At 41.1% G+C, this 62378-nt stretch overlaps 3 protein-coding genes and 1 long non-coding RNA gene across 8 annotated transcripts; 2 read left to right on the top strand and 2 right to left on the bottom strand.

Annotated features, from left to right (window-relative positions):
• Positions 1 to 4413: 4413 nt before the first annotated feature.
• Positions 4414 to 10376, bottom strand: NDUFAF7 (NADH:ubiquinone oxidoreductase complex assembly factor 7). Of its 2 annotated transcripts, none has more exons than XM_051613847.1 (10): positions 10273 to 10376; positions 10035 to 10198; positions 9854 to 9934; positions 9106 to 9216; positions 7883 to 8093; positions 7345 to 7403; positions 6538 to 6651; positions 5580 to 5723; positions 5069 to 5242; positions 4414 to 4699 (listed from the first exon to the last, which is right to left on the bottom strand). In XM_051613847.1, exons 1-10 carry the CDS (start codon positions 10355 to 10357, stop codon positions 4487 to 4489), a joined length of 1356 nt encoding a protein of 451 aa, XP_051469807.1. In that variant the 5' UTR covers positions 10358 to 10376; the 3' UTR covers positions 4414 to 4486. The 2 variants fall into 2 exon arrangements, with proteins under 2 accessions (XP_051469807.1, XP_051469808.1); XM_051613848.1 differs by having other exon boundaries at positions 9866 to 9934.
• A 48-nt stretch (positions 10377 to 10424) lies between these two features.
• On the top strand, positions 10425 to 25753 carry CEBPZ (CCAAT enhancer binding protein zeta). The gene is made up of 15 exons (XM_051613845.1): positions 10425 to 10791; positions 10912 to 12428; positions 13269 to 13500; positions 14074 to 14248; positions 14889 to 14977; positions 15491 to 15544; positions 16137 to 16239; positions 17328 to 17396; positions 19272 to 19338; positions 20627 to 20727; positions 22186 to 22249; positions 23357 to 23562; positions 24561 to 24622; positions 24709 to 24790; positions 25533 to 25753. Exons 1-15 carry the CDS (start codon positions 10648 to 10650, stop codon positions 25670 to 25672), a joined length of 3105 nt encoding a protein of 1034 aa, XP_051469805.1. The 5' UTR covers positions 10425 to 10647; the 3' UTR covers positions 25673 to 25753.
• LOC127382359 (uncharacterized) lies at positions 25398 to 27851 on the bottom strand. The gene is made up of 4 exons (XR_007888935.1): positions 27732 to 27851; positions 26099 to 26143; positions 25741 to 25833; positions 25398 to 25633 (listed from the first exon to the last, which is right to left on the bottom strand). It is a non-coding gene; the product is annotated as an uncharacterized LOC127382359 (long non-coding RNA).
• Positions 27852 to 28054: 203 nt separating this feature from the next.
• On the top strand, positions 28055 to 38617 carry SULT6B1 (sulfotransferase family 6B member 1). Of its 4 annotated transcripts, none has more exons than XM_051615627.1 (8): positions 28055 to 28340; positions 30769 to 30892; positions 34311 to 34423; positions 34668 to 34757; positions 35734 to 35860; positions 36521 to 36615; positions 36905 to 37061; positions 37950 to 38617. In XM_051615627.1, the coding sequence occupies exons 1-8, from the start codon at positions 28266 to 28268 to the stop codon at positions 38078 to 38080; spliced, it is 912 nt and encodes a 303-aa protein (XP_051471587.1). In that variant the 5' UTR covers positions 28055 to 28265; the 3' UTR covers positions 38081 to 38617. The 4 variants fall into 4 exon arrangements, with proteins under 4 accessions (XP_051471587.1, XP_051471585.1, XP_051471588.1 ...); XM_051615625.1 differs by having other exon boundaries at positions 30769 to 30895; XM_051615628.1 differs by lacking the exon at positions 34668 to 34757 and having other exon boundaries at positions 30769 to 30895.
• Positions 38618 to 62378: the final 23761 nt, after the last annotated feature.

Genomic DNA, 62378 nt, shown 5'->3' with positions numbered 1-62378 from the left:
GAACTCATGCACCAGGAGACTGTAACTTCTGGAGAGGAACTGAAAACAAGACAATGATAAAGATCCGCTGCTTTTGTGGGCTTTTGAAAAACGATGAAGAACTGAGGAACTGAGAGTTAATGGAAAAACACCAAGAGCTCTTAGGAAGAAATCCATTCACATACTGTATAACAAGAGTATATATAGTAGCATAAAAATGTGAGTCTCTTGCCACTCACTGAGGTGATGGCCCAACTCTGAGTTGTCAATAAAGCAAACGTAGAGTTCCAGGGTAGTTGCAGATAGATTTATACTGGGAAAACTCTTGTGTTTAAACTTGCAAAAAGGTAAGATACAGAGAGATGGGAACAGCACCCAGCGTTGAAAGGGGGACGCCCCTTGCTGAGGTTTTAGAGCTGGAAAAAGATGCCCTTGGCACAGACATTACAAAAGAAAAAGTTGATAATACTGTGTCAAGAGGAATGGCTGTTCCTGACTCAAAGTAGAGGAGGACTGATGGATGAATGGCCTCCTAAGGGAACTTTTAAACCCGCAAGCAGAAACTTTTAGAACAATTGTAGAAGACTTGGGGAGTCAAGGTACTGATTATTGGTATATCTGGTAATCTGGCACAACAGGGGAGGTAGACTGCCTCAACAAAAGTTAGAAGTTTACTTCCCACAGCTCCTGAAGCTGAGGAAACTGAAGTCTTTTCTAAGGGTGTTCACATAGATCCAATGTGCATGGAATACATTCCAAACCCAAAAGCAGGTCCTGGTGCACCTGCTGGAGTGTCTTCAGTAACTGCAGTAGAAAGACATGAACCTTGGAAGAAAGGAGATACAGTAATTTGGCAATCTAAAATGCCTTGGCTACGAGAGGATTCTGAAAAATGTGCACAATTGTTGTTGGGAATTGTCACCGATTATACCCCCAATTGGAATGATACGATAACCCTACTATGAGAACTATTTAATGCAGAAGGAGAGAGAAAAATTTTCAAAGTGATAAGAGAAATTGCTCAGAGAGATTGAAACCCTTAAACCCCTGGCCTGAACAAGAGCCAGAGTGGGATTTAACATCTATGGATGGAACGAGAGCTCACTGGGCCACTATTCAACAATTAACAGAAGCAATCCGGCAAGAGTAACTAATTGGGCAGAAGTTTTAGAATGTAGGCAAAGGCCTGATGAGCATCCGAACAATTACTGGAGTTGACTAAAAGCCACTTTATTAAATAAAGTACAGAGGAATGACCTGTGAAAATTTCCAATTTTCCTTTGGCTATTAGTGTTTTTGTATATCAAGTCTACTCCAGATACAAGTAAATACTTCAAGAAACATGTGCCAGGGTGGCAGGGTGAAGCATTTTGAGTATTGCTGCTTTTGTTTCTGATGGTAGAGATGAAGAAAGACAAAATCAAGAAGAAAGGTTAAAACTTGAGAGAAAGAGTGACAAACAGAAGGAAAGAGACATTGGGTTGTTAGCTGCAGCAATTACTTGAAGTTATAACCCAAGGGGCAGAGGATGGGGACTTCCCAGTGGGAGATTTAGAGGGAGAGGAGTACTAGGCAGAGCCCCTCGAGTTCCTCCCGTCTTGCAATATGCTAATTCTTGAGAGTGTTTTTATTGTGGAAACTTAGGCCACATACAGAGAGACTGTCTGCTGAAACCTGTGGCACCCTCAGGAGGACCCCTGTTAGACTCACAGTGAACTTGGTATCCATCTCTGGGAAATGAAATTGAATCATGGAACTCGTTGGAATCAAGGTAGATGAGTGTGGTAAGATTTCTGCAAAGGTAAATGGTATCACTGTTGTCTTTTTAGTTGATACAATTGTCTTAGGACTTCCACTAACTGTGTACCCCATGAAGTAGAAATTTTGTAAAACAATATGCGGAGAAAGGTCCCCAGAGAGCACATAAATACAAGATAGTATTATTGACTGATAATTCAAAAATGGAAAGGTGTAACAGTTTGAATCCTGCTACCCTAATGCCTCTGCCCTCCGATGGAGAAAAAGATAATCATGATTGTACTCGGCTTCTAACTGAAATCAGTAAGCCATGAGACTATTTGAAAGACGAACCTTTAGAAAACCTTGACTTGAACCTTTTTACAGGTGGCTTATTTCACTATGAGGAAGGTTGAAAGTGTACTGGTTTCATTGTCACCACAGAGAATCTGGTGGTATTAACAGGACCTTTGCCTGTGCCTTTAGATGCTGGAGGAGCAGAAACTGTTGCCCTCACTGAGGCTGCAATAGGAATAAGAGTTAACATTTACACTGATTCCGAGTGCGCTTTTGGTGTGTATTGTGGAATAGGAACCCTATGGAGAGAAAGGTTTCTGACCTCAGCAGGAAAGATCACTGCACATGGAAAACAAATCAAAGAACTTTTAGAATCAATTCTATGACCTTCTGAAATTTCTGTCCTTTATATAAAAGCACACACCCAGAAGCAAGATAGGATTTCAAGAGGCAATGCACTAACCCATCAAGCGGCAAAAGCTGCAGCAGGACCGTTTGTGACTGGTTATGTCTCTTGCACAATATGAAACAGCTTCTGAGCTTCCCGATACAGAAAAGTTGGATGAAGACCTTCCTGAGGAAGAAAAGGAGCAGTGGACTCAACTGGGAGCCCAGAAACGAGGAGGACAGTGGATGCTGAACAACAACCCTCTTCTTCCAAACAGGTATTTAATACTGATTACATTATTGCATGAAAAGACTTATGAGGGGCCAAAAAACCTGGTGATTTGCAGTCAAAGACTTTGGGCTGCCCCAGGAATCTATGCAGCAACAAAAAGAATTTGTGAGAGATGTAAACTTTGTAAGCAGTATGCTTCTGGGTGAATCAAACCTCCAAGTGGAAAAAGACCACCAGCTACCTTTCTTTTTCAAAAACTCCACATTGCCTATGCAGATATGCCAAAAAGTAATGGGTACTCTTACATGTTAGTAATAGTTGATCAACTGTCAGGATGGGTAGAAGCATTTCCAACTAGGAAAAATTACTCTAAAGCAGTAGGGAAAGCTTTATTGAAGGAAATAATTCCAAGATATGGAGTTCCTGAAGTCACTGACTCAGGGGAAGCCATTTTGCAGCTACTATTTTAATTCACCTTTAACATTCGTCAGGAATTTCTGTCAACTACACACCCCACATCATCCCGAGTCCTCAGGGAAGGTAGAACAAATGAACAGAACTTTTAAAGAAAAATAAATGAAAGTTTGTAAACAAACTGGTCTAAAATGGCCTGATGCTTTAAATTTAATTTTGTGGGATATTAGGATACTCCTACACAACCAGTTGGGAGTTTCTCCAGCTGAAATTTTATTTAGAAAAATACTTGCTGTTCCTGGTACATATATACCTGCAAAGACTAATCTTTTGGACAGAGATGAGTAAGTCACACAGTATCTTTTGTATTTGCAAAATTATTTTTTTTCAAATGCGTAATCATGCCTATTAGTATCAAGGAATAAGTCCTGAGATTCATGTTTATGACATTCAGCCAAGAGACAAAGCATGTATCAAGAATCTTAAAAATTAGATTTGAACCCAAAGGGGAAGGACCTTATCTTGTTTTCCTAACATCTTTTTATGCTGTCAAGGTTTCTGGGAAAGAGACGTGGATACATCATTCTCATGTTCACAAAGGATCTGAATAATGAACTGTTGCGGGCTATTACTTCCTTTTGTGTTTTGCTGTTTTATCTGTGAGCGACACCTTGTGGGCCAAGTTTGCATTGCGATACCAAGATGCCCGTACCAATAGAACTGTTACTATATATAGTGCTCGTTCTTGTGACCTTTCGGGCCAAATTACAGGTTTTCAGACAAAGCATAGGCAGGTCGTTTTTTCGTCTAGTTAGCTGAAGGCCAATCCTAGACACCTTGTATATCTGCTTTATGATTCCCTCAAATTCTGTGCAAATGTTAGAATTGATGATCTGGGGGATACTCAGACCAATGGCTATGGCTGGTCTAAATGGTACTGGGGTTATGGCTTTCCAAGAACTTCTCTTTCATATCACATTGAAGTGTATGAGCCAATAGGGAGAATTTGGGGTATGGTGTTATGATCATCAAATGTGGGTAATTTTTAATAGAGGAGATTGGTGTTGTCATAGATTCAATTTATTGAGAAATCATTTTATTTTCAAATTTAGGATTGTGAATGGATTAACTCTGTGTCCTAGCCTGTTAACCTAGAGTTACCCGCTGACAGGTGAAATCCTTTAACAGCTCTCCATACCAAAATATGGCTAGGCCCTAGAGTGTGGATTGGTATGAGAAAATGGCCAGGAGAAGTAATGTGACACTTCATGTGCTTTCAGTTCAAAGATAAAAAAAATATTTAGTACTTACCTTACTGCACATGAAGCTCTAGGCTGATGTGTGTGAAAATAAGCATAGGACTCTGATTTTGATTTATTTTTTTTTAATAAGTTGCTACTGAAAGCTACTACTATCAGACATTTTGCTATGGTATTTGAATTATGCCAGCAAGAGTTCACCAAATCCAGCAACAGGTGGTAAGGAAGACTTCGATTCTGGCTTATGTTTCTTGTCAGGATGTACAAGTCTGTGGTGAGGCAGCAGGGCAAAAAAGTTAAAGCAGTCCCCCATTTTCTTGGGATTCATCAACATGTCATAGCTGTGAAGTAACTGCTCACGAGTTGCTGTGTCACGTGAATTCTGCAAGAGCACCTAAAAAAAATAAAAAAAGCGCAGGTTATAGCCCTTCCTGCACGTTCCCTCATACCTACAATCTCTTGTTATATCCTTTTCACTTACACTAATGTAACAGTGCCAGAGTGTTCAGGAGAACTGATGAAGCTCATACAGTGATGTATGTAGCAAACTTTTGCACTAAATACTCCTTGACATAATGCCGTAAGTTTACTTTGAGGGATCCAGAGTAACTTATGTCTAGCAGAAGCAACTCTTTGATCTCACACCTACATGTCGTTTTGAACAACTTTCTTTCAAAATCAGGTTTTTATAAAAGCTCTCTTGCTTATTAAGAGTATAACTTGTGGATTAGGAGAGTTTATGTACCTGTAAAAACTGTCATACCTGTAATCGGAGGTCAATGCCCATGTTTTTCAAAAACTCCTGCTGTTTTATGGGGCCCAAAGTGGCCGTTCTTCCCTGTGTCATCTTTCGAAGATAGCTGAAATCAACATCTGCTGTCAGGTCTGCTGTGCCTGGATCTTTCAGCACATCATGTAGCTTGTGATTCCGAAAACCCTGGAAAATTAAATTGGAAGACTATACTCAGTTGTACTCCTGACTACCAGAGCTGGGGTTAGCAAAGACTTCAGTTGTGCATGTGAGGGCTGAGAATAGCAAATGATACTTTGAAAATTTGAAATAAATGTAGCAAGGGCTCAGATCATCTGGGCAGAAATTCATATTTTATCATTATCCATAAGAACTCAATAGCAAAAACTGCCATGTCCTGCAATCACAGAACTGAGTAATTATATCCACCCAAGATCTATCTCTTACAAGAACCTTATGATCCAAGTATCAAATAAATGAAAACAAAGTATTCTGGATTATTATTTCAGGGCAAATGGCTCACCCGGAAAGTGTCTGTTTTGGTTCCATCGTGACCATAATCAGCAACCAGTGCAGCCCCACCATCCTTTTCTATACGACAGGCAAGCCTCTGAATGATGACACCAGCCTCAGGACACACTTCAACATGGTCTCTTGTTTCTTCAGGCTAGTACAGAGTTCAAAGGTCAAAACAATCTGCAAACAAGTATTGTGCTAGCAAGCAAGTATAGGGCAAGAGTTCTTCACACCTGATGTCACTTAATTGGACACAGAGGTCTAGGGTTGTATTCTATAGGCTGTCTAGCGCTTGAGCTAGTTTTTGCTGTCAATTTCAATTAGTGTTTTCTGAGTGCTGGATTTCAGTTTTCTATAACCTATAGTCACTGGAAATGAAAATTTTTCTCAAACTTGCATCAGATGAAACCATATTCCTGTGATGCTGAAAGAATGAAAACAGCTTATCAACTGTGTGCGCTCTTCAAAAAGGCCCTCCTGTGTGAAAGTTTGTAGTTGGTTTTAAACTCAACTACTTAATTTGGAACTTTAAGAATCCAGTGAACTTTAGGAAAAGAAAAAACAACTTAAAGACACTTCCCCCTGTCAGTATACCACAGAAGTACCCAGCTGCACGGAGTATGTGCACAGCAGGTTGAGAGCCTGGCTAAGGCAGAGCCCCTGCCATGATGGTGATGTCACCCCTGCCATGCAGAACTCCCTGTTGCCTCAGTTTGCTCTCTGAAGTGTTTTGTCTGTTTAAGCTCTGATTTTGCAAAATTTGAGGTAGATGTGTATACTTGTGCTGTATTTTCAGTGTGCAAAGTTAAGTATGTGAAAATTTTGCAGAATGGAAATGATGAGCAGCATTTACTCATTTTTAGATTGAGAGCCCTCCTCTTGCTGTCAAAGTAACTGAGAAGCAGTGAATGTCCTTGAAAGAGTCAGCAAGACATTAAGCCTAAACTCTGGTGAGGATAACTTACCTGAATAAAATTTTCAGTTGCAGGGGTACTGGATGGTGACAGGACAAACCGCAGCTGGTCAGGAATTTCTGGGTCTATATCAACCAGCACTTCACGCCAGCCTTTCTCTGTTCTCTGTTGAATGAAAGCAGAGTGCTCATTTTGCACTCTAATGGGTACAACACTGTCTTGTTTATTTAACTGAATTAACATGTCAGCATTTTCACAAACATTTTAAGAACATAATACGCTATTCAAAATAATTATTAATTCCTATTTAGTTCCAGTAGCTGCCTTGGAAAAATCTTGTGGTAGAGACTTGCCAGCAAAGTCAACAAATACAGGTTTCATTATACTTAAAAGAAGGATGCTGTGAAGAAAAATGCTACCTCTTCTGTTGACAGTGCAACATTTAACTTCTCAAAATCAACATGTTTTACCACTAATAAAAACTAATTCTCAAATTGAAGTTGAAAGTTTTGTCTGAATCCGAACTAGACTTTATTTTGCTAAGCCCTTCAAGGCATTGTCTTAATAGTGGTACATTAAATAATGTTGAAATAAAAAACTAACAAACATAGCATAAGAAAAACTTGAGACTTATATAAGCCCAAAGAAATCTTTAGCTTCCTAGAAGTTTTTCCATGCAAGAACAATTACAAATTTTACAGTTATCAACTGAATTAAGCCTTATTTGTCCAAGTTCAATTTGAAATATTTTATCACAGACAATACATGTGACTAGTATGGCACCCTAATTCTATTCTTCCTCAAAGAGGAAAGGTGTTTAAGTAGATGCTCACAATTACAATAATCTTCTTGCTATACCTGAAATTTATGTATTGGCAGGGCATCAAAAAATTCATGTGCTAAGTAAAAGCTGTAACCTGCAGGAAAGTAAAAAGAATGCATTAAATTATTAATGCTTCCAAAGCAGCTTCCAGTTGAAAATTAAAATGTTTTTATGAATTTTAATTAATTAAGCTAACTATTGTGGTTATCAAGTAATGATAATTACTTCCAGCTTGGATACATCAAAGACATCATTTCTACAGCTAGCTCTAGCTTCCAGTCCATTAATTTTAGATTGCTATCTCATGAAAGGAGTTTCAGGCAAAGCCAGTAAATGGTTTCCCATGAAAAGAAAAAGCCAGAATATTTGAAATTGGGCAGCTATCCCAAAATGAAGGGTAGTCAGAATAAGGAGCAGCTATGAGAATGAGTCAAGATCCTGCCTCAGACTCATTCAAGAAATAAGAACAGATCTTAACTACTTTTATGAAGGCTAGCAGAGCTGTCCTCTGTTATTAAAAGCTGCAAAGGGAAGAGGGTGCCATCCTTTTAACAAGAGATTCAAGCTCCGTACCTGGAGGGACATCTTGAATGTCTCTGTACCAGAAAATGGGAATTCCAGTCTTGCTAACACCTTTCATGTAAGCAGACTCTTCCTGGGGGTTTGACTGCACCTTCCCTCCTGTCAGCATCAGCGCCTGCATCTTGCTGAGTTTGGGACTCACTTCTACCAGATGAATAGAGACATCACATTTACTAAGTAAAGAGGTAAGCTGCTTGAAGACCTACAAAGGCAGATGAATTCTATTAGGCACAGTCATATGCTGTATGCATTAAAAGTTTTAAGAATTAACCTTTTTTCTCATTATTTATACTTAAAATATTTAGTTGGCTTTCATTTAACAAAATAATCTCAGTGATGGAGACTACTTTTTGCTCCTCCAGAAGGAAATAGGAATTTCTTCATCAATTTTAATAAAAGCTGCTACACTTTTAATAAAGTTGGCAAAATACAACCCATATTACATAGTTGCAAGGACAGCAACATGAAATGCTAATTTAGAACAGTATCACCTGAGAATCAGTAGCTCCTCTAATACCTACAGAGGGTTTAACATTAGGGAAAAAATGGTTCAATTTTCACAGACACCAAAAATGCTCAATATCCTACATTTCACTGTGCTTATTAGGTTTTTTTTACACATTGATATATGTAAATAGAATAAAAGTTCTTCTGGGGTACTAAACCCAATTAGCAATCTGATTCTGAATCAGTAGTATTTCAATGAAGAGACAGCCATGCAAGCATGATTGAACACAAAGGGTTAACAGGGAAGAAATAAGCCCCTAAAATCCCCAAAGGAACTGACAAAACTTCACTCCTGTATTATTGTCCTGCCTAGCTTCCACCTCTTGCTTGCACTGCTGCCTCCTTCCCAGTTACACACAGTAGCACCCTCCTAAATGGATTTCAGTTTGGATAAAGCTTTCCTCTACAGAAATCATTTGCAATGGAGTATTTCTGCCCTCCTATCAAACAGCATTTGAAAGACTATACACGTGTCTGTGCACACACCGGCCTGCGTTCTGCAGTTGAACTCTGACACCTGATCTCTTTGCTGAACAGCAGAAGGTTGCAAGCATTCTAATTAAATTCTAAGCTGCACATCTCCTGACTGAAATTATTTGTTCCCTAGGGAAGATTAAACTCTGATAGCAAAACATCATTCCTTCAGACTTTAGCACAGTCACAGAACAAAGCCAGAAATGGAGGATATTAATATAGTGTTCACCTACCCGTAATATATCATCAGTAAGAGAGCCCCTTCCTGGGCCCAGTTCCACCAGCTGGAATGCCTTAGGTTTGCCCATGGCCATCCATTCACTAATATACCATATTCCTATTAGCTGTCAGGGAGAAACAACACGAAGACGTACAGTCATAACATCAGAACTTGTGGAAAGTGACATCTGCCTTTTGTCTCATAACAACTATGATAGTATTCAATATTCTCTCTCTGTATTTTAAAGTTAAGAAAAAATAATACATAACTTTGCCATCTTCTCTTCAAGTATTAAAATTAGTGACTGATTGCTGCCAGCCCAGCAGAAGCAACTCTCTGCTAGTAAAAGGGTGGGACTCGTGGTTGGTGAACAAACTTCTGCTTAAGGCTCAACTGCAGGACCCTGCCCAACTACCCCTGAACAGCTGTTCTTCAAGACAATGCATTCAACAAAGGGTCACCAGCAACGTTTGGCCAGTCTTCACCACTGCAAATGATACACAATCCAGAGTGAACCAGACCAAGCTCTGCCAATGGTTTTTGAGTAGAGTATTCACACTGGTAAACTACCGTAACTGTTTTATTTGTAAAAAAGTTGTGTATGAAAATAAGTGTTACTAAGCAGAGATGGTGTCTGAGACACTCACACAAGGAGTCCCCAACGTCCAAAAAAACCAAACGCCCCTTCCTCCTCCAAAACCAGCTTAACTATAACTTAACCACCTAAAGGAGCTATTCAGACAGAAGGAGCTGTGCGTTACCTCTCCAAATACCTGACTTATTTCAGGTGAGGTGATGAAATCCCCGCTGTCGCCGATGCCGCCGCGGCGCGTGTAGTAACCCTGCGGGGGAGAGGCCGCCGGGGCGCGGTGAGCAGCGCGGCGGGCCCGCTCCCGGGGGCTCCGGCCCGGCCTCCCCCACCCGCCCCGGCCCCGCTCGCACCTGCCCGGGGTTGGTGAGCGCCTCCCGCATGTACTCGGCCACCGTCACCGGCCCGGTGGCCCGCAGCTTCAGCAGCAGGTGCCGCAGCAAGGCGGGGGGCCCGGCGCGCCCCTCGGCCTCCGCCTCGCCCCCCGCGCCCGAGGAGAGCCGCGCTGCCGCCGGAGCTGTGGGGAGAGGGGACGGGGCTCAGGGGGGACGGGGCTCGGGGGGACGGGGCTCGGGGGGGACGGGAGGTTACCATGGTGACGGGGGAGCCGACGGCGGCCGGCGGGGCCCAGGGCGGCGGCCAGGAGGAGCGCGCGGCGCGCGGGCAGCGCGGCCATGGCGGCGGCGGCCGGATCCGGCGGCGGCGGCGGCGGCTCCGCCTCTTCCGCCCCGCCCCGGCCCCGGTCCTGGCCGCGCGGTGTCCGCGCTGCATCGCGCCGCCTGCGTGAGGACGGGCCGCGGCTGCGGGCGGGAGGTGTCCGAGTTCCGAGCTCTGGCTGCGGCCCAGCCCCGCACCCTCCCCCCCGCACCCTCCCGCCGGGCCCGCGCGCCTCCTCCTCGCGCCCCCTTCCAGGGCCTGCGCCGGGCCGGAAGCGCGCGCCGGGCCCGCGCGCGAGTGCCGGGGGCGATGGCGGCGCTGCGGGAGCTGGGCAGGGGGGGCCCGGCGGAGGAGCGCGGCGAGGGGCAGGACGGCGAAGATGGAGAAGAAGAAGACGACGGCGATGGCGGAGGCTTCACCCTGGACGAGGTGCTGCGCCTGGGCGGCACCAAGGTAAGGGGGCGGCGGCGGGAGCGGGCGGGAGCACGTGGGGCCGGGCCGGGCCAGGCCGGGCCCTGGCGGGGGAGCGGGAGAGCGGGCCCGCCGGTAACGGCGGTTCGGTGGTGTCCGCAGCAAGACTACCTGATGCTGTGCGCCGTGGACGAGACGGAGGAGGTGGTGGACGGCGGCAAGAAGGACGCGATCGACGACCTGAAGGAAGGGGAGCTGGAGGCCTTCGTCCGCTCCCTGGGGCTCGGCAGGTATGCGGAGAGTTGCCTGGTGGTGGACGGCGAGGGGGACGACGGCGGCAGCGAGGAGAAAGAGAAGCCCTCAAAGAAAAAGAAAAGCAAGAGAGAAGCAAGCCCTCCTGTGGTAGAAGGGAAAAAAGAAAAAAAAGCGAAGGAAAAGGCCAGCAGCGTGAAAGGCAGCAAGAAGAAGCAAGCTGACAGTGACCAGGAGCGGCACCTTCCAGCAAAGAAAGATAAGCTGGAGGAAGATTTTGAATTTCATGCTAGGCAGGTGATACTAATCAAGCCAGGGGGCAAATGGTATGATCTGGAATACACCAACGAGTTCTCTGCAGAGCCACAAAATCAGACGCTTCTGTCCAAGTATAAGGACCTGGCCCAAAAGCTGTACCAGCATGAGACAGACCTGTTTAAGAACAAGACAGATTATCAGAAGGGGGCCTCTTCAGCATGGATGAAAACTGTTGTGTCATCGGGTACCTTGGCTGACAGAATGGCAGCGATGACCCTTCTCATTCAGGACAGTGCTGTCCACAGTGTCCACTTTGTTGAGAACTTGGTAAACCTCATCAAGAAAAAGGGCAGCAGGCATCAGAGCCTCATGGCTTTGGATACTTTCAAGGAGCTTCTCATTTCAGATCTCTTGCCAGACAATAGAAAATTATGGTCTTTCTCACAGCGGCCATTTGACAACATAGAGAAGATGTCAAGTGGCAACAGGGATTCGAGAGACAGACGGTTGATCCTGTGGTACTTCGAGCATCAGCTGAAACTGCAGGTGGCAGAGTTTGTGCAAGCCTTAGAAACACTGAGTCATGATCCCCTGACAGCAGCGAAATCCCGAGCTCTGGCAGTTGTCCATGAGCTTCTCTGCAACAAACCTGAGCAGGAGAAAGTTCTGCTTGTTCAGCTGGTAAATAAACTGGGAGACCCTCAGAATAAAATTGCCACCAAAGCCTCCTATCTTTTAGAAACCTTACTACACAAGCATCCGAATATGAAGGGAGTAGTGTGCAGTGAGGTGGAGAGGCTTTTGTACCGGTCAAACATCAATGTGAAAACTCAGTATTATGCTATTTGCTTTCTAAATCAGATCGTCCTCAGTCATGAAGAAAGTGCATTGGCTAGCAAGCTGATAACTTTGTACTTTTGCTTTTTTCGGAACTGCATTAAGAAAAAAGACGTTGAGTCCAAAATGCTCAGTGCTCTTCTTTGCGGGGTGAACAGAGCTTACCCTTATGCCGAGACTGGTGATCAGAAAGTGAAAGAACAGATGGACACGTTGTTTAAAGTTCTGCATCTTGTGAACTTTGGTACCAGTGTCCAGGCCCTCATGTTACTGTTTCAAGTGATGGACTCTCAGCAGACGGTATCAGATAGGTACTACGCAGCTTTATACAAGTAAGTGACAGATTTACATTTTAAAAAACATATTTCACTTCATGAGGTAGTCACCATTAGTTTAAAGTTGTAGAAATGCTTATTTTGCTTTTAAGATCTTGTGAGTTTTGTGTCTCTTTGGCTAGGAGTTTCTAATGTTTTGCATGAGCTAGAAGAACATGCATGTGATTTCTTTGCCTTAACATGGGAATAAAACAAACAGTACTGGTAGGTCCTGAGAGCACAACCTAAGCATTTCATCCTTTGCACTTTCTGGTGGCATGTTTTAATTCCAGATTTTATTTGAAACTAATTGATAACTGCTACTTCTGAAATCACCTTTACATGTATTGTGGCTTAGTCATGTAATAGCCTAAAGTCTTGTTTCCTTTTTTTCATATGAGATGTGGGGAATATTATATTAACAAATTCATTACATAGTTTAATTTTTGTAGTTGGAAAGCCTTGTGATATAAAAGTATTTCTTTTCTTGCCCCACGTGATTGTACAGATTCTCTGTAGGATCCTTACATGTTTCTGTTTAGTTGACCAAAAGGAAGCTGCTGATTTTTTTTTAAAAAGGGAACTCAAGTTCTCCCAGAATGTGCAATATGATTGAGGGCCTTACAGTGCTTTTTTATTTACTTACACTTTTTTTTTTTTAAATCTTCAGGGTCTTGTATCTGTCAAGAAATACTACACAGCTCTTGTTAGTTCAGGATTGACCATAGTGGTTTTGAACAACCTGTCACTGTTTTTTTAGATGGCATTTTGAAAAATATAGATGGCTATTGTTAATAGCAGTTATTCTCCCATGTGTATTATGACAATCAGCAATGTTTTCTCCTATATCTTCTACAGGAAGCTCCTAGATCCTGCTTTAGCAACCTGCTCAAAGCCATCCATGTTTCTTAATCTTGTCTATAAATCTCTGAAGGCAGACATAGTGTTGCGGCGTGTGAAGGCCTTTGTGAAGAGGTTACTTCAAGTCACTTGTGGACAAATGCCACCCTTCATTTGTGGAACCCTGTACCTTCTGTCTGAACTTCTGAAAGTAAAACCAGAGTTGAGGGTCCAGTTACAGGATCATGTGGTATAAGATGGTTTCTTTATCTCACTGTTTGTTCAATAAATGCTGTTTTCACAAACAGCTTTCCTTAATGTGTTCATTAATAACCTGAGAGTTTGGTAATATGTTATGGGAGAAAGCACTTGAGAAGTTGTTGAGCAACTACATGAAAAATCTGCATAGATGAAGGTGTTTTAAGCATTCTAGCAGATCCTATGGATTTAATTCATGGAGAGAGGATTATTTTGATAAATGCTGTGTAGGCAAGCAGATAAACTTTCTTCACTAAAAAGCTTTGTCAAAACATTTGTTTCTTCTATTTGTATTCTCTGAAGTATAGCTCGGAAGGACTGGATTTATTTTGTTTTTTGTTCTTCAGGGGAGAACAATGGGGAGGGACCATTACACCTGTGTAATATAAGCTGTAAAGTTCAGTTTTAAGTCCTGTATCAAGGCCAAAAATCTGTATCGCTTAAACATTGGCCATCATTTGCTTATATTTTTGTAAGTAGCTTCTTTAGAACTATATGTGCACTTTTCTAATGAGTGAGAATAAAACTGGAAAGGAAAAGTTGTTCACTAACACTCTTTGTTTAGGAATCAGATGATGAAGAGTGCTTTAAGGATCAAGAAGAGGCTGAAGAAGATGGGGAAAAATTTGTGGATGCAGACAAAGAAGCAGAAGGTGAAGAGAGGACAGCAATGGAAAATTCTACTAAAACTAGCAGTTCAAATTCAACAGCATCGTGGGTGCATCATCTGAATATGGGAGGTAAACTAGCAAGAAAAGTGTAATTAATGCAACTTCTAACATTTCCTGATAGTGATGTGTTTATCAAGACTTGTTGTAAAATCAAGTACTTAAAACAATATTAGTTTTTCAGATTGAAGTTTGATTCTAAGCAATCGGTCAGAATAATTCTTTTTTATCTGTTGGCTCAATGGCGATGAAGAGACTGTATGAATCTGCTCGTGTATTTCACTGTATGCAGTTTACTGCACTTGCCCCTAAGCAATAAACAGGCTTGGGATTTTTTGCTCCCATGTTCATACACCTTGAGAGCAATGTAGCCAAGGTTAGGATGTGTAACTACTCGTTCACTTGTGAAGCTTGCTAGAACGATTTGTCTAGCTCTGAACCTGCTTCTAGTTTCATGCTTTCCTGAGGACCTTTTAGAACAGAGCAGGGGTTTTCAGGAGCTTAATTGGATGCACATTAGGAACTCACCTGTGCACCTGATCATATGCTGGGGAAGTACAGCTGAATATGACCCTGACTTGCTACTGAATGAACCTGAGGCCTGTCCAGCTAAGAATGATGGGCAGCATTACTGTCATGGCGAAATCAAAATAATACTCTTGTGAAGTTGCCTGAGGAAATTTAGGTTGTTTTTACCTCCTCTGCCCTGCAGGCAGGAAGAGTGGAACTTCCTATGATCCTATGCACAGAAGTCCTTTATACTGTGGTGCAGAAAGTACAAGCCTGTGGGAACTGAAGAAGGTAAGGCCTTCTTATGTTGTTGATGACTGTGTTTCCTAGTGTGGCCCTTGTATTGAGAGAAGAAAATTAACTTGGTTATTCCTAGAGAAGCTACCTTGGTAACATAACAAGAAACGTTAAAGCTGACACATTGCTCAGCTTTAAGCTTGTATAGGTTACATACAATTCTGATATTCCAGAGTAAGGGAATAGGAACTTTTAAGTGGAGATTTGAACAAAAAAACAAAACAAAACAACCTTTGGATCTTGGCTTCATATCACTAAAGCTTTTTAGTGTTGAATTTTGAGAATATATTTAGTTAATGCGAACAAAAAAATAGAATTTTAAGTTCTTCAGTTGCCCAAGGGTAGAGCCCACCAGCCTTACACTACTACATGCATCTGCACATTATTTGTTGAGTTACAGATAGATATGATGACATATTGGTGTTACCAGGAGTCTGGTAGGTCAGTGTCAGTAACAACTGCATTTATTTTAAAAGTAGAAATAAATAAATTATTCATGTTTTTCAGCTTTCTGAACATTTTCATCCATCTGTGGCCCTCTTTGCAAAAACAATTCTAGAAGTAAGTGCTTTTACTAGTCTGTAGCTTTGAAGTTTCTTTATTTGCATTATCTGTCTTTTGCCATTTGAAAAATAAAAACATTGTAAAGCCTCCTTGCACTCTGCAGGTAACTAGCAGCTCTGCATCATCATAACATACACTCTTTTAGTGGGATTAAAGTGTTTAATGTAAAGAAGACTGCTCACAGAAGTAATTAACTCCTGTTGGAACAAATTATTTTTTTAGTACTGTTGTATCATGGCAAAAATACACCCACACAATCATATATGTAAAATACTTATTTTCATTTAAATATGTTGTATCCAAATAGTGCTGAGTATAAACTGCTATTAGCACAGGTTTTTGCAAGCCAGTTAATCACTGAAACAAAGTGAAGAAGGTGTTTTTTAGTTAAGAAAATAATGACATTCCAAAACCAAGCAGCTGTACAGTTCTGTATTAACTTGTCAGGCTTGTGTGATGGAGTATCCCCAAGTCTTTGTCTTTTTAAAGTGTGGTTTAATGTTGTTCTTGGACAGTTTGAGTTCTCTGTGTTTAGTTGCTGCCTTTCAGAAATTAAGATCTTAAATGATTTTTGTCTTTCTTCTTTCAGGGAAATCACATTCAGTACTCTGGTGATCCTTTGCAGGATTTCACATTAATGAGGTTCTTGGATCGCTTTGTGTACAGGAATCCCAAACTCAGTAAAGGCAAAGGTATGAACTTGTCTGCACATAATAGCACACCATCTTGACTACTGACAGTGACCCAAATTTTTCCTCTCAGATTGCCAAGTAACCCTTTATGCCAGTCAAGTGTTTGGAGTGCGTGTGGTGCAAGAGAGGAGCAGCATCGGTCTCCAGGGCTGCAAGGGAGATGTCTGCCACTCGGAACCAGATGGCAGTCACATTCTGCTGCCTCTTACATCAGTAGTGCAGAAATTGCTAACGTAGCAGCAGTAAACAAAGTGGTAGGGGAATGTAAAGACAACAAAATGGTTGAGGCTGGAAGGGGTCCCTGTGGAGGTCATCTGCTCAAGCAAGGCCACCTAAAGCAGGCTATGCAGGCAGCTTTTGACTGTCTCCAAGAGTGGAGACTCCTCTCTGAGCAACCTGTGCTGGCGCACGGTCGCCCTCACAGTCAAAATGTTTTTCCTGATGTTCAGATGGAGCCTTCTGCGTTTCAGTTTATGCCCATCACCTCTTGCCCTGTTGCATGCACCACTGGAAAGTGCCTGGCCCTGTCTTCTTTATACCCTCCCTTCAGGTATTTATATACATAGATGAGATCTCCCTGAGTCTCCTCAAAGCTGAACAATCATAGCTCTCTCAATCTTTTCTCACAGGAGAGGTGCTCCAGTGCCTTCATCATCTTAGTGGCCCTTCACTGGGCTCTCTCCAGTATGCCCATGTCTGCCTTGCACTGGGGAGCCCAGACCTGGACATAGCACTCTAGGTGTGGCTTAGTGCTGGGTAGGGCCACCCCCTTCCACCTGCTGGAAATGCTTCTCTTCAGGCATCCCAGAGATACTGTCAGCCTTTTTTGGCTCTTTTGACTCCAAGGTGTTTTCTGCCAAGCTGCTTTCCAGCTGGGCAGACCCCAGCATATACTGGTGCATGGGGTTGTTCCTCCCCAAGTGCAGCACTTTGCACTTCCCTTTGATGAGCTGCGGGAGGTGCCTATTTCTCCAGCTTCCTGAGGTCGTTATGGACAGCAGCAAAACCATCTGGTGTATCAGCCACTCCTCACAGTTTTGTATCAATAGCAATAAAATAATTTGTTTCTAATTCATGTTTTGCTACAGAAAACACCAGCAGTGTGGTAATGCAGCCTAAGAAGAAGCAATTTATGAAACATATGCAAAATCTTGCAGGTAAGCCAGCCCCTTTTTGTTTAAGATTATGATGGCTAAAAATTTCTTGCCTGGGTGTTCTAGACATGTTATTTCTGTTAGCAATCAAAGAAAGTCCTGTCCATCAGGAGGGCAATGGTGTTGCCTGATGTTCAGGATCAAGTCTAATCTTCTCATAAGGGTGCATGGAATTGCCACAGCTGAAACTTTAAAAGACCCTTTTTCCCTTCTCTGTTTTCCCCCCTAATTGTCAATTACTTTCTGTTGTACTAATTCCTTTTTCTTAGGCAATGCATTATAAAGATCATATCTTCTGTTCAGCCATCCCATTAAGAAGTGTATAACAGCAAAGGACAGAGCTACTGAAAGCTGCATGCGGTGTTTTCTGTGCTATTTTTGCTATGATCTGCATATTGTTCCTATACTTTATGTTGCTTTTTTTAACCTGCATCTACTTAAAAGAAAATACACCTCCTGGTTAAAGACAGGATTTGTAGTCTTCTATAAAAAGTTCAAAATTATGCCACACACTTGTTTGTAGCTGGCAAAGTGACCACTTATGGGGGAAAAAAAGGCTATAAAAAGCCTAGAATTTATTCCAGCTAATGATATTTCCAGTTAGAAGAGCAATTCGTTAGGGCACTAACCTAGAAAGAAGGACTTAAATTCATAAAATACTAAATAAATTTTCTGCTCACAAGCCATTTTTATGTCTGACATCCTAGTTTTATGAATAATGGGTTTTTTTAGATCTTAAAAATATCTAAGATTATATAAAAATCTTTAAAATGTGTAGCAGTAGTTAATATAGTGTTGTGTAGTTAATGTTTTTATTGGTTTCCAAGTTGTATAACCCCTTTTGTTCTGCTTATTGTGATTGAAAAATGACTTAAAATCTCAGAAAATGGATTTATGTAGTTATTTGATCCACAATAAGCTCTTTCATTAAATCGTACAGATTACTCCAAACAATGCCACAGCTGCAGCTATAGTTAGGATTAGTGTAAGGTATCTTTCACCCTTGTATTTTGCTAAGAGTCTTCCTGCCTCCCGAGAGAGGATGCCTTTTGTCTAGTCACGCTCTTTCCAGCGATTAAGGGCAGGATTTGGTGGTAAGAACCACCAGTAAAACACACTGCTTGAGGACAGAGGAGGTACCATCCTCTGTGGTAGAATCTCTGTAACATTCCCAGGGATGTGCTTTCCTCTAACTTTGGGTCTGTTGTGTCTGCACAGGGGTTTTAGTTGCACAGATTAGCTGATCAACCTTTACTGATGCCTGGTTTTATGGCTATTAAAACTTACATTAGGAATTTTTATCTAGAATGCATTTGAAGGTAGTTTGTTTATTGCATTATTTCATTTATTCTGAGCTGAAGGAGCAGACTGAGCATTTAGAACTGAAAGTTAGGAATTCAAGTGTTCTACAAATGAAACATCAAACAACAAATGGTCCCTTCTTCTAGATGTTCAGCTGGTGTATGGTCCTGCTTTGCAGCCGCTGACCAGCATTTCTACTACCTGGAGTACTGGGCAGAAGCAGTTCCAGTGTTTTAGCAAGTTTATCTTATTTCTTACTTCTTTTTTTTCTTCCTTTTTTAAAAATGTGTACCTGTTGTAGGTGACTGCAAAACATCCCTTTCTGATACATAAGTTAGGATTTGGTTAGGGCTGTGCCTCCTGAGTTTTTCCATTGGGGATCTGTTCACATCTAAATGCCAGTGTACACACTGAGAACTGTTAATCTGAAGAGGTTTTGAGATGCTCTCTGCTTTATTTAATGGATGACACTGCGTATCTCTGTACTTCTGTCTATGCATGCTGTTCAGCCTTTTAAAAGAATAACAATCATTTCAACTTAAGGCAAAATAATTTCTTTTTTGTTTGTTTTTGCAGTCAACAGTAAGGAATTCCGTGCCAAAGATGAAAGCAAAATCCCGGTGGATGAAGTGTTTTTTCACAGGTAATGAAATATTTCTGAATATTGATTTTAAGTGTTTTTTAATGCAATGCCATTACATTTCATAAATATTCTCTGGTATTCCAAGTGTTTGTAAAATTTAATTAATTTGAGTGACTTGAGATCATAGTACTTTCATAGTAGGAAAGAATATCACTTGTGAACAAAGGCCATCAGTACAACTAAGTAAGTTGACATTGTAATAAAGAAGTCTTAAACAATGAGTAATGATTAATGTTTTGCGGGTTGTAATTCTTATGCATTAGAATTATATTTTCAAAAACCTTCCTTATTGGCATCAAAGCGTATTGTAATGGAACAACATAAAAAAGTCAGAGGACCTAGTTTTCTGTGTATTTCTTCGTCAAATTATTCATAGTTCTTTCCATTTAGTTGGCTTTCCTTTCAGATTATGATCTAAAAATACAGCTGTAATACTAAAATTGAAGTGATACACAGTTGGCAAAGATTTTTTTTCTTATTAAATCAAAATACTGGTTACCTGTGTGTCTCCTTAGGAAACAAGTGTTTGAATTAAATTATTTTGTTGAATTCACTTTGTTCTGTTTACTGCTTTTTTAATATATTAATTGTTGATGGGGCTTTAACATTTCTTTAAAGTATCAGGTTAATGGAATTTACTAATTTTAATTGATTGATATTACAATATTGAGAAATATAATATTGATTAATAAATAAACTGAGATTATAGAAAAGCCACTTAAAAACAAGCCTCTGTCTGAAAAGTTAACAGTATGGTAACACTAAAGATTACTGAAACTGAAATTATAAATCTATAGTCTTCATGTGTTTGGCAGTTCTTTAATATGAAGTGAAGAAGAGAAAGTGCTTTCAAATGGCTGACAGAAAGTAAAACTAAACACACAAAAGAAGAGCGCTACAGGTGATAATTTAAGATAACTTAATAGGTGAATTTCTCTTAGATATTTTTTTGCCCTATTAGTTGAACTTGATCCTTTCTTATCAGTATAAGGCAGATTCTCACATCTTTCCTATACCCCTTTAAAAAATCACTATGTTCAAAATAATTTCTGGCACCTTTGGCTGTGAAATGTATTTGTTTTAAATCTGGGAGTAGTGGCTTATTCTTTGAAAACCAAAATATTCATCTGTTAGTCTTCAATTTGTGATGTGTTTGAAACTGTTATGTATAATTTTCAATTGGCAACATACAGATGAAACATTCTGCAGGTTGTTTTTTTATAAAAAACCCTTTGCCTTAAAGATCATCACCTGTGATTTGGTGTCTGAGAAAAATGTATAATTTCAGGTTTTATTCAAAGTTCGATAAGAGGAGAGAGAAACAAAAGCGTCAGGATGATGAAGAAAGTGTTGAAGATGTAGATGATGATGAATTTGAAAGAGCATTGGGTAAGATTGTGTTTTTCCTTGTAGGAACTACCCTAGTATTTCCTGCTTTTGCGAATTATTAATTTATCCTTTTTATAGTGTATATATTGTATAAGACAACCAGGTACAGGAATATGGAAGAAAACTGGCTTTCCAATTCCCATGCTATACTCCTACAGCCAGCAGTTCATACTACCCTCCCCTAAGCCACCTGATGGCTGTCTCATAAATGAGGTCCTGCTCCCACTACTGCAGCGTAACATTCAGCTTGTTCCAGGTGTTTGAAGTTGTCTGATTTTGAACATAAATTCAGGAGTGGCGGTTCATGGCTTTTTGTTCTTTTCCTAATGTAGCCTGAGAATTAACTTTTTCTAACAGGGTGTAACACTTCTTTTCTTTCTTTACTGATTGGCCTTTTTCAGTCTTCCTTACAGTTTCTGCCATAATTCCTAACATCTTCCATAAGGTTGTTTGTTCAGTTAGGTCCTTGGCAAACTTCTGCAGTAGTCTTAGCTCTTCCTGCAGCATATACTTTATTTGCTTTGGAACAAATGTATTATTTGTTCCATAATCTAAATTTGTTAGTGGACCATAAACTGTCTGTTATTTTATTATTTCATATTTTACCTGTACAGTAATATATATATATTTAAAAAAAGAATCCCATTAGCTCTCCATAACTGTTTTGTACAGTTTTTTTAGAGATTTCTGAACACCCATAGCAGGATTATTACTGAGTGATATAATTAGTATGGTCTTAGTGATTACAAGTCTTACTACTTGTGTTTGTAATTTTTTTTTTTTTAGTATCTGTAAGAAGTTTATTGTCTCTGAGATTTTGCTGCAAAAATTCAGAACTTAAAATTAAGGAGCCTCTAATCTTAGCATTTACTCTTTGAAACAGAACGGTTATAATTTTTGAGATTTTTTTTTTACCTGCTATTTTATGTAGCAATTTGTTCCTAAGTAAATCGGATGATGGGAGCTTTCATTCTCTAGTCTGCTTGCTTTTCTGTCAAATGATAATAGTGAATACTCCTAATCTGAAAATTAACATATAGATCAGCTGGCAGGACGCTTACTTGGCATATCTTAATTTGAGTCTTTGTGTGAACCAAGTTTTTGCAACTTGTCGTATCCCACCTGCCAACTGAGTCATTGGGCAGTTGTGTATCTGTTTGTGTCTCTCTGCCTCCCACATCATCTAGATCTGTCCAGAAATTACATACTGGGTAAAAGAAAACTAATTATTTTTCAAATAAAAATATTTTTTCAGAAAAGGCCAATTGGCCTTAGGCAACTGTTTTGTGTAGTATTTTTCTATAGGAGCATGCACCCCTTGTTATCAGTGCCCTTTGTTATTGATACAGATCATATAAACTGTTATGGAAAACAGTACCTAAAAATGATACATTTTGCAATGACTTCATATTTCTTCGCTTGACTTTGTTTTCTAACAATAAACATTTTTCCCCTTAGATACATTTGAAGCTGCTGATAATGCTGCTATTGATGTAGGCCAAGATGACCTCGATTTTGCTGGGTAAGACTTTAAATTGATTCTTTCATCTCTTGTAGACTTTTACTCTGCAAAAATGGATAGACTTTTTTTTGAAAAGACAAAGAGTGTCACCTTGCAAATAATAATAAAAAAAGCAATAGCAGTTGAATACTGGGTAATGCTGCTTTTCTGCATGGCCCCTAGCAGAGCATTGTGATCCTGTGGTGCTTACAGCCTGCTGCCTTGATGTGAGCCCTCTAGTATTTTATTTATACGATGCAGTGACCCAGTAAGCAAGGTGAAATCTTACTTGGTTTTCATTGTCTCAGGTTTCTGTTTGTGAGAATTACCAAGTACAAAATGAAGCAGAATGAGGCTAACTTAAAGGAGGCAGAATGGTACTGACACTAAGAACTGGTTGTATCTGGACCTAGCGCACTACATAAGCTTTGCGGAACCGAGAATCACAGAGCTCAGTCATCAGGAAGTCAGCAGTTTCATTAATCATAGAATCATTTAGGTTGGAAAATACCTTTAAGATCATCAAGTCCAACTGTGAATGACTAAGTAGCCTCTTATTTTTTTACTTGAAGTGTGTGCAGTACAGCTTTCAAATAAGCACAGAAACTTTTTTTCTGGTGGTGAAGCTTAAGAAGCTTAAGCTTCTTAGTGACACCAGAACATTTTTGTGATCCAGACTGGTGTGAGTAATAAATAGCAAAGAGACCAAAAACAAGTTACCATCTAGTACATGAAGAACCATGTTTCCTTTCTTAAGGAAAAAAAACAACCAAACTCTTCTTTCTTAGAGTTGCTAGAAATACCATCAGTTTGTTTTAAAAGACTTTCTGAAAAGGAGCAAAGGCATGTAGGAGATGAAATACGGAAGCTGACATTTCTGTTCAATTCAGAAAATGGTTCTCTCTGTAACTTCTTCAGATGGCTGACTTTTATAATACACTTCCATATGCTGATGTTGAAAATGTACCTGAGTGCTTAACACGTTTTTTAGGTCTCAGCCTGCATTTACAGTGTTTTGCAATCATGTTGAACTTTTCTAACACAGATACATGAAACAAGATACATGTTACCTGGATGCAAATAGAGTTTTGCCAGATGAAGTGCTAAATTTGTTATGTATTTTTTTAGTAATATACAAAAGAAAACTACAGGTGGTAAGAAAGGCCAAAGAAGTGAGGAATCCAGTGCCGACTGGGAGGATTCTGATGATGAAGATGAATTCAGCGATCTGGATGATGAGGAAGTCTCCTTAGGAAGTATGGAGGAAGACTTTGGAGAGGATATGGATGAAGAGGGAGGTGTATTCATGGATGTGTCTGATGATAACAACCAAGGTAAAGTAACATTTATTATCAAAAAATGAGAAGAGAAACCTTTAAAAATGTTATCTAATATGTAATTACATAGATAAATTCAGATTTAGTTACTTAGGTGGGAAGTTTGGCTTTTAAGTGAAAAGTCCTTCTCTGGACAGTGAAGTTTTAAGAGAAACATTTTCAGTCTTGTAGGTGAGAGTGGGAATTAGTCATCTCAGTATGAAAACTTGTTTACAAGACATGCTTCCAGCATTCCAAAATCATTGGCAGTAACAAAAGTACCTTTATACACAAATAACTGGCTACAGTAGGCAGAAATATTACAAGTTCTCAGAGAAAAAAAAATAATCTGGTACTTGGTAATTTCTTTAGACCTAGTTAATACTGTTTTGTTTTTTTTTTTAGATGGGTAACTTATATTTAAATTGCTGTCTCATAAGTAAATTTTCTTTTCTAATACACCTGTGCAACCAGGTTTTTATTACTGCTGTAACAGTGCCTGATTTTTTGCACCTGCATGGTTTCATTCCCTTTTCAACTGAAAAGCAGTTTACACAGTATACAGTTTATGTAGCTGGAAAAGCACAGATTAATGGAGTATTTCAACTAATAACTTAAGGTCACAGGAAGATGACTGAGGGTAGAGGAGGTAAACAATTCATACATCAGTTAAAAAATTAATCTTTCATGAGATTATGGTTTTATCAAATTTACCAAGCAGACAGACAAGATTTACTTAACACCTGCTTAACATCTTCATATTTTATGTATTTTAGTATCATGTTTCATTCCTTTTTGGTGCTGTGGACAAAAGAAAAGCATAAAGGATGGCTCTTTGTTGGAAACTTTTTCTGTCCCTTTTTTTTTTAGGGGAGGTGGAGAAAAGATTCCTAACACAGCTATTTTAGATGGTCTCATAAAATTTTAAAAAAATAAATTAGAAATGGTAATACTTTTTTTAGTGTCTTTGTGAATATAAAATTCTGTCTTGTAAGAATAGTATTTTTTGTTTTAAGGACCCAAACAAGGGAAGAAGAGAAAACTCAAAGATGCCAGTATACTGGCATCTGCAGAAGAGGTGAGTTTGATCAGTATTTAGAAAAAAATGATCAAGCATTTTACCTGTTTCTTTGTAATAATATACTAAATTTTCTCTCTTTAAAGTTTGGCTATCTGCTGGATGAAAATGCTGGGTCTAAGTTTGACAATATTGGAATGAATGCCATGGCCAACAGAGACAATGCAAGTAAGTAAATGCTACAGGTAGCAGTGTTGTATTGCTGGTTTGCTTCTTTCTCTTCAGAGTCTGCTCTAATGTCAGTAAGACATGACTTAAGTTTTTTTCAGTTACAAAAGATGCTCAATGCTAAAATTAACTGTGACTGCTAGAGTGAATTAAGGCTTCCGAGAAGAGGAAGAAGGTATCATGTGGCCTGTTCACGCTATAAATAAGGATGGCCAGTATGGCCATCTTTGTCAGGCATTTGTGTGACTTTTGCTCAGATAAAGACTGTCCTGCATTCTTGTGAAAAGAAGGCATAAGGCATGGCTGTCTTTATCTACCTGCCGGAGTATTTCCTTGCAGTACTGGTGAAGCAAAAGTAGCTTCCCAGAAATAGTCCTAATGAATTAAATCCATATATACCAATTAACTAATCGGTCCTTTGCAGAGCTTTTGTAAGTCTTGGTGGTGTCATCTGAAAAATGTGAAAAGCAGCACTCAGACACGGTGTACTCCTAACAGAAGCATGTCTGCTATTAGTAAAATACAAATCAGTGGCATAAGTGGTCTGAAAGGCTGAGATGGTAGGGCATGTTCTGTGAAATGAAAAAAACAAACCTTTCTTCTGGTGTCAAAAAAAAGATTTGCACTTTATTAACATTTATAAATACAGTAGCCAAGTTTTAACTTTTATGTGATTCATTTGTATTTCCATCATGATCAGAGGTATCCATCAGCTCCTCATTTCTCATCTTTCCTCTTACAGATGTCAAACAGATCCAGTGGGAAATAGAGCGTGACAAGTGGCTTCACAACAGGGATGCGAAAAGCATCATTAAAAGGAAGAAACAGTTCAGGCACAGAGGCCTGAAAAACAAGTACAAAGGGAAGAAATCAAAAAGATGAACTGGACATTTTAATGTGGACACTTTTACAATAATTATTCTAAAATAATTTTGTAATAAATCACGTACCTTTCTTACTTCAGTTCTTGCTGCTTAGCCATGTAATTTGGTCATTCTCCCTTATGCCGTGAATTCCAGACCACTCATTGGATTTGTAATACACTGAAAAATAGGAAAGTCCTTGTCAGCTGTAAGTCAAGCCTGTCTGAAGGTGAGCCGCTTTGTGGCTAGTTTTGTTGGATGTGTACTCCTCCAGTTCTGAGGACTTTACCCAACAGTCTGACACTCCAGCCAAACCTTTGCATAACAATAAACACTTCTGCAGTGTCTCCTGGGGTAAGTTTTAAGGAATAATAAAATCAGTTTTATACATAACATGCAACAGAAGCTGCAGCCATCCTTCTGAAGCCAACAGCTACAAACCTACCTTCTAGAATCGACGGAAACCTCTTCTGCATTGTATATCTGAAATCTGGCAAGAAAGAGAAATAAGTTACTATACCCAATGTATTTTAAGATTAATAATTAAATCCACTTTTTAAAAAACTACAGTAGTTTTACTTAAGTTTGTCCGCACTCCTTGGTTACAGCCACCATTAATAATGGGATCTGAATTAACTTTTTTTTTTCTTTTTAAACTGTATCACAGACTGTGTTCAGGTTACTCATACACGCAGCCCTATCAGCAGTTTTTTCTGAGCTTCTGCACAGTTAGGATAACCAAATTCAAGCTATAGATTCCCAGTAAGCTGAACATCTCTCAGAGACTAACATGCAAATGAAAACTGGGAAAACTACTTTGTTTCCTTACACAGCTTTAGGTATTCACTGAATCCTTCTGTGGGCTGCTCCGGCAACCCAGTCAGAAATGAAGCAACGATGCCTTTATGCTGTCTTAATGATTTACAGCAGCTCACAGAATGATCTTATCCATGCTAGTAATCGCAAAGAAAATGGAAAAAGCCTCATTCTGAGCACACTGAGCTGTTAGATGAGGTTACTGCACCTTACAGAACTACAGCTAAAGAAAATGTCCCCCAAAAGGCATATAAGAACTGAAAAACGGGGGAAATGCAAAACCATGAATGCCCAGCACCAAGTTACCAAGATAGGCCAATACATCTATTCTCCACATTTTGTTTATTCATTGTTCATTAAAAATGAGAGATAGCTTAAATGTAACAGCCTGGCAGCACCCGACTCTGGGATAACAAATGCAAACTGATGTACTGGAGGTGAAGTTCAGCTTGAATTCGATGTAAGACCACACCACTACTGAACTGGGGGGGCTCACTGCCTTCCCAGCCACAGCAGCGGCTCGTTTTCCGGCTGGCACTGACCCTGCGGGCAGCAGGACTGCCTGCCCTTTCCTGCAGGGGCGCAGGTCTGTCAAACTAGCTCTGCGGGCTGGTGAGCCCCGAGTGCAAAACAGCAGCTGTGCAGGGCAAATCTTGCAGTAACGAAGCTGCTGTCTGGCTTGCTTTTGTTACCCAGACGCCGAGTCAGAAGACTGAGTGACTTGAGGGACGGAAATGAAACCATCCGGAAGACGATGCTGGCTGCCTCGCGCCAGCTGGGTCTGTTGTCTACCTGGGAAATGAGGCCTCACGGAGCCGGTGAGATCTAGAGGACGCTTCAAGGGCTGAACACCAGATGCCTGAAACAGGCCTGATCGATTCCTGCCTCCTTCGCAAACACCTGCTCTTTGTAAAGCCCCTTTTCGAGCCAATACTGTGACTGCTGAAACGCGAGACTCAGCCCGGTTCCCCGTGGTCACCTGCTGCTGCTCTTCCCAAGCCTCCCCCCGGTTTTGCTCTTAGAAAACTAAAAGAGCGTAACAAGCGAGGCCTGCGGACCTACACTAATACAAGCAACACTACTGACCCCTGACGCCGGTTTTCTTCAACAAACCCCCGCGTACGCGCCGTGGCGATGCCAGGCGCTCCGGACACCGCGGGCGGCCGCGCCTGGAGCAGCTCCCCCGGTCACGGCGGCACCGGGCAGCCCTCCCTCCCTTCCCCTCCCCCGGCGGGGTGTGACCCCCGGCCGTCCCGCCGCACCTTGGCTGCGCTCCATGGCGCGGTAGAGCAGGAGGGCGCCGAGCAGCCCGGCCGCCTCCAGCGCCAGCAGCCCCCTCCAGAGCCGCCGGGCCATGCCCGCCCCGCCAACCGCCGCCCCAACGGCTGCGCAGGCGCCGGGCGCACGCGCCCTCCCCCCTCTCCCGCCCGGCCGGGTCCCTGGCGGCGCCGCCAGCGCTGCGGGGCCCCCGGGCCGGGGAGCGGGCCGGGCCCCGGTTTACGCTGCTGCTGCCGCTGCAACCGGTGGAACAGCACTCCCCTTCTTGGGAGACAGTTTCCCTGCCAGGAGAAAGTGCTAGGTGTGATAAGGCTTGTGGATATTGGGAAAGGGATGCTAGTTCTGTCATGGGCGTGCTGAAACAAGCTTGTGCTGTGCGAGATCTCAGCATTTGTTTGCCTTTTTAACGTGAAAAAAGGCGTTAGTGCAGAGTAGTCCCCACAGAGCTAGGAGGGGTATTTAGAACGTGAAGCATAAACATGGGAACATAAAATGGCAGCAGCCTTTCCCTCTCAGTAATGTTCTTTCTGATTTATAGTTTTGATTTTATATATGGATGCCTGCATGGAGGACCAAGGAGCTTCTGGACACAGGTAAATGTAAAAACCAGGTATACGGAGAGTGGAAGCAGGGCCAGGTATCCTGGGAGGCGTACAGACAAGTTGTCAGAGAAGCAAAGGATCGAGTAAGGAAGGCCAAAGCACAGATAAGAGTTGGACCTGGCTGGGGATGTTAAGAACAACAAGAAAAGTTTCTACAGCTATGTCAATGATAAGAGGAGGATGAGGGAAAATGTGGGCCCACTTCAGAAGGAAACTGGAGACGTAGTCATGCAGGACATAGAGAAGGCTGAGGTGCTTAATGACTACTTTGCTTCAGTCTTCACGGGCAAAGGCTTTGGTCACACTGTCTAAGGTAGAGAAAGCAAAGGCATGGAGTGTGAAAAAGAAGATTTCTCCACTGTAGAAGAAGAGCAGGTTCATGACCATTTGAAGGACCTAAAGGTGCACAAGTCCATAGGACCTGACGGGATTCATCCACAGCTCCTGAAGGAACTGGCCGATGAAGTTGCAGTGCCTCTGTCCATCATATTTGAAAAGTCTTAGCATTCTGGAGAAATTTCCGTTGACTGGAAAAAGGGAAACATAACTCCCATTTTCAAGAAGGGAAAAAAAGGAAGACCCAGGGAACCATAAACCAGTCAGTGTCACCTCTGTGCCCAGCAAGATCATGGAGCAGATCCTCCTGAAGGCTCTGTTAAGGCACGTGGAAAACAAAGGGCCAACACAGCTTCACCAGGAGCAAATCCTGCCTGAATAATTTGGTGGCCTTCTTCAATGGCGTCATGGCATGAGTGGAGAAAGGAAGAGCAAATGACATCATCTACCTGGACCTGTGCAAAGCTTTTGACATTGTCTCACACAACATCCTGGTATCAAAACTGGAACAGTACAGATTCGATGGATGGACCACTCATTGGGTAAGGAACTGAATGGACTGTTGCAGTCAAAGAGTCGTGATCAATGGCTTGATGTCCAGATGGAGTCTTGTGATGAGTGGTGTTCCCCAAGGGTTGGTACTCGGACTGGTGCTGTTTAACATCTTTGTCGGTGACATGGACAGTGGGATTGAGTGCACCCTCAGCAAGTTTGATGATGACACCAAAGTATGTGGTGAGGTCAACACGTTGGAGGGAAGGGAAGCCATCCAGAGGGGTCTTGACAGGCTTGAGAGGTGGGCTCGTGCAAACTGCATGAAGTTTAACAAGGCCAAGTGTAAGGTTCTACATCTGAGTCAGGGCAGTCACAAACGCAAATACAGACTGGGTGGAAAATGGATCAAAAAGAGCCCAGAGGAGGACTTGAGGGTGATGGTGGATGAGAAGCTTAACAGGAGCTTGCAATGTATGCCTGCAGCCCAGAAAGCCAACTGTGGCCTGGGCTGCATCAAAACAAGCATGGCCAGCAGGTCAAGGGAGGTGATTCTCCCCCTTTACTCAGTTCTCATAAGACCCTGCTTGGAGTACTGTGTCCAGTTCTGGAGCCCCCAGCATAAGAAGGACATGGAGCTCCTGGAGAGAGTCCAGAGAAGGACCATGAAGATGACCCAAGGGCTGGACCACCTCTCCTACAAAGACAGGCTGAGAGAGTTGAGGTTGTTCAGCCTGGAGAAGGCTCCAGGGGGACCTCATAGCAGCCTTCCAGTATCTGAAGGGAGCCTACAGAAAAGCTGGGGAGGGACTTTTTTCAAGGGCTTGTTGTGAAAGGACAAAGGTTAATGGATCAAAACTGGAAGAGGGGAGATTTAGGTTAGACATTAGGAGGAAGTTCTGTAGTGTGAGGGTGGCGAGACACTGGAACAGGTTGCCCAGGAAGTTGTGGAAACCCCATCCTTGGAAGTGTTCAAGGTCACTTTGGATGGGAGGCTGAGCAACCTGGTCTATTGGGAGGTATCTCTGCCCATGCAGCAAGGTGAAACTAGGTGATCTTTAAGGTCCCTTACAACTCACAGTATGGGGCTGGTTTTATTGCCAAAATAAAACCTCTTGGGGTTTTTCTTAACAGGGACTTTATTTTCTTTGTGAGGTGCTTTTTTTCTCTATTAATATTACATAAGAAGGTAAAATTAGGTGTAATATTTCACTTCTCATTCTAACGGGGTGATTTGTTTTACAGTTCTGTTTTGTCTTGTGACTGAACTTGCAAGTATTATTTACTCACAGTGGGATTTCTTACTAAACTAATTCCTGCTTTGTATATTGTAAGTGGATAGTGTCAGCCCAACTTCCATTTCCAGAAGGGTGGGAAGGGAAGAGAGAAAGAAGCATATCATATTCGTGGGAGGGCAGAAGTAATGCCAAGGATTTCTACTCCACCCCTTAAAAATGTCTATTTAAAGGCACTTATTGCATTAGGCTAACAATTGCACACCCCAAAGGTGGTAAACATGGCTGAGGATAAAAGAGCCTTTGTTGATGAGATAAATAAAGCATTGGCAAAGTCTGAAGGGCTTACCTTGCAGGATCTGCTCTTCTTCTACCGTGGGACCCCATATCCTGTCACAGTGTGCAGCGTGGAAACGTTCCAAGCCTTGGAGAACCTGGAAGCCAGAAGAGATGATGTGCTGCTGGTGTCCTACCCCAAATGTGGTGAATACATTATAAATTGCTTGCTGTAGTTTGCAATGCTGTAGCTTATTAGCTGACACAATAAGGAGGAAAACAAATTGATTGTCATGGATTGTGTGAAGACATTGAGCACTTCTACTACAACCAGAGGCAGCAGTTTTTTGTCCTGCTTTATCTTAATTAAGCAGTCTGTTGCACTGCTTTTCAATATGGTTCATGTTGCTGAAAGGAAAAGGAGTTTTTGTGTTCAAGGAGATTTTTGGCTGAAGAAGTGAGAATAAAGTGCATAGGTTTTTTTGTATATCATTGGGACAAGACAACTCTGCCACTATGATAAACTATTCTGAAAAACATGTTAGTAATGTAGTGTAGTGTAACAAGCAGTAAAGTTATGCATTAGACTCTAAGGTTAGAAAGTGACATGGCACAGAATATTTACTTGCAAAATTATAAGCTGTTTCTTGTCATTATTCAATATCAGTTTGTTGAGGTTTTTGTATTACTGCAAAATGTGTTGACCAAGACATACTGGAAATCTAAACCTTCAAGTCCTAGGTTTGCAAAAAGGAGGAAACCTGCAACAGGAGCAGTGAAAAAAAGCCAAGCAACAAACTAGTTTATTTTTATCAGTTTTATTAAATGTCAGTTGTGACATGTTTACTTACAAGGATGGGATGCATTTTGCTCATCTAGGAAATCCTATTCAAGCATATGTTTCTTCTTTGGGACCTGAGCAGCAGCAGCAGCTTAGAGTTGTTGGAGAAAATATGGGTCCAGGGAAGAAAGTAATTGTGCTAGCATGGTAGTGGGTGCGGTCAAGTTGGGGTCTAACCAGAGAGTTCCCTAGGTCAAGGTCTCATTCAGCACATCGAATTCCCATTGGTTGGCAAGTGCTGATCTGGAAAGAAACCATGGTGTATTTAGGTGCTTGGGAAGTACGTCTGTAGCGTTTAGGGTGAATTTATAGCAGCTGTGAGACATGACACTGAACCAAGAGAAAGAGAGGGCAAATATGAGAGGGAGCTGGCACAAAACGTGAGGTGTGCATTTTATTTCACTCGCTTTGGGTCCAGAGTTCACCTGGACCCCATAAAGACCTAAAAGGTCATTGTTGTAACTTGGCCCTCACTTCGATTTCTGAGAGAGTTCAGACACAGAGCTGTGGTGCTGGTTGCCTCTGAGGTTTTGTAACTCAGTAAGCATCTCCTGTTCAGGGAGAGGGATCAGTAGATAAAGACAGAGATCTCATACTATTAATATTGGGCAGCTTGTGTAAGTCAGCAGCGGGAAGTTTTACCAAAGACCACTGCCAGTTGTTCAGTAGGAGAGGGAGTACACAGCTCCCTATGGTTTGCTGAGGAAGGCAGCACTCTGTTACCCACCAGGCACTGCTGGAAGGGTATGGATGGGAAGTTGCCTGGAAGAGATAGGAAAGCAGGAGGGGGAGAAAATGCTGCATTTGTGCCATGCAGTGTAGCTACAATCTGCAGGTAAATCTTTTGGAATTATCTCCCACTTAGATGTTTGCTCTTACACTTTAAAATAGTGCTAAATAGATTACTTGCCCTATTCTACAGCTTGCCAAGTGGGGGAAAAAAAGGCAAGAGAGGAGAATAAAGAACAAAAACAAGATTATCTGCCCTAGTCTGAAAGCCAAAATTGCTGGGCTCCCTATTTACTCTTGATGCAACACTTGGGCCCACTAAGCTATAATGTCACCAGGCAGTGATAAAAATCTCTCTGCGGGTCTCTTTCCTTCTTGGACCAGGAGACCTGGTGTCTGGCTTCCTCTGCCAGCTTCTCAGGTTTCCATGAGGGCTCAGTCTCTTTGGCATTTGCCAGGTCTATATGGTCATGAACATACCTGATGAAGGACTTGCATTGAGGCCCTTCAAGAGATTTGTCTTTCAAGGCTTTAATATTGTCTTTGTTTCTTTTACTATCAAGTATTATGAAGGTTAAATTACAGTGAGATCTCACTGTATAAAACACTTCCCCCAACTCAGGTGTATGCAGTGGAGAGGAAAACTCAGATGCAGAAAGCTATTTATGAGGTAGGGGGAAGAATGATGGAGCTCCAGGATGCAGTACTTTCCAAGGTTGGGCTGCATGGTTGAGAAGCCAATAGGGGATTCAGAGACTAGGAATTGTAGGTTTATAAATTGCAGTTTATCTTTAAAATAAAACTTGTATTTGTGCACATGCAGTTAATACTGGCAGATTATGTCCAGAGGACATGGATTTGGAGAGTCTTATTTTTTTTTGGCTCTGGTCTGTACATAAATGGGAGAGTGATATAAATTATATAAATCATACAGTGTCATATAAATATTCTATTGGATGGTATATAAATGTAATATATGTATTGTAAGACATTGTATGATGTGCACACATTGAATACACATGATTGTATAAATGACATGTGTCAGTTGCTTCCATCCAAGCATCCTGAGGCACTTTGTAGTACATAAGGAGGAAGTTACTCCTTTTTGTGAATAACTTTCCACAGAAAGCATGAGGCTAAAGCTGTTTGCATTGTGTGTTCCTCATTAATGCCTCTGACAGCTGTGTTCACAGGGGACTCGCAGCACGCAGCTCCACAGCTCCATCTCTGTGGGCCTGGTCGGAGGCCTTCCAAGCACTTCCCCACAAGGATGCAAGGAGGGTGCTCTGGGCCAAGGTGAACATCGTGTTCCCTCGCTCTGTCCTGCTGGCAATTGACAAAGCGTCAGTGGAGCAAATGTCATTCCTGGAAGTTGTGGGGAAGCAGGCACCACGGCACAGGTCCAGGGCTGGCCACAGGCTTGTGCTGGAACGGGATGTGGTATGGGGGAGGCTTTGCTACAGGATCCCTTCCAAAGGTTGAGGGCTGGGGAGGGATGCAAGTGTCCAGAGGATAACAGCTCTTCTAGCACTTGTTCTGTCATGCACTTCATGGAGACAGCAACAGACACAACTGAGGACAAGCACTGGCAGTGAGACTGAATAGATGACTCCATTTCATCCTTGACTCAGGGCAGCAGAGAGAGGCAGATACTTTCCTTGGCAGAGCGAGTGAAGCTCCTTTCTTATTCTTTCCCTCTCCTATCCAGACCCTTCCCAGGTGTTTCTCTGCAAAAGATAGGAAAGCTCTCATTATTGTCTGTCACTAACTGTTTTATGAATATATTAAAAAGATGGTAAGTGCATTGTTGAGTCAGTTCTGCCCCCAGTGCTTTCCACATACCAGTTATAAGTGAACCAGAAAGGTCACAGTTAAGAAGCTGTTGAGGATCCCATTAATGGAAAACATTGTTTTGTTTATAATAGTTGGAGACCTTAATTGTTATTTGATGACTGCCTATTATGCTGAATTAAGCCATCTGATGAGAAGCCTCTGAGATCTGATATAAACCTCTGGTATGTTTTACTTTGTCCTTTGGGTTTCTTGGTGCAGGTGTGAACTGGCTTATCCAGATTTTAAGTGATTTGATATTTACAACTACCCAGAGTAAACCTGTAAGCACTGAACTACCATTTATTGAATGTGGAGATCCAGGTAAATATCAGGTTAGTGAAAATAAACTACTGAACCACTTAAAGTCTGTTGTTTTCTCTCTCCTGCACTCCCTCACACAAGTTATTAAAATGAAGTCATGCAGCAAGTAAAGATATTTCTCTTGAGAGAGGAAAAAAGATAATCTTGGATGACTAATGCCTTTTGATTAGGGGCTGTCTCAGACTACTCTCACAGATCATTGCTTCACCCCTGTAGTAAACCTGTTCTCACTTACGCTTCTGTTTATTTCTAAAGAGGATGAACCAGATTCCATCTCCAAGGATTTTGGCGACACATCTGAGTTATGACTGCCTCCCCAAGTCTATTTTCAAGAACAAAACTAAGGTGGTCTTTTTTTCTTTTTCCAGAAACAAGCCTCATCTCTCTGACAGTACCAACATGCAAGAGTAACTTTGGGACACATCTTTTCCTTGCACCCAAGCAGGTGGCACTGAGGAAAAGCAATTTGGAGACAGTGGGAGTCTTGTGATGCCTGGGCTTGCTTAGCATCTGCTAGAATTTACAGTAGCCTTAGGAGTGCTGTAGTTGATATAAAGAAGAGATCTAGAAGCTATTGCAGTCCTCAGAAAAGGCTGGGATGTCACCCTATAATTTTTTATGCTACTCTTCTCTGTGCATGTCCACAGCGGGAATGGATGTGGCAGCAGTATGTCTGGGACATTGACTGTCTTCTTGCAAAGAGTCACAATAGTGAAACTTTAATATTGCTGGGGCATGGTCACTGAACAATGATGGAGACACAGCACTTAGGAGACCTACCACAGATGAAGGGAATAATTGGTTAAGGGATGGGGATTTTTTTCCATGTGTCCTATAATGTGTATGACAAAAAAAATTAATGTGTATAATGTGTTTTCAGAAGTTTTTGTGCTTCTCTGAGGATTACAGTCTCTTAGCATTTCAGGAACATTATTGCTGTGCTTTAAAAAATGGGAGATGATTGTAGCAGCTGCAATTTTCAGAAGGAGAATTGAACAAAGCTTTTCCTAGCAGGGGTTTGACAAATGGTTCCTTATGGTTTCTTACATCTTAGGTAGTTACAGGATGGTATTAAATGACAATATTACAGGTTTTCCAGTGACTGCTTTCTACAGTTGCTTTATGACATAAGCAAATCTTAGAAGTAGTAACAAGCTCTTTATTATGAAAACATTATAAATTTGTTCTCCGTGCCTTAACTAACAAAGTATTTTATACCCCCCAGTGTGTTATTGGTTGCAGAATGTTTATTTACATTCTCATTTTGGTTGCCAGGGGAAATAAGTGATCTAAAATTGTTGACCTCTTTCTCCCACTCCAGATACTAGTGCTGTTTCGAAACCCTAAGGATACAGCTGTTTCATTTTTCCATTTCCACAACAGTGCACCAGGCGTCCCCAGTTACAGCTCCTGGGATGAGTTCTTCTCAGAGTTTATGAATGGGAAAGGTATTGTTATAGTTACTGAATGTAGCCAAAGAAGCAACAGAAAAAATAATAATTTAAAAACAACTAAATGGGGCCAGTGGGAAAACAGCTGTGCAATAATCAGATTACTGATGGCCATACGTCATGATAAAGGAGGCAGCTGAATGCCAGAATTGGGAGAATGTCCAAAAGATGCTTTGCTTCTGGGTATTTTGCTATTCCAGGCAAAGGTGGGGAAATTTCATGGCAGCTTGACAATGACATTGGGTCAAAATTCTGCCACTTACTGATGGAGGAAGTGCTACAGATCTGAAGTGGTAATTAAATGACAGTTTGTTGTCATTATTTTTCTGCACACAAGGCCAAACACCTCATTAGCAACTCAAATTTTAGATTTAGACTGATGTCTGGCTTTGGCTTTTAAGAGATTATTTCAATGACAATATAGTAACAGAGGGGAAACACAGTGAAATTAATATTTCTGTGTGGAAACTATTTATGTACAAAAGTCCTTAGGAAATGTCTGTCTTTCTGTTGTACGGAATGGTACCATGGAAAGGACAGGCTCTTCCATTTGTTTGCATTGATGTAACTGATAAGACAACAGAAGGCAATTCTTCAGTCAAAGAGAGCTAAGTAAGAAAAGAAGGTCACAGTGATGCTTTTTTCTCTTCTTTACAGTCGTCTGGGGATCCTATTTTGATCATGCAGTTACCTGGAACAAACACATAGAGGATGAGAATATTATGACCATAATATATGAAGACCTGAAGGAGGTAAAGCAGGTGCTGTGTGCTGACAGGCAAAACACATCTGAGCCCATTCCCTGAGATTTGCTGAAATTAATAGCAAATGGCACAGCTTTCTGAAAGAGCAAAATCAAGTCCATTTTAGCAACAAGCTGAGTCTGGCTATACAAAAGCTGAGCTCCGGTGTAATGCAGGAAGTGTACTGGGAAGGAAGGTATATATTGTTAATAAATTATGGCAATGCACATCCCCAGTGGGTAACTCCTTTTTCAGAAGAAGCATATTGCATGACTCCCTTTCCCTGTATTGCTTTCAGAACCTGACTGCCAGTGTAAAGCAGATAGCTGAATTCTTTGGCTTCTCCCTGACGGCAGAGCAGATCCAGTCCATTGCAGACAGGGCCACCTTCCAGGAAGTGAAGGATAAGGCTCAGGAGACTCATGGTGCTGTTGGCTCCATTCTTTTCCGCAAAGGTAAATTTGTTTGTATTTTGCCAGGGTGCTGAATGGTAGCACTGCCTCTTGGGCAGGCAGAAATTTGGATCAGTAGATGGTTAGTCTTTCTGTATAATTTTCAAGGTTGGGAGTTGTTCAAGAGATACTGATTGTGTTTCAGGATGCTGTCACTTGGTTTCATCACAAGGGCCAGTACCATTTGCTAAAGCCCTGTATAATACCATTAGCAGAAATGCTCTACAAGTAGCACACCCTTCAGTCATGGTACACAGTAAGCACCAATGAAAACAAAGAAGAGTTTTATTTTGGCTTCTGTGAGTACTGGGAATAGCCTGGCACTCAGTCTATTGAGTGCCTCTGCAGATTTTTCTTCCCGGGTTTTCTAAATAATTCTTGTGATTGCCTATGATTCTCAGTCAACATGTGGAATCCAGACAATTCACTGGTTGAGCTGTGTCTTTTAGCCATGGATCAAACTAGAGCTGTAGATGTAGAAAACCTCAGACTGTAGGCTCTCCAAAATCTAGATTAAAGGTAAACTGCAGCTTAGGGCAGTGTCTGGTTGCAGAGCAGAAAGCTCTTGCATTTAACTGCCACATCTTTGAACTTTCTGGATTGGTTTCACAACTGCTGGTTATCTTTTATAGTCTTCTATAGCTGTACAAGACTACTACATGCCAAAGCTGGCAAGGCAGACCAGTAGCTTCTCTGTGTTCACTTTATGTTCACATTCTGTTGAGGCCAGCAAATGTGTATTCTGGGTCAGAGATTTTTTTCCTTGCAGGAAGAAAAAAAAATACAAATCCTGAAATATGATAGTGAGAGACAAGGTAGTTTTTTTGTTTTAAATCATACTCCTTGGTCCTTACAATCAAGGGTAAGATTTTAATTTTCTTTATATTCCAGGTGTTGTTGGAGACTGGAAAAATCTTTTCACTGATGCTCAGAACCAGGAAATGGATGCCAAATTCAAAGTATGCTTAGAAGGAACTAAGCTGGGAGCGAAGTTAAAATACGACGTGTACTGCAAGACCTGAAGCTCCTGTAGAGAAAAAAACCTCTGTGATCTAGGCTGCTTTTTGTTAAATTTTATGAAATAGAAACCGGGACTGTAACTGATTTAAATGTTTTGAAAATCCCTACAATTTACATACCTGTTTCTGCTGTCTTAACTTAGGCAAACAATCCTTGCTTATGCAGTTGGTATAATTGAATTCACTGGATTCTCTTAAATGACCTGTAGTTCTTTGGCTTCATTTGGTTTTTCAAATGGATTTTTAGCTATTATTTCAGGTTACCTGGTAGAATCCTGTGTGGGATATATATGCAGTAGTTAAACTTGCTGAAATAACTGGAAATGTATTCACTACATTGGAAGAGATTTTCTAAGAGATTTTATAAAACAATAATGAAGTATTGTTTTGATTCCTAATTTCCAAGATCATAGGATTAATATATAATTTTAAATTCTAATGTAATTGTGAAAATGAAATTTCAAAAGGACTTGTTTTTTTTCCTACTTTCTGTGTGCTGATAAATGTGTGAAAAAAAATGAAGTAACTCAGTGGTGGAAATTTTCTCTCCCTTTCAGCAATAAGAGTTTTCTTTCCTTTGGTATTGTGAGATCTCATCCTGAACAGTTGAAGAGATTGCCTTGAATAGAACTTTCTCATGGAGGTTGAAGTCCCCCTCCTGGTTGTGGCTTGCTTAGTTGCTTAACCTCGACACAGGATTACCCATGGGGGAAATTAGAAAGACATGTTGAGAGTACCAGGTTTTGTCCACGTGATTGCCAGGACTCCTGAGCACCCACCCTGCTTTGCATATTGAGGAAGCACATGAGGAAGCTTCTGGCTGGGCAGGACTGTGAGGAAGTAACTTCTTTATAGTATCAAGGCAGGGAAGTTGGTAACCATCTGTCTGACTTGTTTGGGAGAAGACATGAGAAAAGGAAGTGTGCTACTTACATAACTCTAGAAATGGAGCCTTTGCCTGGGTTACTCTTTGCTTAACAATAGTACATATTATTTCAGAGCCAGGATGTGGGTTTTTTCTGGATGTCTGTGTGGCAGCTTTGAAGTGCCATTATCATGGGCAGAATGATTCTCCTTTGGTGGGGTGCCAGAAGACCAGAGTGCATGAGACTGTTGAACACCGAACCATCTCATAAAGAGAACTGACTTTTTAGGCTGCAGTTTTCCATTAGGAGGCTGATAAAACACCAGTCTTTGACAGCTGTTTGCTTTCCCCGCCAGGGGCATTTATTTATCTCAGAAGAGAAGAAATATAACGGAAAAAGTACCTGGAGAAGGAATATGTGGATCATGGGCACACAGTTGCAAACGTAGCTAGTAGGGGAGGTTAGTCTTCCTCATAGTTTGTCAGTTTCTGTCAGAGAAATAATTGTCTGAAGTGTGGTAAAGGTCTTGGCAGAAGAAGTGTTTGTTAGAGATATCTAAGAATGTACCTTAGCCAGGCTGAAAACTCAAGTATCAGGTACCTGAGTTCTTGACACAAATGAACTGTGTGAGACATTGTGCTGCACGCTTGGTTAGCAACAAGCTCTCAGTCAGTGCTAATGAGAATCCCTTTCTAAAAGTCTGCCTGTGGCAGGGGAATAATTAAGATGGGTTAACTTCAGTACATAGTTAGGAACGTATTGTAGTTTTGTAGTCAGGTCTCTGCAAAATTTTGTTTGTTTGTCTTTCCTGGCCTATTCCTCTTTAATCTTCTTCTGTTGTAGCCCTCTTCTGTTTGTTGTGACAATGAAAACTACATACAGCTCACTGATGGCACAAAACCCTCCAGCTGTTGGTTCTTTAGGCTGACTAGGTAAGATGCAAGTGTTCCAAAGACTGGCATTCACACGGTGGGAAGAAAGGATCCATGCAGATTTCCTTTCAAAATTAAAGGTTGTAATAATGGCCACTTAAAATAAGTAAACCAGAAGTGGAGTACCAGTGAGATTTGAAGAGCAAAATAGAACACACAGAGCAAAATCATATCAGAATGAAGTCAATTAATACCAAACTAATGAAAGTTTCAGGTCGCTAAGCAAGTCTGAGGTTCCCCAGGAGCTTTACATAGGCACTGGAAAAAGCAGCAGTGTTCCTTGGGTATTTGCCTCAGCTGGGCCTGCTGCAGCAGTAGGTCAGGATCATTGCTAAAGCAATTGATAAAAGGATGATCAAAAGTCTGGTTGAGGACAATGTTTACACCTTTTTCACCAGTAACAGTAGTTAATCTGAGGTTGTTTAGTTATCTGAGGGAATATTTTATAGGTAACATTTTTAAATTCCTTCAGTCCGATCTGCACATTCTTCTCAGCATGTATTCATGTAGTCAGTAAGTGCCAGTTAATAATGAACATTAAAGAACATTGAGTATAAGACTAGTGAATGTAAGGGACATCTGATTTTTTTGCAGCTTTCTTTGTGTTGTAGGTTCAGTTCTGTTAAATATCACGTGGTGTGGTAACAGGGAAGAAAGCTAGACATAATGTCACCAGAGAAAGGCAGAATTTGTACCTTCCTCAAGCACTTAAGCACATTCAGGAGGAAAAAGCACCGTAAGTTGCTTTGAAATGGTGGCCTTGAAAGTCAAATCCAGTAGCCCACAGTGATTGCAGCTATCCATAGCAGTTAAGCTAAGCAAAAGATTCAAACCTAACAGAAAAATTTAACTCCTCATTTTAGGAAATCACTAGTGATGTATTCTTTCAGCCATAGATGTAGAGAGAAATTCTGGATATATTTTTTCAGTTTCTATATTTTATACTTTATATATGTTTTCCCATTTATGCTTTTTATTATGGTGCTCAGCAGCAAAACTTTAAATGGTACTTTGGCTGCACTTTTAAGGAATATTTTGGATCATTTGGTTTCTAAAGAAGCGTTTTTTTCACACCCTGAGCACAGGTTTTGTTTTTTTTTTTTTTTTCATTTGTGACTTGCTTCACACTTAACATTTTCGAGCAGTTGTAGGTATTTATGATGTCTACATTTATGGTAACTGGTAATTGCTGCCATTAGTACATGTGTCACCTCCATTTCCCTTATGAGCTGTTCAGTAACAGTCATAAGGCAGGAAAGTATATTAAAATGATATTGAAAAAGAGAAATTTGAGTTTTTCTTGGAAAAGAAAAGCATCTTTTGTATGCGAAAGATGGCTCCCTTGTGTGTGTTCAGGGTGCCAATAACGCAACCAAAAAGGAAAATAATTCTGGTACTGAATTATAATAAAAATAAAATTGGATCAAAGCAGACAGAACTGAGTTCAATTTCCTCATTTACAAAATGAGGACATTTCATATTGCAGCATTATGCAGAACATTAATTGGAAAGATAATTAATGTTGAATTACAGTAGAAGTGCAAAAGTACAGGGCACAGATGACATCCACAGGAACATAATTTTTTTCTGAGGATAGGCAGGCTATTAGAAAGGATGCCAAATGGATTTATAATGAAAGGGAACATGAAATACAGTTGTTGCAGTCTTGTTATGACAGCAAATGACTGGACTTGTATTCTAACAGCTTTTACCAGCTCTTACACTGGTATGAATTTTGTCTGAACAACCACATTTGCTAGGGATTAGCAACTTCTGTTTTACTATTAAAATGCAGAGACTGGCAATGTACACTGGAAGTGTTGAAATGAGATTGGTCAGTGATGTTGCAGATGTTAATATTGTTGGGATTGATGCAAAGGAAAGAGAGAACAAGAGCGTTATGAATGAGAGCATGCTGTGTCAGTGCTGTGTCTGAGTGCGTTCATTGTTGGAGCACTCTGCTAAAATGTTATTTGCATTCAAGTGTTTATGCTCATGGATATAATTGTCCTGTATTCCTATTACACTTTGTAATACTTGTAGATTGGATAATATGAAGTATTAGCTGACAAAATATTGAGTTTGTGTCTAATGGAAAGTTTCTCGTATGATCATTTGGCTTGTGCAAAAACTTTAGAGGCTTGCGGAAGGTAGAAAATTAGTCTTTGACTTTGCTCAAAATGTGAGGAGTTGAGGAGCAGTCAGGAAATGAAAGGAGGCTGGCAAACTGGTGTCTTGGGAGGCTTGTGTACTTGTGAATAATATAAGATTATTGACATATGCTTGTGGGGTCTCCAGCGAGTTCACTGCTGTTCTGAATTTTACAAGGCAGTGAAGCCATTTTCATTACTACAACACTCATCAGCATTCCCCCATCAGTTAAATAAGTAATAGTTTCATTGTTGTGTATTTCTGATATATGCATAGGCAGTGTATTTTTATTCAGAGGAAAAAATTAAATACAGGGTAATCTTAGGAATTAGCCATGCCCCCAGAAAAGTAAAAAACCCCCACCAACCAATAAAAAACCTTATGAAAATGGAGCACCTATATTCTTCCCTCTTCATTTATTTTCTGCAGGCACAGAGAGTGATGGGAATAACTTGTGCAGATAAATGGGGTGGTCCCTTTCTTCATTCTGTGGATGACTTTTAATGCCATATGCAATCTTTCTTTCTTTCTTTCTTTCTTTCTTTCTTTCTTTCTTTCTTTCTTTCTTTCTTTCTTTCTTTCTTTCTTTCTTTCTTTCTTTCTTTCTTTCTTTCTTTCTTTCTTTCTTTCTTTCTTTCTTTTTTTTTCTTTCTTTCTTTCTTTCTTTCTTTCTTTCTTTCTTTCTTTCTTTCTTTCTTTCTTTCTTTCTTTCTTTCTTTCTTTCTTTCTTTCTTTCTTTCTTTCTTTCTTTCTTTCTCTTTCTTTCTTTCTCTTTCTTTCTTTCTCTCTTTCTTTCTCTCTTTCTCTCTTTCTTTCTCTTTTTCTTTCTTTCTTTCTTTCTTTCTTTCTTTCTTTCTTTCTTTCTTTCTTTCTTTCTTTCTTTCTTTCTTTCTGCCTTTCTTTCTTTCTTTCTTTCTTTCTTTCTTTCTTTCTTTCTTTCTTTCTTTCTTTCTTTCTTTCTTTCTTTCTTTCTTTCTGCCTTTCTTTCTGCCTTTCTTTCTGCCTTTCTTTCTGCCTTTCTTTCTGCCTTTCTTTCTGCCTTTCTTTCTGCCTTTCTTTCTGCCTTTCTTTCTGCCTTTCTGCCTTTCTGCCTTTCTGCCTTTCTTTCTGCCTTTCTGCCTTTCTTTCTTTCTGCCTTTCTTTCTTTCTGCCTTTCTTTCTTTCTGCCTTTCTTTCTTTCTTTCTGCCTTTCTTTCTTTCTTTCTGCCTTTCTTTCTTTCTTTCTGCCTTTCTTTCTGCCTTTCTGCCTTTCTTTCTTGCCTTTCTTTCTTTCTTTCTTTCTGCCTTTCTTTCTTTCTTTCTGCCTTTCTTTCTGCCTTTCTTTCTGCCTTTCTTTCTGCCTTTCTGCCTTTCTGCCTTTCTTTCTGCCTTTCTGCCTTTCTTTCTGCCTTTCTGCCTTTCTGCCTTTCTGCCTGCCTTTCTGCCTGCCTGCCTTTCTGCCTGCCTTCCTGCCTTCCTGCCTTCCTCCCTCCCTTCCTTTCTCTCCTTTCTTTCTTTCTTTCTTTCTTTCTTTCTTTCTTTCTTTCTTTCTTTCTTTCTTTCTTTCTTTCTTTCTTTCTTTCTTTCTTTCTTTCTTTCTTTCTTTCTTTCTTTCTTTCTTTCTTTCTTTCTTTCTTTCTTTCTTTCTTTCTTTCTTTCTTTCTTTCTTTCTTTCTTTCTTTCTTTCTTTCTTTCTTTCTTTCTTTCTTTCTTTCTTTCTGCCTTTCTGCCTTTCTGCCTTTCTGCCTTTCTGCCTTTCTGCCTTTCTTTCTTTCTGCCTTTCTTTCTGCCTTTCTTTCTGCCTTTCTTTCTGCCTTTCTTTCTGCCTTTCTTTCTGCCTTTCTTTCTGCCTTTCTTTCTGCCTTTCTTTCTGCCTTTCTGCCTTTCTGCCTTTCTGCCTTTCTGCCTTTCTGCCTTTCTGCCTTTCTGCCTTTCTTTCTGCCTTTCTTTCTGCCTTTCTTTCTGCCTTTCTTTCTGCCTTTCTTTCTGCCTTTCTGCCTTTCTTTCTGCCTTTCTGCCTTTCTGCCTTTCTGCCTTTCTTTCTGCCTTTCTTTCTGCCTTTCTTTCTGCCTTTCTTTCTGCCTTTCTTTCTGCCTTTCTGCCTTTCTGCCTTTCTGCCTTTCTGCCTTTCTGCCTTTCTTTCTGCCTTTCTGCCTTTCTGCCTTTCTGCCTTTCTTTCTGCCTTTCTGCCTTTCTTTCTGCCTTTCTGCCTTTCTTTCTGCCTTTCTGCCTTTCTTTCTTTCTGCCTTTCTGCCTTTCTGCCTTTCTTTCTGCCTTTCTTTCTGCCTTTCTTTCTGCCTTTCTTTCTGCCTTTCTTTCTGCCTTTCTTTCTTTCTGCCTTTCTTTCTTTCTGCCTTTCTGCCTTTCTGCCTTTCTGCCTTTCTGCCTTTCTGCCTTTCTTTCTTTCTTTCTTTCTGCCTTTCTGCCTTTCTTTCTGCCTTTCTGCCTTTCTTTCTGCCTTCCTGCCTTTCTTTCTTTCTGCCTTTCTTTCTTTCTGCCTTTCTGCCTTTCTGCCTGCCTGCCTTTCTGCCTGCCTGCCTTTCTGCCTGCCTTCCTGCCTTCCTGCCTTCCTGCCTTCCTCCCTCCCTTCCTTTCTCTCCTTTCTTTCTTTCTTTCTTTCTTTCTTTCTTTCTTTCTTTCTTTCTTTCTTTCTTTCTTTCTTTCTTTCTTTCTTTCTTTCTTTCTTTCTTTCTTTCTTTCTTTCTTTCTTTCTTTCTTTCTTTCTTTCTTTCTGCCTTTCTTTCTTTCTTTCTTTCTTTCTTTCTTTCTTTCTTTCTTTCTTTCTTTCTTTCTTTCTTTCTGCCTTTCTTTCTTTCTTTCTGCCTTTCTTTCTTTCTGCCTTTCTTTCTGCCTTTCTTTCTGCCTTTCTGCCTTTCTGCCTTTCTGCCTTTCTGCCTTTCTGCCTTTCTGCCTTTCTGCCTTTCTTTCTGCCTTTCTTTCTGCCTTTCTTTCTGCCTTTCTGCCTTTCTGCCTTTCTGCCTTTCTTTCTTTCTTTCTTTCTTTCTTTCTTTCTTTCTTTCTTTCTTTCTTTCTTTCTTTCTTTCTTTCTTTCTTTCTTTCTTTCTTTCTTTCTTTCTTTCTTTCTTTCTTTCTGCCTTTCTGCCTTTCTTTCTGCCTTTCTTTCTGCCTTTCTTTCTTTCTTTCTTTCTTTCTTTCTTTCTTTCTTTCTTTCTTTCTGCCTTTCTTTCTGCCTTTCTTTCTTTCTTTCTGCCTTTCTTTCTTTCTTTCTTTCTTTCTGCCTTTCTTTCTTTCTTTCTGCCTTTCTTTCTTTCTGCCTTTCTTTCTGCCTTTCTTTCTGCCTTTCTGCCTTTCTGCCTTTCTGCCTTTCTGCCTTTCTGCCTTTCTGCCTTTCTGCCTTTCTTTCTGCCTTTCTTTCTGCCTTTCTTTCTGCCTTTCTGCCTTTCTGCCTTTCTGCCTTTCTTTCTTTCTTTCTTTCTTTCTTTCTTTCTTTCTTTCTTTCTTTCTTTCTTTCTTTCTTTCTTTCTTTCTTTCTTTCTTTCTTTCTTTCTTTCTTTCTTTCTTTCTTTCTGCCTTTCTTTCTGCCTTTCTTTCTGCCTTTCTTTCTGCCTTTCTTTCTGCCTTTCTTTCTGCCTTTCTTTCTGCCTTTCTTTCTTTCTTTCTTTCTTTCTTTCTTTCTTTCTTTCTTTCTTTCTTTCTTTCTTTCTTTCTTTCTTTCTTTCTTTCTTTCTTTCTTTCTTTCTTTCTTTCTTTCTTTCTTTCTTTCTTTCTTTCTTTCTTTCTTTCTTTCTTTCTTTCTGCCTTTCTGCCTTTCTTTCTGCCTTTCTTTCTGCCTTTCTTTCTGCCTGCCTTTCTTTCTGCCTTTCTTTCTGCCTTTCTTTCTTTCTTTCTTTCTGCCTTTCTGCCTTTCTTTCTGCCTTTCTGCCTTTCTTTCTGCCTTCCTGCCTTTCTTTCTTTCTGCCTTTCTTTCTTTCTGCCTTTCTGCCTTTCTGCCTGCCTTTCTGCCTGCCTGCCTTTCTGCCTGCCTTCCTGCCTTCCTGCCTTCCTGCCTTCCTCCCTCCCTTCCTTTCTCTCCTTTCTTTCTTTCTTTCTTTCTTTCTTTCTTTCTTTCTTTCTTTCTTTCTTTCTTTCTTTCTTTCTTTCTTTCTTTCTTTCTTTCTTTCTTTCTTTCTTTCTTTCTTTCTTTCTTTCTTTCTTTCTTTCTGCCTTTCTTTCTGCCTTTCTTTCTGCCTTTCTTTCTGCCTTTCTTTCTGCCTTTCTTTCTGCCTTTCTTTCTGCCTTTCTTTCTGCCTTTCTTTCTGCCTTTCTTTCTGCCTTTCTTTCTGCCTTTCTTTCTGCCTTTCTTTCTGCCTTTCTTTCTGCCTTTCTTTCTGCCTTTCTTTCTTTCTGCCTTTCTTTCTTTCTGCCTTTCTTTCTGCCTTTCTTTCTGCCTTTCTTTCTGCCTTTCTTTCTGCCTTTCTTTCTGCCTTTCTGCCTTTCTGCCTTTCTTTCTGCCTTTCTGCCTTTCTTTCTTTCTGCCTTTCTTTCTTTCTGCCTTTCTTTCTTTCTGCCTTTCTTTCTTTCTGCCTTTCTTTCTTTCTTTCTGCCTTTCTTTCTTTCTTTCTGCCTTTCTTTCTTTCTTTCTGCCTTTCTGCCTTTCTTTCTTGCCTTTCTTTCTTTCTTTCTTTCTGCCTTTCTTTCTTTCTTTCTGCCTTTCTTTCTGCCTTTCTTTCTGCCTTTCTTTCTGCCTTTCTGCCTTTCTGCCTTTCTTTCTGCCTTTCTGCCTTTCTTTCTGCCTTTCTGCCTTTCTGCCTTTCTGCCTGCCTTTCTGCCTGCCTGCCTTTCTGCCTGCCTTCCTGCCTTCCTGCCTTCCTGCCTTCCTCCCTCCCTTCCTTTCTCTCCTTTCTTTCTTTCTTTCTTTCTTTCTTTCTTTCTTTCTTTCTTTCTTTCTTTCTTTCTTTCTTTCTTTCTGCCTTTCTTTCTTTCTTTCTTTCTTTCTTTCTTTCTTTCTTTCTTTCTTTCTTTCTTTCTTTCTGCCTTTCTTTCTTTCTTTCTGCCTTTCTTTCTTTCTGCCTTTCTTTCTGCCTTTCTTTCTGCCTTTCTGCCTTTCTGCCTTTCTGCCTTTCTGCCTTTCTGCCTTTCTGCCTTTCTGCCTTTCTTTCTGCCTTTCTTTCTGCCTTTCTTTCTGCCTTTCTGCCTTTCTGCCTTTCTGCCTTTCTTTCTTTCTTTCTTTCTTTCTTTCTTTCTTTCTTTCTTTCTTTCTTTCTTTCTTTCTTTCTTTCTTTCTTTCTTTCTTTCTTTCTTTCTTTCTTTCTTTCTTTCTTTCTTTCTGCCTTTCTGCCTTTCTTTCTGCCTTTCTTTCTGCCTTTCTTTCTTTCTTTCTTTCTTTCTTTCTTTCTTTCTTTCTTTCTTTCTTTCTGCCTTTCTTTCTGCCTTTCTTTCTTTCTTTCTGCCTTTCTTTCTTTCTTTCTTTCTTTCTGCCTTTCTTTCTTTCTTTCTGCCTTTCTTTCTTTCTGCCTTTCTTTCTGCCTTTCTTTCTGCCTTTCTGCCTTTCTGCCTTTCTGCCTTTCTGCCTTTCTGCCTTTCTGCCTTTCTGCCTTTCTTTCTGCCTTTCTTTCTGCCTTTCTTTCTGCCTTTCTGCCTTTCTGCCTTTCTGCCTTTCTTTCTTTCTTTCTTTCTTTCTTTCTTTCTTTCTTTCTTTCTTTCTTTCTTTCTTTCTTTCTTTCTTTCTTTCTTTCTTTCTTTCTTTCTTTCTTTCTTTCTTTCTTTCTTTCTTTCTTTCTTTCTGCCTTTCTTTCTGCCTTTCTTTCTGCCTTTCTTTCTGCCTTTCTTTCTGCCTTTCTTTCTGCCTTTCTTTCTGCCTTTCTTTCTTTCTTTCTTTCTTTCTTTCTTTCTTTCTTTCTTTCTTTCTTTCTTTCTTTCTTTCTTTCTTTCTTTCTTTCTTTCTTTCTTTCTTTCTTTCTTTCTTTCTTTCTTTCTTTCTTTCTTTCTTTCTCTTTCTTTCTTTCTGCCTTTCTGCCTTTCTTTCTGCCTTTCTTTCTGCCTTTCTTTCTGCCTGCCTTTCTTTCTGCCTTTCTTTCTGCCTTTCTTTCTTTCTTTCTTTCTGCCTTTCTGCCTTTCTTTCTGCCTTTCTGCCTTTCTTTCTGCCTTCCTGCCTTTCTTTCTTTCTGCCTTTCTTTCTTTCTGCCTTTCTGCCTTTCTGCCTGCCTTTCTGCCTGCCTGCCTTTCTGCCTGCCTTCCTGCCTTCCTGCCTTCCTGCCTTCCTCCCTCCCTTCCTTTCTCTCCTTTCTTTCTTTCTTTCTTTCTTTCTTTCTTTCTTTCTTTCTTTCTTTCTTTCTTTCTTTCTTTCTTTCTTTCTTTCTTTCTTTCTTTCTTTCTTTCTTTCTTTCTTTCTTTCTTTCTTTCTTTCTTTCTTTCTGCCTTTCTTTCTGCCTTTCTTTCTGCCTTTCTTTCTGCCTTTCTTTCTGCCTTTCTTTCTGCCTTTCTTTCTGCCTTTCTTTCTGCCTTTCTTTCTGCCTTTCTTTCTGCCTTTCTTTCTGCCTTTCTTTCTGCCTTTCTTTCTGCCTTTCTTTCTGCCTTTCTTTCTGCCTTTCTTTCTTTCTGCCTTTCTTTCTTTCTGCCTTTCTTTCTGCCTTTCTTTCTGCCTTTCTTTCTGCCTTTCTTTCTGCCTTTCTTTCTGCCTTTCTGCCTTTCTGCCTTTCTTTCTGCCTTTCTGCCTTTCTTTCTTTCTGCCTTTCTTTCTTTCTGCCTTTCTTTCTTTCTGCCTTTCTTTCTTTCTGCCTTTCTTTCTTTCTTTCTGCCTTTCTTTCTTTCTTTCTGCCTTTCTTTCTTTCTTTCTGCCTTTCTGCCTTTCTTTCTTGCCTTTCTTTCTTTCTTTCTTTCTGCCTTTCTTTCTTTCTTTCTGCCTTTCTTTCTGCCTTTCTTTCTGCCTTTCTTTCTGCCTTTCTGCCTTTCTGCCTTTCTTTCTGCCTTTCTGCCTTTCTTTCTGCCTTTCTGCCTTTCTGCCTTTCTGCCTGCCTTTCTGCCTGCCTGCCTTTCTGCCTGCCTTCCTGCCTTCCTGCCTTCCTGCCTTCCTCCCTCCCTTCCTTTCTCTCCTTTCTTTCTTTCTTTCTTTCTTTCTTTCTTTCTTTCTTTCTTTCTTTCTTTCTTTCTTTCTTTCTTTCTTTCTTTCTTTCTTTCTTTCTTTCTTTCTTTCTTTCTTTCTTTCTTTCTTTCTTTCTTTCTTTCTTTCTTTCTTTCTTTCTTTCTTTCTTTCTTTCTTTCTTTCTGCCTTTCTTTCTTTCTTTCTTTCTGCCTTTCTTTCTTTCTTTCTTTCTTTCTGCCTTTCTTTCTGCCTTTCTGCCTTTCTTTCTTTCTTTCTTTCTGCCTTTCTTTCTGCCTTTCTTTCTGCCTTTCTTTCTGCCTTTCTTTCTGCCTTTCTGCCTTTCTGCCTTTCTTTCTGCCTTTCTTTCTGCCTTTCTTTCTGCCTTTCTTTCTGCCTTCCTTTCTGCCTTTCTTTCTGCCTTTCTTTCTGCCTTTCTGCCTTTCTTTCTGCCTTTCTGCCTTTCTGCCTTTCTGCCTTTCTGCCTTTCTGCCTTTCTGCCTTTCTGCCTTTCTGCCTTTCTTTCTGCCTTTCTGCCTTTCTGCCTTTCTGCCTTTCTGCCTTTCTGCCTTTCTGCCTTTCTGCCTTTCTTTCTGCCTTTCTTTCTGCCTTTCTTTCTGCCTTTCTTTCTGCCTTTCTTTCTGCCTTTCTGCCTTTCTGCCTTTCTGCCTTTCTGCCTTTCTGCCTTTCTGCCTTTCTGCCTTTCTTTCTGCCTTTCTGCCTTTCTGCCTTTCTTTCTGCCTTTCTGCCTTTCTTTCTGCCTTTCTGCCTTTCTTTCTGCCTTTCTGCCTTTCTTTCTTTCTGCCTTTCTGCCTTTCTGCCTTTCTTTCTGCCTTTCTTTCTGCCTTTCTTTCTGCCTTTCTTTCTGCCTTTCTTTCTGCCTTTCTTTCTTTCTGCCTTTCTGCCTTTCTGCCTTTCTTTCTTTCTGCCTTTCTGCCTTTCTGCCTTTCTGCCTTTCTGCCTTTCTGCCTTTCTGCCTTTCTTTCTTTCTTTCTTTCTGCCTTTCTGCCTTTCTTTCTGCCTTTCTGCCTTTCTTTCTGCCTTCCTGCCTTTCTTTCTTTCTGCCTTTCTTTCTTTCTGCCTTTCTGCCTTTCTGCCTGCCTTTCTGCCTGCCTGCCTTTCTGCCTGCCTTCCTGCCTTCCTGCCTTCCTCCCTCCCTTCCTTTCTCTCCTTTCTTTCTTTCTTTCTTTCTTTCTTTCTTTCTTTCTTTCTTTCTTTCTTTCTTTCTTTCTTTCTTTCTTTCTTTCTTTCTTTCTTTCTTTCTTTCTTTCTTTCTTTCTTTCTTTCTTTCTTTCTTTCTTTCTTTCTTTCTTTCTTTCTGCCTTTCTTTCTTTCTGCCTTTCTTTCTTTCTGCCTTTCTTTCTTTCTGCCTTTCTTTCTGCCTTTCTTTCTTTCTGCCTTTCTTTCTTTCTGCCTTTCTTTCTGCCTTTCTTTCTGCCTTTCTTTCTTTCTTTCTTTCTTTCTTTCTTTCTTTCTTTCTTTCTTTCTTTCTTTCTTTCTTTCTTTCTTTCTTTCTTTCTTTCTTTCTTTCTTTCTTTCTTTCTTTCTTTCTTTCTTTCTTTCTTTCTTTCTTTCTTTCTTTCTTTCTGCCTTTCTGCCTTTCTTTCTGCCTTTCTTTCTGCCTTTCTTTCTGCCTTTCTGCCTTTCTTTCTGCCTTTCTGCCTTTCTGCCTTTCTGCCTTTCTGCCTTTCTTTCTGCCTTTCTTTCTGCCTTTCTTTCTTTCTGCCTTTCTTTCTTTCTTTCTTTCTGCCTTTCTGCCTTTCTTTCTGCCTTTCTGCCTTTCTTTCTGCCTTTCTGCCTTTCTGCCTTTCTGCCTTTCTGCCTTTCTGCCTTTCTGCCTGCCTTTCTGCCTGCCTGCCTTTCTGCCTGCCTTCCTGCCTTCCTGCCTTCCTGCCTTCCTCCCTCCCTTCCTTTCTCTCCTTTCTTTCTTTTTTTCTTTCTTTTTTTTTCTCTTTTTTTTTTTTTTTTTTCTGGTCTCCTAGCACAATCCACCCTGTTTTTTCCTGATGGCACAGAATTTTTTTCCCCTGACGGTTATTTATTTAGAAAAATGTTTCTTTTTCTTAATCCCCTCCCCCCACCCCCTCGGGGGCAAACCACTGAGTTTGTCCTTACTTGCCATGTGTGAGCTTCTGGACACCCACCTTCTTTGCTGCTGTGGTACTAGAGGCAGGGTCAGCCATTTATGCATCATCATTGTGCTGATGAAATATCAAAAGAAGCTTCATGCACTGAGGCTGTAACGTGGTGAGATCTTACTCCAGTCGGCCCCTGAGGGGCCACTCTGCCCGTGTCTGGGGGAGCTGCGACATGGCCTGCTGGAGGCTGCCTCCGCCAAGGCACCGTTAAATAGTGTCCCCAGTAAGCAGGGCAGCCCCGCATCAAGAGGACAGGATAGTGACTGGAAGGGGACCAGGAGCAGCAGTGGAGACTGACCTTCCTTGCACCTCGGTCCCTCTGAAGTTGAGAGGGGATGCCTGGTTGCACGATGTTGGAGCCTGGGGCCTTGCTGTGCTGACGGGAGGTTGTGGAGGGGAAAACCCCTCTCGACTTGTCTCAGGAGCAGTGGGAAAGTGGCGTCTTCCATGGCCGGCACAGCCTGCAGCCTGGGGTTCTCCAGCCACAGGAGTTTTCTCTCTCAGGCTGTCCAACACTGTATCACCTGCTTTTAAAAGTGAGAGGAGTTGTCTTCCTGTGTCTCAAAAATATGGTTCGGCTCTCAGACTGCCCTGGGGCAGGTACATGAGGGAATCAAGAGTCCCTGCTGGTGACCTACATCTGTCCTACAGACCTCTTGTGCCAGCCTGCCTGTGGTGAGTGGTTGGAGGGTGCTGGTAAATGCAGTCCCCACTGCTTTCTGGAGCATTTTCTAGTGGTAAATCCCAGCTGTGGTCTCACAAGAGAGAAAAAGCATAGCGTTGGAGGCTGTGGGGGAATGGGAGCACACAGCAAGCCAGCGTGGAGAGGAGACCGTCTCTGAAGGCTGTAGATGTTTGATGAGTGTGTTCCCCACAGTCAGAGATTAACATGTGGAGCAAAAAGCCATGTGAATTATGTGTGCACTGCAGACCCTCAGCAGAGCAGTAAATGTGTCCAAGTGCTGGGGTTTGCTCAGGCCTCTTGATGTTGTCTGGTGGAGCAGAGTATTCATGGCACAGGCGTAAACAGGGCGATAAACAATCTTCTTCGGTTATTAAATGTGAATGCCTCTGTGGTACTTAATGGCTTTTGCAGGCCCTTTTATGCCTCTCTTGCCCCTGTGCCCTGGCTGTTACCATTTTATATAAACAATCTGAAGCACAAGAGACAGAATGTGTGTTTTATACATGGGTGATTTCAGAGTTTCCATGCAGTGCAGGACAGGCCCTTTAGGGCTTTCTCAGGTTGCATTTTTCACTGCTAGTGTTTTGAATGGTTTACGATACAGGGCTGCACAAGTGCTTTGTCCACAAATGAATTGTGTGCTAAAAGCCCAAGGCCACTGAAAGAGATGAAAAATTCATTAATATAGAAAGGCAACTATGTAATACAGTAGAATAAGTATTACTATTAACTGCTGTAAATACAAAGCTGTTTGCAGGTATGACACTCCAGAATAACAACTACAGAAGTAGCCTGCATTTGCTTCAGAAGGAAAACTGCTCAAATTCCAGAATTCAGTCAGAACCACTGAGGGTAAACAGAAGAGATGAGGCAGTGTTAGCATGGATGCAGTGATGCTGCAGCCCTTCAGTGGCACAGAAGTGGAGGTGGATGCTGACTCACCAAGGAAAGTGTATCAAAGGAGTCAATATGGCAAATCATGTTTGTTGAGTAAGGTGCAGTTAAAAAATGAAGCCACACACAGCATCTGATTGCAAAAGATGGAGCAGAATGGAATGAATGGAAGCTAAATAAACTAAAAGTTAAGGTGAGATCCTTTCAGGCAAATTGAGCTCCTCTTGCCTACCTGCCCACAGATTACATTTACACTTATTTACATGAATGTACATGAAGCCCCATTTTATGATACAGCAGGTTCCAGGACTGAATCCTGCTCTCTGCCTCCATAACCCACCTGTCGCCACATGTTTCTTCCATGTGGGTCCTGCTGCACCCCATGGCCACCCAGGGTCCCCAGAGGCAGTGCCAGACATGGGTCTACAGGCTGTCAGGGCTACTGAGATGCTACAGGAATTTCATGGTGAGCTTGAAGAGAGGAACATGAGCTTGAAAATAAGTGCATTGAAGGTTTTTTTGTGTGGTTTGCCCATACTCATGGGGGCCAGGCAGGAGTCATCTCTAGCCTGGTGTACCCTGACAAGCTTGCATGTTATTCTCTGGGCTCCTGAGGGTGTATGCCAACTCTGTCTTCTTGCAACTTTTCCATGCTGCCACAGGGTTTCCATGTTGCTTCTGTTTTCACCGAAAACCCAAATTGACTAAATTTCTCAGTGACTGTGAAAGAATAAGCCTTTGGGCTCTTCATACTGTCTGGCAAGGGGTATGCTGTGTGGCAGATTGGTATCCTGACAACGCCATCCTCTTTGTCTCAGGGCAGGCAGGAGGTCCCTGGCAAAGCTGCACTGGGTCGACGTTCTGAAGGTATGGAAATCATGCATGGTATAGGCCTATCAGTATGTCCATGGCATTTACCATACAGTATTGGTGCACTGGAAGAGTAAAACACCAAATTAGTTTGTTTCAGGGGTGGCTGGGAAAATAGTGGCTGTTATTTAATAGAATAATAGAGTAATAGGATGTGCTGAGTTGGAAGGGACCCATCAGGATCATCGAGTCCAACTCCTGTCCCTGTGTAGGGCACCCCAAGAATCACACCATGTGCCTGAGAGCATCATCCAAATGCTTGAACTCAGGCAGCCTTGGTTCTGTGACCACTTCCCTGGGGAGCCTGTTCCAGTGCTCAAACACCCTCTGGGTGAAAAACCTTTTCCTGATACCCAGCCTAAACCTTCCCAGATTCAGCTTCCTGCCATTTCCCCAAGTCCTGTCATTGGTCACAGGATTGAAGAGATCAGTACCTGCCCCATCTCTTCCCCTCGTGAGAAAGCCAGAGACTGCAATGAGGTCACTCCTCAGCCTCCTCTTCTCCAATCTGAATAATCCAAGTGACCTCAGCTGCTCCTCATAAGTCGTAAGTAAATTTGAATATTTAAAAATTGATACATACACTTACTAATCTTTTTAATGCTAAAACTGAGGGTAATTTGATTGTGTTCTGTGGTGATTATATAGAAAACACTTCCTTTTAGAAATGGTTGTTTAGAATTAAATGGAACATTATATTGCTGGGGTTCACAGACTTTTGCTAACTTACATGAGCATAATAGTTGTAATTTAATTATGTGTGTAAGTAATCCAAAGCAATACAAGGTTTTACAAGGATAATTGGTAAGTTGTCATGTAGGTGGTTTCTCTAAATGGCTTTATAACATTTAGAAGGACAAAAGAAATTGCACATAAATAATAGGTTATTAGAAATAAATGGCTACACAATTATTCATATAATCAGAAAATGGACAAATTCAGCTCACAATGGCATTCTTCAGAACACTACAGCTACAATATTTGCATAAAATAACATCTGAAATTCACAGTTGGCTTTGTTTCCTGTTTGCAATGCCTTATGTAATTACTGCAGCAGTCCTCTTTTGAAAAAAAAAACCCAAACAATTATCATTTGAATTCTGTTAATTCTAATGCTGTGAATAATTTGCCACATATTCAGTAAAATGAAATTGTATTTTTGGCCCCTTAAATATGAGTGAGCCACCTTACAGGGATACATGCTTGACACCTTTGTAACCATCTCTTTCTGATTTATCTTATAAGATTTTTGCATAGAAGTGTCATAAAATTAATTCTTTTGGAGAATACCTTTGGGGAGCATAGCTGAATGTCAGGGATTGTTACAGAAAAAAAAACCCCAAACCTTAATTTTCCTTCTCTGGACCATAAATGTTATTTGAAATTAAATATAAGAGAAGAGCAGAGCCACATCTGCTCTTGGATGAATGCTCTCCATAGAAACAGCTGCTGTAATGGCACGGGCATACGTCTATTTGGGCTGAGTTTGACCTTTTAAGTGCTCCCTCGTGTACTGCAAATGTTCCAAGTTCCTTTCTATTGAGGGGAATGGGAGGGAATTCATATTGTGCTCTTGTTTTGTGCCATGCGAAGACAGTTGAGTTGCTGAGGAGCTGGCACTGGCTTAGTCAGCAAGTATTAGTTTCCTTCTATCTGTTTGATTTCCAGGTTCAGTCAAAAGTAAAATATGAGAAGACCTATCAAAATGCCCTCCAGCAAAACATGGCATGATCCTGCCCTGTAAATGTCAGGCTAGTGTTTGTATTGTGCCAACCCATTCCTCTGTGCCGAGTAAAAGTAAAAAGCCCAATCTGCTTTCACGCTATTACAGGAGAGAGATGCCAAATTACTGGGAAAATCCCGAGGGACAGTAAATTCTCTTTAGTTGTACATAATTTTGTCACTTCTCCTCTGAAGGCAATAGTCCTGGGAATGGAGCCATCAGCTGCTCTTCTGTTGAAGCTGTTGCACTTAGATTAAAACAAACAACATTAATTGGGCAACACAATGGTACAGAGTCCAGCTGGAGACCTGTAACCAGTGGAGCTCCCCAGGGATCGGTGCTGGATAACCTGGATGAGGGGGCAGAGTGTATCCTCAGCAAGTTTGCTGGTGATACAAAACTGGGAGGATTGGCTGATTCACCGGAAGGCTGTGCAGCCATTCAGTGAGATTTGGACAGACTGGAGAGCTGGGCAAAGAAGAACCTAACAAGGTTCAACAAGAACAAGTGCGGAGTCCTGCACCTGGGAAGGAACAACAAACTGCACCAGTACAGGTTAGGAGCTGACCTGCTAGAAAGCAGCTCTGTGGAGAGGGACCTTGGAGTCCTGGTGGATAACAAGTTGTCCATGGGACAGCAATGTGCCCTTGTGGCCAAGAAGGCCAGTGGTATCCTGGGGTGCATTAAGAAGACTGTGTCCAGCAGGTCGAGGGAGGTTCTCCTGCCCCTCTACTCTGCCCTGGTGGGACCCCATCTGGAGTATTTTGTCCAGTTCTGGCCTCCCCAGTTCAAGAGGGATAGGGAACTACTAGAGAGAGTCCAACAGAGGGCTGCGAGGATGATTAAGGGACAGGAACACCTGGCTTATGAAGAAAGGCTAAGACACCTGGGGCTGTTTAGTCTAGAGAAGAGAAGACTGAGAGGGGGATCTTACTAATGTGTATAAGTATCTGAAGGGTGTATGTAAAGAAGAAAGGGCCAATCTCTTTTCAGTCGTGCCCTGTGATAGGGCAAGGGGCAGGGGATGCAAACTAGAGCACAGGAAGTTCCACCTCAACACGAAGAAAAGCTTTTTATTGTAAAGGTTATGGAGCATTGGAACAAACTGCCCAGAGAGATTGTAGAGCCTTCTTCTCTGGAGACTTTCAAGACCTGTTTGGATGTGTTTCTGTGTGACCTGCCCTAGGTGGTCCTGCTCTTGCAGGGCGTTGGACTCAATGAACACCAGAGGTCCCTTCCAGCCCCTACCATTCTGTGATTCAGAGGGAGCATAACATTGACTGTTGAGAGATGGGAGGTGAGGGGCTGAAACTTGAGCAGGAAGGGAAATTACTAGTTTCTTGTATTCTGCAGTAATACATTAGTTGCTAAACTCTGCATTTTTACTGTATTTCTCAAACAGAAATGTCTGCTGCTGTGGTTCCTGGTGCAGAGGGCAAGCCCATGGGTGCATGTCAGGCATGCACACAAGGTCAGAGGCCCTTAGGGAGGCTGGGGAATGTCCATCTGCCACTTCTGACAGGATTAGACATGGGAGAATGAAAATATATGGACATATAGAAATGACAACAATATGATCCCCAGGTCAAATGGAAATTTCTGCTCTCACAGTATCACTCATCTGGGCAATTTCCTCTGTCTGTGTGTCCTACACTTGCTGAATATGAAAATAGTACCATCTCCATGTCTCCTAGGACAAGAACAGGACTGCTGGGAAATAAATGTCAAAGAAGGCAGGCTGGAGCAGTTTGAAAAAGAGTAGTTTTTGGCAGATGTATGGTGGGAAAAAGTATCTGAGGGTTACAAAAAAATTCTGTACAACCCACTGTTCTGCTTGTCCCTTTTTGTCCAACTGTCCTCCTGTAGTTTTCAGCCTCCAGTGTGACTCCACTGTATTTTAACCATTATCTGAACATAGCCATTCTGACATATATAAGACAGCAGAGTATGACTTTACTGTTACCTTGTCCCACCTGCTCCGTGTCAGCATGGACACACCTGAAGCAGCACAGAAAATAAAGGAAAAGAGGAGTTTTTTTTGCTTTTGATGGCACTTTGCCAACGCTGCCTAGGAGGAGAATGGGTGGATAATCTAATCTCTAGTTTGCAGTGTCACTTCTAGTCTGTGCTCTCTGCAGCTCTTCTGGAGAGAAGAGATTAAAGAGCTTCAAGATGTGCCAGCATTACATGGAAATCTTGGCAAGCAACATCTCTGGGAATATCAGTGTCACGGTTCTTGGCTTTTAAACTGTCGTTTTGTTCCCACTGTTTGTTTCCAGGGAACGTATTCAATGGCACAAGCCCCACTCACCTCTGATAGGCCAGCTGAGGAACTGAGCTTAATGTTGCAACCAGCAGGTGCCGAGGATTTGTTAATCACCTTAAACCAGCTACTTCAGAAAGGACAACTAAAGGGAGCAGCAAGATGAAGAAAAGGAGGCAGCAGGTAAGAGAACAAAACAGGGGTGGCTGGCTGGGAGTTAAAAAATGCAGCAAAAAGAGTCAGAGTTTTCAGCACTTTGTAACCGATTTATTCACACCACAGAAGCCTCCATCTCACCCTAATCTACATATAGTTTCAAGTCTCTGTGTGTGTATTCAAGGCATACCTAGGTACTAGTGTAGTTACTACTATTTGTACACCAAAGTATATTTGTGCAGGATTTTTACTCCTGTAAATTTTTTGTTATCAGTCCTAATCCTCAAACAAGAGATGAAGCTGCTGTAGTTAGTATTTATTGACCAGCTAAATAACAGTCTTTCTCCAGCACTGAGTTTACTGACTTTTTTTGTTTTGTTTTATTGCTAATGAAATTTTACAACATTTTAGTTGTAGGGGGATTTTATTATTTATACTAACTTTGGAAGATTTGTGCTAATATTAGCTAATTATATTACACAACTTTCCACTACAAATTCTGGTTCTGCTTGTGTAGAAGGATATACTCTGAGTCTAGTTTGCCCTTGGTATTAATTTTGAATCAAAAGTAAATTATTTTTACTTTTTCCTGATAAATACTTCTATTGATCTCTCTTTTACTTAAGACCCTGCTTTAAGACAGAGCACTTGTTTAAATCAATCCCTGTTCAGAAAGACATGTGAGAACAGGCTTAGTTTAAAGTCTTCTGTAGACCACATGGGACTTCTCCCTGGATTATAAGTGTTCGTATTATGAAACTGTTTGGGTTGAATCCATTTGTTGTGCTCTCGTTCCCGCTTCATCCACCACTGTCCTTGATGTCAAATGATGATAAAATATTCCCTCCAGATAAGTGAGTGTTTCTAAGGTGGGTTAACCCCAAAGTCCTCAGAGGAGATTGTTGTAGAGATTGCCCTCTTCAAAGCTGAGACTGCTTTTTCTTCACCCCTTTGCTCTGGGTTCCTTCATCCCAGAGGGTTAGAGCTGTTCTGGTGCGTTGAAGATGGAAATGGTCACTGCTACTTCGGTCCAGTGACGACCTTCCACAGCAGGATGGAGGCCACAAGTTTGTTGCCAAGGAATGCCTCTTATTTCTTGTACTCTCCTTTTAAAATATTTCATGTTCCGCATACAAGGCATTGCTGAGGTGTCGAAGCAAACTCGTACCATTAGTTTTCAAAATCAGTCTGCCTGTGATTTAATGTTATCTGAATTATAATGCCCCAGATCCCTAATTAGGAAAAAAGTCTAAATGTTGAATTCCTTAAAGTGGGCATATATTTATATCTGGGGCTGGTCTGTTCTGTTTTAGATAATGTGACCAGCTGAGAAATGCTAACCCAGAGTTTTAACCATTATTTATTTATTGAACTGCACAAAAAACTTCTGTGTAATACAAAGTGCTTTTGTGAAATACTCCTGCCTTCTGGTATCATGTAAAATATTGAGCACTAGACAGTATTTTGGTTATGCATTTAATATCTGTGACAGAATGGGGAATGTATGAATATATATTTCTATGTATTCTGTGGGATACAATGAACTCTCTGAAAGTGCTAATGACAGGCTGCAAACTTCATTTTGATTGAAGGGTCAATCCTTGCCTTCCCTCCCTTCTGCATGCAATGCAGTCTGGAATTTGAATACATGGCAGTACCAGCTGCCAGTAGAAGGCTGTCAAGTTCAGAGTTGTTTCTCTGTAAGTACTATCCTGAGCAAGATGAAGTGGTGGTGTGTCTTCTACATCTGTGTTACATAAGTGAGCCCTCAGAGATGTCTGACCTGCAAAACAAAAAGTGATACCTCTGTTTGTGGTACAGTGCAAAGGTGCAAAAGGTCACATTTGGAATATTTTTCTTCTTGAATGCCTAGGTATTCAGGGATTTGTATTAAAGTCCAGTGTTTCTAGGCAGTTCACCATGGCCTATACAAGGAAAAAGAGTGGGGTTTTTTTTCTTTTTTTTCTTTTTTTTTTAAGGGTACCCTGACATGAAGAGCCATAAACCACCAGCAGGCCTTCATGAACTCGTTGGCCTCATGAACTCTGTCAAGCTGTGTACCAGATCCAAGTAGGTTGTAACACTTTTTCTGTTTGTTTCCTTGAACATATCTAGAGGGTACATTCACTTTCTGCCAGCCTTTTGTGGAATTTGTCTTTAATGAGAGATAATTTTCCTGATTGTTTGAATTAATAGCAACGTATGAAACAAGCTTTGAAAACTGGGTTTTAACAATATTTTCTTTCTCGTATATGTCAGTTCCTGACTAAAATGCTAGGATCCAAGTCTCATTTTACTCAACTCTAGTTCTTTGGTAATTTTAAGTTATATTTGCTTTGTCCTTGGCTGCCAAGTGATTCTCAAAGTCACCTTTCTTTAATATTTCTTTGCTTTAAAGTTTAGAGATGTCTGTTGGCTTTTAGGGTTGCTTTGTCCATGGAAAAGATTTGTGACTAAGTTGAATATAGACAGGTTCCAGGGGAAAAAATGCCTACACTCTGAGCCAAAGTTAGAAAAGTTATTCCCTTTTGGAGGTGTATATTGTATGTAATTATTATTCGTGTGTAACTTTTAGTAGATCTACAATAAGGCAGAGACAATATCCCTTTAAAATCTTTTGTATAGTAACTTTAGTAAGGACCATTATTTTTCTGAATTCCCTGGCTGATGTTCAGGTGGGTGAGTGACTCAAAAGGCCTTCTTTTTCCTTTTTTTTTTTTTTCTTTTTAAAATTACTGCCATGCCAGCACTTGTTCCATGATTGAGAATATAACTGGATGCTTAACTGACCCATGTGAGCAGGGTTCATCCTTATGTATTAGCATGGATAAATAATAAATGCCATTTGTTTCCACAGGTGCTTTTTCTTGGACAGTCAAGCAATCCAACTAATAGCATAGAAATACCCTTTGAGATATGAGCTGCCTTGTCCTTTGAGGGCTTTTGATTTGCCTGTGGGTAACCTTTCCCCACAGATGTATTTGCTCAGGATTGCTATCAAGATAACCTTTACTTCCTTGCGAAGAGTGAGCTTGGTGTCTGTTTATCTCAGGAAGACCTGCTTTCCCCTGCACCATTAGCGTTAGCCAGAGGCCCTGAGTGAACTGTAAAATGTTTCAGTGTAGCAGGCAGAGCTTGGGGTTAGGAGATACGCCACAAGAACTGGATGCAGATGACATGTATAATAATTCTGATTCTCCTATGTGACCTTAAGCAAATTATTTCTTCTTTTGCACTTTCTCTGAGCTGCAGGCAGGCGGTTTTTTGTTCATTGACACTTAGCACCACAGGTCCATCTTTATTCATGCTCTCATCCTTGAGTCAAAGCCTCTTTGTGGACATTGGGAACCTTGCACAACTCATTGGTTAAGCTAATCTGTAGCTCCTGAGCTGTTTCTGTCAAGCCAGGGCAGCTCTGTCTGGTTAAACTCTGCGTGCCTGTGGGGCTTCAGGTTTGATCCAAAACCCTAGGGTCTCTCTTCACTAATTCCAGTGAGCTTTAGATCAGGAATTTAATGCTTTGTGGGATGTTTTCAGCATGGGAAGCATGTATGCATTCCTGGTGTTTCAGTGCAGTTTTAAGCTTCTGACTAATTCCTATTTACAGGTTTTGCATTGTAATGATTTATACATTTGTAAAATGAAAGTAGAATTGTTTTTAGGTTTCCTGGGGATTGCAATCATGGACACACCTGGTCTAATTAGAGGTTTAATTTCTCTCCTGAATTCAAGTCTGAATCCTTTTAACTATCCAGAGAGACAGAGAACAAAAATGATTGTGAAGTATTGAGCAGAGCCGGTTACAGAAAGAAAAGAGTATTGTTGGGTGGCCATAAAGTCTGCAAAGCACTACCACAGATAAAGAGTAAGATGTCTCAGTGGTTCTATCAATCTGTCTCCATAACAGGCTTGTTAGAGAAGCAATTGTGAGACATACAGTTTTCCAGACTTGGCTTTGTTTTCCTGTTGTGGGTTTTTTTCCAGTTTCCTCTCCCTCTGAGTGATGCTACTGCAACTCTTGACTGTGGTTACTCTGTTAGTGGTCCTGCAGAGTTTAGGAGCCTCCCTCACAGCTCATTGTACGGAGGGGTGTACAAGTGGAGGTCAAGTGAAAGTTGGAATTTGTGGGCTTGAGACTGAGATTGGATTTAGGATAATTTAGGTCCTTGAATCCTAAATTAGGACCCAAAGAGCTTTGTATAGCTACTGTTCAAACCCTGGGGGTTTCTAACTTATACAGGGGCATCTTTGCTTGTTCCCCAATGGCCTGCACTGTTCCTCTGTACATGTTGGAGATTATCCTTGTCTTGACAAGTGAAGCAGCTAGGGTATTAAATGATGTCTGAACCCTCTGCAGGCACAGAAATGAAACTGTTCTGCCTCTGGCTCATGGGCTGCTTGTTTCTGCAAGTGCTCATGGAATGGGTCTATGGTAGGAAACCATAGACTGATTTCTTTATAATTACACCTAGAGAAGGGGCAGTGTTGCTGCCTAACATGGTATGTTAGCTTTAAAATTCTGTCCCTAGAGTATGTGTTTTTGATTTAGTGGTTAAGATATACAGCTGTGAGGAGGCAGTGTTGGGTTCCAGTCTTTATTTTCTGGTTACACTTTAGTGACCCATT

This window comes from Apus apus, chromosome 3 (assembly GCF_020740795.1).
Source record: "Apus apus isolate bApuApu2 chromosome 3, bApuApu2.pri.cur, whole genome shotgun sequence".
In the NCBI taxonomy this organism is placed as follows: domain Eukaryota; kingdom Metazoa; phylum Chordata; class Aves; order Apodiformes; family Apodidae; genus Apus; species Apus apus.
This window is presented reverse-complemented; position numbering and strand designations above follow the sequence as displayed.

Excerpts from the sequence above, each read along its gene's own strand:
- NDUFAF7 (XM_051613847.1), bottom strand. The coding sequence starts at position 10,357 with ATGGCCGCGCTGCCCGCGCGCCGCGCGCTCCTCCTGGCCGCCGCCCTG. Across the intron at positions 10,199-10,272 it reads TCGGCTCCCCCGTCACCATG|CTCCGGCGGCAGCGCGGCTC; the intron begins GTAACCTCCCGT and ends CTCTCCCCACAG. Across the intron at positions 5,724-6,537 it reads CAACTGAAAATTTTATTCAG|CCTGAAGAAACAAGAGACCA; the intron begins GTAAGTTATCCT and ends ACTCTGTACTAG.
- CEBPZ (XM_051613845.1), top strand. The coding sequence starts at position 10,648 with ATGGCGGCGCTGCGGGAGCTGGGCAGGGGGGGCCCGGCGGAGGAGCGC. Across the intron at positions 17,397-19,271 it reads ACATATGCAAAATCTTGCAG|TCAACAGTAAGGAATTCCGT; the intron begins GTAAGCCAGCCC and ends TTGTTTTTGCAG. Across the intron at positions 24,623-24,708 it reads TACTGGCATCTGCAGAAGAG|TTTGGCTATCTGCTGGATGA; the intron begins GTGAGTTTGATC and ends CTCTCTTTAAAG.
- SULT6B1 (XM_051615625.1), top strand. The coding sequence starts at position 28,266 with ATGTTCTTTCTGATTTATAGTTTTGATTTTATATATGGATGCCTGCAT. Across the intron at positions 28,341-30,768 it reads CAAGGAGCTTCTGGACACAG|GATCTGCTCTTCTTCTACCG; the intron begins GTAAATGTAAAA and ends CTTACCTTGCAG. Across the intron at positions 34,424-34,667 it reads GAGATCCAGGTAAATATCAG|AGGATGAACCAGATTCCATC; the intron begins GTTAGTGAAAAT and ends TTATTTCTAAAG.